General features: G+C 33.1%; 1 protein-coding gene across 2 annotated transcripts; it reads right to left on the reverse strand.

The window, feature by feature from the left end:
* Positions 1–21,031: 21,031 nt before the first annotated feature.
* Positions 21,032–39,849, reverse strand: LOC132751166 (uncharacterized). 2 transcript variants are annotated; one of them, XM_060741299.1, is made up of 15 exons: positions 39,589–39,849; positions 38,495–38,630; positions 37,671–38,129; positions 36,789–36,879; positions 33,423–34,882; positions 32,891–33,024; positions 31,732–31,786; positions 30,665–30,787; positions 29,452–29,712; positions 28,367–28,914; positions 27,790–27,825; positions 27,311–27,409; positions 26,156–26,258; positions 25,248–25,417; positions 21,032–24,608 (listed from the first exon to the last, which is right to left on the reverse strand). In XM_060741299.1, exons 1-15 carry the CDS (start codon positions 39,697–39,699, stop codon positions 23,127–23,129), a joined length of 5,268 nt encoding a protein of 1,755 aa, XP_060597282.1. In that variant the 5' UTR covers positions 39,700–39,849; the 3' UTR covers positions 21,032–23,126. The 2 variants fall into 2 exon arrangements, with proteins under 2 accessions (XP_060597282.1, XP_060597283.1); XM_060741300.1 differs by having other exon boundaries at positions 37,671–38,126; positions 39,589–39,848.
* Between the last annotated feature and the right edge of the window lie 12,543 nt (positions 39,850–52,392).

The raw sequence follows: 52,392 nt of genomic DNA on the forward strand, positions 1-52,392 counted from the left end.
AAAAAAAACACAAACTTATAGATTGAACAACTCACGGACCAGGCATATTTCGGAGCGAGCAATTCATTATAAAGACAAGTATCCTACAGATATTCGTTTATTCGTTGTCAAGTTATAATAAGTAACAGATGACTGTCAATAATTTTTGTCGTTGAATAAGTGACAAATATAGACATGTACATGCATTGATTAAAAAAAGAATTATATACAAAACAATGTTTAAATAGTGTGATATTTAAGCTTTGGCATAACAGACAAAGCCGTATACGGGTTTATGTTTTGTACTTTGATTGTATGAAAAAAAGGTGATAAACTACTGTCTACTTTGTGAAACACCTGCAAATAAAATATCTAATTTTGTCGAAATGGGAAATTTGATCAGACGGGAGAATACTTCAAGAAATATACAGTTAGTATATGCCGTTATAAGAAAGAATAGACCATGGGATACAAGACCAGCGCAAAACATGTATACTACAGCACAAGAAAAATATTTGATGAAACTTATTATAAAGGGACACATTATACCGAATGAGATAATCGAACATGTAGTGAATCAGTGTACAGAAACACATACATACTCTGATGGACGCTTGTCTTGTTGCAATGGATACATTCTAATAGGAGCAGAAAATGAGCATTTGAAATGCAAGAATGACCTTCATAAATTAAATAAGCATCTTTATTGTCACAAGGGATTTATATATTATCCAGTTGACATGTTGAAAAATGTAGTCGGCGATAGGCGTCCAATTGCAGATAAAACGAGTACAAGACCAAATATTCAAAAAGTACATAATTTGATAAAGAAAACGTGGCCTACGTTTTCTAATAACGACGATGCTTTTAAATACACCTTGACATATTTAGTTGACCTCGTAGAAAAGGGTGTAATTGTCAGTAAAGACGTACAGAGACATGTAATAAATGGTTGTACAGATTGTGAACATAGTCTCGATGATATGTTTACATGCTCCTTTGGTCTTTTGATTTTTCATGATGGCAAAAAGAACAACATGAAGAGCAAATGGAATTATTTAGACAATGAATGTAAAATGGCAAAAAAGCAATACCCGTATCCTGCTAATTATGATAGCACAATGTTAGGTAAGAAAATCCTTAAAAGAATATGCCATAGAGATTTTATCAGTTCAGATTCAAGCAGGAAAATACTAATTACACCAGAAGAAAGACATTTGATAGATTGCTTTATGTCGAATGAAGATGTTCCGAACGATGTGGTATCACATGCTGTAGAGGGCTGTCATATACAAGAGCATCGCCTGACGGAAGTATTTGTTTGTTTAGAAGGATATATTTGCAAACAAGATTCTTTTCATCATCACAATATGAGAAAGCACAATCAATCAAAGCTAAATAAAACTAAGAGTAGAGGGTATCGTAATGCAGTAAGAAATCCACTGGTTGGCCATGAGGAAACAAATATAGGAGCAAACATTGCTCCACCACCACGAGATTACCTTGACAACAATCCAGGACAGGTACGTGATATTGCTTATGCAAGACCAATAAGGAGAGGGAATCTTGCTGATTTCATTAATGAATTACGTGGAGAAAACTTTAGAGTAGACATTGCAGAGAACCCGGCACCGAACATTGGCAGAGATCAAAATTTAGCGCCGCCACCAGAAGAGTTTGATATTTAAACATATTCTCGCTTATTCTTTTTAAAGGACTTGCTCAGCCTCTTTTGATTTTGGAGTGGATCATATTTAATCTAAGAAGTCTCTTAATCAAATTTTCAAAACCTGCCGCAAGTAGTTTTTTGTCATTTAGTGTTTAAGTGAAGCCCGGAGTTATCATGGCAGGATAAGCAAGGGCTCTTTGCACCTGTTTGGAGGCAGTTGAAACGATCGTTTTCATAATAATTATATATATTATGGTATGTGTAATGGTTATAGTTGATTTGACACAGTAATATTTGTCAGTAGACGTTTGTGCCGAATATTCTGCTAATTAATTTACATTCTTATACGTATATTAACTGATAAAGTTGCTTAAAATTATTCGCATGTACAGGACATTAACCTATCTATATTGGTATTATTGAGAAGAAAAATGATGATGAACAAAACTTGTACGGTTTATGTATTGTTCACTTTTACAGCTATCAAAAAATGTTAAAGTTATTAGCACAATCACATGCCGAGTATTTATATAAATTGTTAAACCTTGCAATCATCAAAAATGTTTTGCTTTTAAAATTTAACTATTGCACCCCCTTCCCCTTGTCCAAATGCATATGTATCATAAAATGTAGAAATTTCTTTAAATTCATCTTTCCACCCAAATGCATGTCAAATTGAACATCGTTATAAAATTAGATTCTTTTAAGATTTTTATTTACATTCTTGCATGTATAACTTAGCATTCCAATATATAGACTGCATAATGGTTAATGCATCTACTTTCAGTCACCCCGTTTATGATAAAATATCTTATCATATCAAATTGTCTCTAAGTGAGTATTACGACGATGTTCCTTATATGTTCTAACTTCCTCTTTTAAAGAATAATTGTATACGTGAGCCTACTCTTAATGGTAAATTAAGTAAATCATATACATTGTATATATAACTTGTTACATCCTGTTACCTTATCAAACAGGTTATCTATAAATATTGGTGTTAAGTAAGCATGCAGTCCAAATTTCAGTCGCATACTGGTAGGCATATAATATGCATCAATTAAAAAGCCCCCCCCCCCACACACACCAAAAAAGAAAAAAGAAAAAAAAAGACTACATGTGTTTTGCTTGAAGAATGTGTTTATGAATAAATGCGGGCTACTTTATGCAGTTATCTTATTTTGATTTTTTTAATTACAAAATGTATATATATTATTATCCTTTCCTTTTCCAATTTGTGACGTTTCAATAGCTGATGTTAGGCTCTACATATTCAGAGAATATTATACAGGTTTATTAGAAATTGTAATAGATACATTACAAATGCCAGTTGTATACCTATGTTGTTGTTTGTGTATACAGAATGGGTTTTAGTTCTGATAACGTTGTTTTTGATGTTGTTGTTGTTGCATGATCATTATTCAGAGAGACGCTTTTCTTGTTGCCATGGATACATTTTAACAGGGACAGGAAGTGAGCATTAAAATGCAAACGTGACCTTCATATATTAAAAGAAAACCTTTTTTGTCATAAGGGAATTCCTTACTACTATCCAGCTGACATGTTACATAATGCATTTGGTGACTGGCGACCAGATAAAACTCATACTAGATATGATATTCGAGAGGTGTATGAATTGATAAGGCAAAAATGGCCTTATTTTTGTAACGGTGACGATGCATATAAATACACATTAAAACATTTAGTTGACCTAATAGAAAACGGTGAAACTGTACATAAAGACGTACAAAAACATGTTATAAATGGTTGTACAGATTGTGAACATAGTCTCGATGATATCTTTTCATGTTCCTCTGGTTATTTGAGTTTTCTGGATAGGAAAAAGGACGAAAGATATAAACAGAACATATCAAAGTATCAAACAATTAGAGAGAAATTAAGACACAAGCAATTACATCTCCTTAAGGCCAAAAATAACAGCAGGCAAAATGAAAATTTACATAAAATTCAGCAAAGAATATGCCACAGAGATTTCATTTGTTCAGATTCAACAGAAACAATTCTAATTTCACCAGAAGAAAATTATTTGATCAACAACGTTATGTCGAAAGATGATGTTCCAAACGATGTGGTATCTCATGCTGTGGAAAATTGCCGTGTATATGAACACCATTTATCGGAAGCATTTGTTTGCTATAGGGGATATATTTACAAAAGTGGTATTAAATTTAGCCGTGATTTGCATATCATTATGGAAGCATTAAACTCCTCTGGATCTCATATAAGACAACAAGCAGATTATTCTGGGTATCGTAGCAATAAAAGAAATGCACACATTTTTAACGAAGAAGCAAATATACGAGGAAATATTGCACCACCACCACCAGATTTCCTTGACAACAATCCTATGCATCAACATGAAATTCCTGATGTTAGAAGAAATGTTGTTAATATCCCTATAAATGAAGGGCGGGAAGTAAGGCAAGTCGTTGCTGAGAACCCGGCACAAAACTTAAACAGACATCCAAACTTAGCACCGCCACCACAAGAGGTTGATATATAAATCCATTCCTTGCCCTCTTTTGATCCCGAAACTTTTCATCAAACGAGCATGTTCTATAGCGAGTCTTTAAAAGTTGCCGAGGCTGAGTTTTATCTGTTTTACGAGTGGGAGAAATATAAATACATTTTGAATATAACATGTATAAATCTATAATAATTTGCTAAAAGTTTTCTACAGTGTATTATAAGTATTAAAGGACTGAACTTCTAAATTATATGTCGTGAATGAGAATTCTGTGGTTAGTATTCCTTTCTATACTCATACTTAAAGGCTTTAATAAAACGTGATTTCAAGTTATGTTACCCGGAAAACATTAATTTTTGCGTGTCTTAAAGAGGTAAGTATGTTACATGTGATTTGATATTCATTATAGATATAAGACAAAATATGCAGGACACAAAAAGTCCTCTGTAAATAGTATCGTATCATTCGACGACTTTTCATCATTGGCAAGGTGTTATGACTGTGTCAAACGGATTGGCATGTGATACCGGTTGGTTTTTCAGCTCACAATATCTTTCAACCGGGACGCTTTAGTACTATGATATTCATATTAACGACCAATTATGATAATAATAACAAATACACATCTTATCTATGTTTGGAATTGATATTGTGAAGTGACAAATAGTGTGGAATGCATTTACCAAGACTTTGAAAGTGTGTTACGATGAACGGGATAGAAAAGTGTGTTAATTCCTTCCAATCTTGGAAAAAATAATTTTATATAACTTCTATATATATGTGTGACTGTTTGGTATCACAGTTAATCGGATAAAGGATAACATTAGGCTAACTGAATTCTAAAAATATGTTCATGAACATGCATTATCACATGGTCTGACCTTTTTCAGAAAGATAATTAGCTTCGATTTCATATTGTAATATAAATTTCTTCAGTTTTTATATAAACTTTTTTTTCAAGTAGAAAAAAGTAGATTTTTTTTATAATAAATTTATTTCCATATTACATGTATTAATACAACAATCATCCCAAGGATTTTCAAGTCCGACGTGGTCGCAAAAGAAATACTTTAAAAAACCAACAGCATATTTTCCATATTTTTGATTGCAGTCTTGGCCATAAAGGCATATTTTGATTTTTGTTAAACGCTATCTAATGAAATGCCTTACTTTCTTCCTTCAACTTACTCAGAATCGTCTATGAACTTCTACTTCATTTTTACGAAGGCGACCATCTTTCGCCCTATGCAGAATGTGCATGCACGAGAAAATACTACATCCGGTCGATTTTTCATAACAACGAATTGCATCGTAAAAAGGTCTTGGTAATACTGAAACCTTTATCTAAATGTTCATTGGCAGTTGATGAGCATAATATAAGTACAAAATCACTTCTTCAATTAAAAAAAAAAACAACAACAACAAAAAACCCACTATATCTATCGTATCTTGACAATTTCATCGTTAAACTTTTTGTTTGATTCTTTTTAAAGTATTACATATACGTACATGGCCAGTAATACGAATTCATAGTACATATTAGATCACTATACAATAAAGGGACATGGCATACAGTGGAAGTAAACAAAGCATATGTCCAACTGTCAAATCAGCAGAGTTATAAAATAGCCCTGTTCTTATAACGTATCGTCTAGGATTTAGATTTAATTCAAAGTCAAAGCAAAATTAAATATATATTTTTCTGCTAATATACACAATAGATTTAAAACAAAAATGTTTCCATTAAAAGTCTGCCAAAGATAATAATCTTACTATCTATTTGTCATTACTTCTCTTATGACTTGAGCTGGTTCAGTAGAAAAAGACACAAAAACACAAGCAGTACCAGCATTGCTACACCGCACATAGCTATCAACAAATAAAGCTCTCTGTAAACGTTCACATTTGTCGACACCTGATTACAATTGCAACGAACATAGGTACCATCAAATAGGATGGCTAAGAATGTTCGTACTTCTGTAATATAGCTTATTGTAAGAATATTTGCTACTGATAAGCAACATTGTTATGTCGTTTCAGTGTTATGCTTCATTCTACATGCATCTATCTAAGATAAGCTAAGTTAGCAAGATACAATCTTGCAGAAGTAAAGACACAACATAACATTGCAATATCGTGCCTTCTATTTTAGTGTTAATTTTGTTGAAGGATTTTTCTCATGATTGTTTTGAGGGGATTTCCCCTATCTTTCCTGTATAAAGATAAAGTAATATCTCTTTGCGTGGATCACGAACGATATTTTACTGCATTTATATGTTCTATCTCCCTCCAAATTCGATTTAAATAAAGCAAGCAAAATATGAGTCATAAATCAGATTATAAAACTCCGGGGTATTCCCCCTTTTATTTTCTGTTTACCTTTAGTCACGTAAGCGTAAATAACTTCTGTGTATTTGTGTTATTAGTCGCCGGTAGAAACCGGCGACTATATTTGTAACAGTTTAATATTATATCTATGGTAGGAGAAGGCCTAAAAATCTGAAAATAAAAGCATATCTGTTCAATTATTGAATAATTAAAGACCACAATTGGTTTTAAGTAATCTCAAAAATTCAAACATACAATAACGTCGCTCAATGAAATCTTAAAATGCAACATTAATTTTTTTATAAAATGAATTAATGATGTATCCCTATGGACAAGTTATTGAATTTAGGGATACTTTTACTTTTTTCAAATTGTCAAGCGTTGCTATTTTATCATAAATAAATCATGCCTGATATTTGAAATAACACTTTAAATTATCTGGTTGTTAAAATCTTATTCTATTTTATTATTTTATTTATTATAAACAGTTTCTCCCTGTTCTTTTTTTGTAAGAATCACGTGACTACACGTTGTATGTTGTTGTTATAATATCTATTAATAGTAAAAAATGGCTGATAAGACAGATATACAAGTAGCTTGTGAATGGTTGGCACAAGTTAGAGAAGCTGATAAAGTTCAAATCAAAGTAATTATGTATGAATAATTACATAATCAGTTTCATATCTTTTACCATAAGAATGGTCTGTATACTCATATTTTACACATTAAAATAGATTTTCAAAACCTTTTCGTTTTTGTTTTTTTTGGTAAAGGGCTTTACTTGGCCCTTTCTGTCAAACTTCAGACAAGAACATTCGAGAGTTTAGTTAAGGTTGGACATCATAAAATGTTATGCTTAAGAGACATATTATTGAAATATATAGTGGTAATCGTTGATTTCGTGATATTCCGTCGATTTCTTTCGTAGCGCATGTAGCGTATGTAATGACGGGAATATTGATTTCAACTAAATTATATATATTTTCGATAGCGCATAAGAATATTTTTTATGCAAACACCACTTTAACAGAAGTTTTTCATTGTTTTATGCAATAATTAAGCATATATAATTTCATAGTCACTTTGTAAATATTCGATGATCGGTAATTACTTGTCGGTAATTATCGGATTCTGAAGTAAACCATACGGATTTCAATGTATGGTACAACGGTATATGTATAAAGTAGAATTACAAGTAGAATTACCAGTATATCATTTGCCTTACAAGCCTCGATGACAAGGTGCTAAATTTTCAGTAAGTTTCAAATTGAAGACTGTAGGTTCGATAAAGTGTTTTTTTTATGTTTTTCCTTTTATCATTTTTTTTTTGGTATTTCGCAAAACTTGACCATAATGTGTTATGCCTGCAAATAACAATGTATTTAAAGTCGTACACATGGAAATAAAATTATCAAAATTATGAAGCAAGAGGGCCATGATGGCCCTGAATCGCTCACCAAAAACAACTGCTTTTCAGTGTTGGAATGTCAACATATTCTAATATTACATTTGAGCATAGAATATGTTTAAGAAATGCCATGACCTGGGGTATTTAAGCTTTAGCTTAAATGGGGCTTATCAAATTAGTATGAGCAAACTTGATAAAAGACTACCTAAGAAGGCTACACAGTTTGGTGATAATCTATCAATTATTTCAATAGGAAATGATGTTAGAAGGTTTTTTTCTATTTTTAGCTTTAGTTGCCCCTAAAAGGGGCTAATCAAATTAATATAAATAAACTTGATAAAAGAGTACCCAAGAATGCTACAGACAAAGTTTGGTGATCATCCATCAATTGGTTTGAAGTAGAAGATGTTAAAATGTTTTTCTATTTTTAGCTTTAGCGGCCCCTTAAAGGGGCCAATCAAATTAATATGAGCAAACTTGATACAAGATTACCCAAAAAAGCTACAGACAAAGTTTGGTGATCATCCATTAATTAGTTCTGTAGGAGAAGATGTTAAACGTATTTCTATTTTTAATTTTAGCGGCCCCTAAAAACAGCTAATCAAATTAATATGAGCAAACTGAATAAAAGACTTCTCAATAATGCTACAGACAAAGTTTGGTGATCATCCATTAATTAGTTCTGTAGCAATAGACGTTTAAAGGTATAAAAGGGGCCAATCAAAATAATTTGAGCAAACTTGATTAAAGACTACCCAACAATGCTTCAGACAAAGTTTGGTTATCATCCATCCATTAGTTCTGTAGATATATACATTTAAAGGTATTTCTATTTTTAGCTTAAGCGGCCCCTAAAAGGGGCCAATCAAATTTATATGAGCAAACTTAATAAAACTTGATAAAAGACTACCCAAGAATGCTACAGACAAAGTTTGGTGATCATCCATCAATTAGTTTTCTAGAAATAGACATTTAAAGGTATTTCTATTTTTAGCTTTTGCGGCCCCTAAAAGGGACCAATCAAATTCATATGAGCAAACTTGATAAAACACTACCCAAGAATGCTACAGACATAGTTTGGTGATCATCCATCAATTAGTTCTGTAGGAGAAGATGTTAAAAGGTTTTTCTATTTTTAATCCTAGAGACCCCTTAAAGGGGCCAATCAAAATAATATGAGCAAACTTGATAAAAAAAATACCTAAGAATGCTACAGACAAAGTTTGGTGATCATCCATCCATTAGTTCTCTAGAAATAAACGTTTAAAGGTTTTTCTATTTTAAGCCTTAGTGGCCCCTAAAAGGGACCAATCAAATTCATATGAACAAACTAGATAAAAGTCTACCCAAGAATGCTACAGACAAAGTTTGGTGATCATCCATCCATTAGTTCTGTAGAAGAAGATGTTTAAAGGTTTTTCTATTTTAGCCCTAGAGACCCCCAAAAGGGGCCAATCAAATTCATATGAGCAAACTTGATAAAAGACTACCCTAGAATGTTACAGACAAAGTTTGGTGATCATCCATCCATTAGTTCTGTAGAAGAAGATGTTTAAATGTTTTTCTATTTTTAGCTCTGCTGACCCCTAAAAGGGGCCAATTGAAATGACATGAGCAAATTCAAGTGTGACTGTCACAAGGATGCTACATACCAAATATGAAGTAAATCTGTTGAGTAGTTTCAGAGAAGAAGACGATTGTTGACGCATGACGTCGGACGACGGACGATGGACGCCGGACCATCCCCCTTTGATACTAATAGCTCACCCTGAGCCTTCGGCTCCGGTGAGCTAATGAAAAAGTGCTAGAAATGAAACACACGATTTATAAACTTATGTTTCATACAGTTAAAAAATATTATAAGAATTAATTTATGAAACCTACAAACAGGATTTGTATAAGATTCGAACTTGCGCCTACTAGGTCATAACTTCATCATACTTACCACTAGGCCATCGAGCAGTATTAATTGATAAATAAATATACTTACAATAAAATCTTTAACATTAATCATAATAAGTTACGGAAACTAACGTAACCCCTCCCGAAAATAAATAACTCTCAGGTCAATATTGCCAAACAATACTTCCTTATTTAATAATGATATTGAGGATATTTGTTTGTTTGTGTGTAAGATGAAATTTTATTTCATCGAGTGAGCTTTAAAAACAGTATTCTCACGAGTGGCATAGCCACGAGAATACTGTTTTTAAAGTTCACGAAATGAAATAAAATTACATCTTACACAACAAACAAACAAATTTTCTTTTTATTTTATGCTTAAAAACAAGTTTAAACGAAATTTCCTTGATATTTACTTAATATTAAAATCTGTTTTCCCCACTGGTAGCCTCTATTATGTACATGTATTGGTCGAATTTCTCATAATATACAAGAAGTCTTGGGCTGAAAAATAAGTTCGATAATCAACGTTAAGTGGAGGTTATATTATTCATTTTATTAAAAAAAATATGAATGATCGCTTGTTTTAATAATAAAATCAAACAATTCTAGTAGGAGAACAAGTCCAGCCATCAATCCATATTTCTGTTACTTAATCTCGAATTTATATTAGACCTGACTCTGTTAAATGTAAACGGCCGCCATTTTTAATAGCTGTGTATTTCAAGGGAGGAAAATAATTGTGTTTGTTTCAGAGGGATATCATTTGGATTTGTTAGTCATACACCTTTTTAAAAGAAAGAAAACTTATTTCAGGATTGTAACAGACAATATATAAATGTTGACAGATGTGTAAACATTCAAAAGACGACTACGAAATTGGAAACTTGGATTTGTTGAAAGGCTGCCTTACGAACGCTGGGTTGTTTACTTATTCTTAGGGCTGATGGCTGTCATTGCTTTTCAAATTTTCATAAAGCATACGGCAGTTATTGCTCGAAGGATACTTAAGTATGCCCGAATGCCATCAAGAACAGTTTTGCATGTGGAAGGAATGTATTTTGCAGACTGTAAAAATGAAACAAAAAAATCAAGAGACGATATTTGGTGATTGGAAATTTGGATGAATAGAAGTTAGTTTTCTTCTTTTTATTACTTTTGACATTTAAGTTATTCATCAATTTCAGCTTTGCTTTTCTCTTAACAGTCTGACATTGTCAAAATTGTCAGCAAAAATCAAATTGAGGTACCACATGGGGAAAACTTTAAAAAAGTAGTTTCGACATTGAAAAGTGTGAAATTATATTTTGATAATTTTCACTGTCAAATATAATTTTCACGGATAAATCAGTAATCCACTGAACATAAAATAAAACAGTTTCTTGACAATATTGCTAAGCCAGTTTGCTTCAAATATGATATTATGAATAAACATTCCTCAACTTATTGTACCTCTTTTCTTTATACTTGAACCATTTGCTCTAACACTTCCGTCCATGTCCTGCCTGGACCCCGCGTGCGTCACAATCTTAATTAAATATGGAAAAAATGTTGGAGTTTACGAATATATGATTTTTTTCTATTTTCTTTTCATCACTGACCATTTGATTACAAAATTGTACAAGTTTCCCTACAGTCCTAGCGTTTATATTAAGCTAGGACAGACATGTAAACAAAAAATCATGGCAAGTATTGTTTTAACTTGCAAGTTGAAAATACCAAAATATTTACAAGGGTTGAAGCTGTAAAATTTTACAAATTATTTAAAATAATTTGTCAAATAATATTTTGTCAAAATAAGTGCGTCATGTGAACGAATATTTTAATCTGTGTTTATTGATAAAAAAGTTTGATGACGGGACGGTTCATGAAATTGATTTATACTTGCTTCATGCGCATCATACGTTAAGATTTTGCACCATGTGTCAACTCTGTTCCGTTTTTACTTTTATGTACCAAGCATGATAGAGAATACTATTATAACAAGAATGCCATGATGGTCCTGAGTCGCTCACCAGGAACAACTGCTTTTCAGTGTTTGAAATTATCCATTGTCATTATTTTCTACTATTAAATTTGAGCATAGAATATGTTTAAACAATAATTTGAAGAAATGTCATGACCTGGGGCATTTAAGCTTTAGATAAAACGGGACCAATCAAATTAATTGAGCAAACTTGATAAAAGACTACCTAAGAATGCTACAAAGTTTGGTGATCATCTATCAATTATTTCAGTAGGAAATGATGTTCAAAGGTTTTTCTATTTTGGCTTAAGTGGCCCCTATAAGGGGCTTATCAAATTTATATGAGCAAACATGATAAAAGAATAACTACGAATGCTACAGACAAAGTTTTGGTGATCATCCATCAATTTGTTCTGTAGAAAAAGACGTTTAAAGGTATTCTATCTTTAGATTAAGCGGACCCTAAAAGGGGCCAATCAAATTAATATGAGCAAACTTGATACAAAAAACTACCCAAGAATGCTAGAGACAAAGTTTGGTGATCATCCATCCATTAGTTCTGTAGAAATAGACGTTTAAAAGTATTTCTATTTTTAGCTTTAGCGGCCCCTAAAAGGGGCCAATCACATTAATATGAGCAAACTCGATAAAAGACTACCCAAGAATGCTAAAGACAAAGTTTGGTGATCATCCATCATTAAGTTCTGTAGAAATAGACGTTAATAGGAATTTCTATTTTTAGCTTTAGCAGCCCAATCAAATTAATATGAGCAAACTTGATAAAAGTCTACCCAAGAATGCTACTAAGTTTGGTGATCATCCATCAATTATTTCAGTAGGAAATGATGTTCAAAGGTTTTTCTATTTTGTGCTTAAGTGGTCCCTAAAAGGGGCTAATCAAATTAATATGAGCAAACTTAATAAAAGAGTACCTAAGAATACTAAAGACAAAGTTTGGTGATCATCCATCAATTAGGTCTGTAGAAAAAGACGTTTAAATGTATTTCTATTTTTAGCTTTAACGGCCCATTAAAGAACCAATCAAATTAATATGAGCAAACTTGATAATAGACTACCCAAGAATGCAACAGACAAAGTTTGGTGATCATTCATCAATTAGTTCTGTAGAAATAAACGTTCAAAAGTATTTCTATTTTTAGCTTTGGCGGCCCCTATAAGGGGCCCAATCAAATTGATATGAGCAATATTTATCAAAAACTACCCAAGAATGCTAAAGACAAAGTTTGGTGATCATCCATCAATAAGTTCTGTAGAAATAGACTTTTAAAGGTATTTCTATTTTTAGCTTAAGCGGCCCCTAAAAGGGTTCAATCAAATTAATATGAGCAAACTTGATAAAGGACTACCCAAGAATGCAACAAACAAAGTTTGGTGATCATCTATCAATTTGTTCTGTAGTAGAAGATGTTAAAAGGTTTTTTTCTATTTTAAGCCCGAACAGGTGAGTTTGTTTGACACCTGGTGTTGTTTAATGTTTGTAACCCGAGGTTAACCAAAATCATCTTTCCTAATTCGGCGCCATATGACCTAAATTGCGTTGGTGCGCCGTAAAACTAAACAGAAGGCTGAGGTGGGGAAATGGGTTGTGGTGGTGCAGTCCCGAACCCAGGACCCGAATCCGCCACTTAACGTGACTCTCATGATGACCCGTCAAACTTCTGAGATCATAGTTAGGGCTCTTGGTTTATACAAATTTATTTTAGTTCGATTGTGTTGGAAGCTATAAGCTTATTGAAACACTCTCGAATCCGTTCCTGGAACCAACCAGTACTAAGCAATGAATGTAAAGTTTCTTGCTCAAGGAAACAACGGCTTGCCCCTGACAGGGTTTGAACCCACGCGGTCAGCAATCCTTAGATTACTAGTCCGACGCGTTAACCACTCGGCCACGCCGCCACTAAGGGCCACTAATAGTTAGGGCTCTTATCCTGCCACAGTATATGTAATAGAAAGAGCACCGAAACACGAGGTTATCTGATTTGTACGAGGGGGCGTAGCCCCCGAGTATTAATCAGATTACCGAGTGTTTTGGTGTTCTTTCTCTTTTGTATCATAGTCAAACATAAAAACACGTTCCCTGTTGTCACAATATGAAACCCCGGCAAAAATGAACCAATGAGCGATCATCTGAATATGATATTTCTGTCGCTTTCCCTTTCTCTGCCGTCACAATATGTAAACCCCAGCAAAAATGAGCCAATCAATGGGCATGCTCTGGAGTGCGGGTAACTAATACCCGCACTCCAGTTAACGCACTGTGCATGTATATGTATACGATTTAACCCTGACACATTTTCAACAGAAAAGTCTCCAAACTATGATACAAACATGCAATTAATATGTAACTATTATAAAAAAAAACAATTTACAATAAACTAGGCAGAGGTGCTACGATTTTAGAGTAAATAAACAAAGCAAGTACATGCAATGTATCATACACTTAAGATAATTTACAATCCTGATAAGCTTGAGCGAATACTCGTTCCTATTTCAGATAAAATTTACGAATTATAAAGGTGACAAACAAAGACGCATATGGACATTTTCATAGAGCTTTATTGAATGTGCAAGTTTTGTCATTTAATTTAAAATTAGATAATTTTAGGTATATTTTGATAAACTGGAATATTATTTTCTCTATATAAAATATAAACTAATGCACAGCACAAAATATTCATGTACAGTGCACGCGTACATGTGTTGAATATGAGTAAGAAAACGAATTAAAATGATATTTTATGAAACACGTTCATCAGATCAGATTTTATAATTATCAAATTTTGATTTTGTCGAAATGGAAAATTCACTTAGAAATGAAAGCACTTGTGTCAACAGGAATATACAGTTGATGTATGACGCCATAAGGAGAGCTAGACCATGGGATACTAGACCAGTCCAAAACATGTATACAACAGCACAAGAAAAATATTTGATTAAACTTATTAAAGAGGGACACAATATACCGAATGAGATAATCCTACATGTTGTGAATCAGTGTACACGTACACATACATACTCAGATGGACGCCTTTCTTGTTGCCATGGATACATTCTAATAGGAACAGAAAGTGAGCATTTGAAATGCAAACGTGACCTTCATATATTGAATGATAGCCTTTTTTGTCATAAGGGGTTTGCCTTATAATCCGGTTGACTTGTTACATAATGCATTTGGTGATTGGCGACCAGATGAAACTCATACTAGACATGATATCCAAGAGGTATATGAATTGATAAGGCAAAAATGGCCTTATTTTTGTAACGGTGACGATGCATATAAATACACATTGAAACATTTAGTTGACCTGATTGAAAATGGGGCAATTGTAAGCAAAGGCGTAAAAAAACATGTAATAAATGGTTGTAAACTAAATAAACATTGTCTCGATAATATTCATACTTGTTTCTTTGGTTATTTGAGTTTCCATGATAGCAAAATGAATGAGAGATATAGAGTTGATATGAAGGAATATTTAGCAATCAGAAACACACCGAGAAGAAAGAAATCAATCCGGCATATTGTCAAATTGTCAAATCAAGATACTTTAAAGAAGATTTATCAAAGAGTTTGCCATAGAGATTGTATTGCTTTAGATTCATCCTGGAAAGAAATACATATATGTTTATCAGAAAAAAATGATCTGCTTCATCTCGGGATGTTGAAAGATGTTCCCAATAATGTGGTTTCCCATGTTGTAGAGGGCTGTATATATAAACACCGCCTAACGGACAACTTTGTTTGTCGCGCAGGATATATTTGCACTTATGATGAATATCGTGCTTGGAAAATGTGTATGTTAGAAGAGCCTACTGACTCTTATAATGATCCTACTATATATGATATTGGAAATGTGCTAATTGGTCACGAGCAAGCGAATATAAGGCCAAACATTGCACCACCACCGCCACCAGATTTCCTTGACAACGATCATGGGCAACAACGTGATATTGCTATTATTAGACCTAATTATAGAAGAAATCTGGACCATATCGAGAACGAAGAACTAGAGGAAAACCTTGAACAACATATTGTAGGGAATCAGGCACCAAACATGAACAGACATCCAAATTTGGCACCACCACCAGAAGAAGTTGATATATAAACTTTGTGTCGCTAATTTTCATCAAATAAGTTAGCCTTGTTTTGATCTTGAAACTAAACATTGGTACCTTGAGTAGTTTCTATCTCAAACCCTCAAATATATCCATTAGCAGTTCAAAGTTTAGTAAAAAAAGTATGCTAGTGTAGCCTAAATATATGGACGGTAGGGAAATTGCTGCTTTTTGCAAAGTGCGTAGAGAGCTTCAACGATGAATTTTACATTTTAATCATTTGAATTTAGTAAAGTCTCTAAATAAGAACTATTCTATAACATCCATGATAAAAATAGCATATGGTATATAATTGACATATTTATGTTCAATCAACACCCTTTATAGTGTCACAAATAAACATGTGCACCACGTGATGTTCCAACAGTCCAGTTTTAATGTTGACACGTTATGATGTCCAAACAATCCGGTTCAAATTCATATTGTACTCCATCTAGTCTCGTTTTCATTATCAGTGGTCGAAAATATCATATAAAAGCTATTTTGTGCTCGAAGTAACAAAGGTCTATCAAAACATTGATAATTAGCGGGATGAATATACATATTTAATAGAATTATGCTTCTGCTTGAATCATACAAAAATGTAAAACCTATATTGGACGAGGCGCATATGTGTAACAGATGTATACTCGCCCTTCAAATAAAGTTCAATATTGTATAATAACCTCAGCGCCATTACAAGAGTACGTTTGTACGGGAAGAAGGAAGCTGAACTGTTCTTTTTATCAACTTACAGTTTGTACAAGTGGTGGAAAATTAAATACCTGACAATGTTGAGTCGCAAGGAAAATCAATGAAACCATGGGGCGGGGGTCCATTTTGACTCTAGGGGTTTCATTTGAACAAACTTGGTAGACATCCTATAGAAGATGTTTCATGCCAAATATTTAAGCTCTACCTTTTTTGATTTTCACAAGATTTTTTTTTAACTTTTTACTATATACATGAAAATCAATGACCCCTGGGGCAGGGCCAATTTTTACCTTAAAACTTTTATTAGAACAAACTTGGTATACATCCGTTAGAAGATTTTTATGGCAAATATCTAAGCTCATTCTCTTTTGGATTGTCACAAGAAGATTTTTTTAGTTTTTATTATATTCATATATTCATACTCGTATAAGGAATATCAATGACCCCTAGGGTCAGGCCAATTTTGAACCCAGGGATTTTTTTTGAACAAACTTGGTAGAAATCTATTAGAAGATGTTTTAGATTTTCACAAGAACTTTTTTAAAAAAAATTCTATATTCATGTACATTGAAAGAAAATCAATGACCCCTGGGGCGGGGCCAATTTTGACCCTAGTGCTGTTATTTGAACAAACTTGGTAGACATCAAAAACCTGCAAAGTTTCAACAAATTTGGCCATGTGGTAAAGGGGGAGATGTTTAAAGAAATTGTTGACGCCCGCACGGAAGATGGACGACGGATAATGGGCCACCACAAAAGCTCACCTTGATGACATTGTCCTCAGGTGAGCTAAAAAGAAAAAGAAAAATCGGGAATTTGCATATCCTTCTATACACTATGTTAAATCTTATCTAGGGTTACGTAAAACCTTTTTCAACATTTTTTATTGCCTAACTTCCCCTACATTCGTTTTAAAGTTTATTTATAATATTATGTGTATACTGTATTGTATTTTCCCATATCCGGTTACTTTTATCTTGATTGTAACTTAATATTGCGTTCTTTACCTACATATTTTTCGTCTCTGGTGGTATTCAAACCTAGTAACTAGTACCTGATAAAAATTTTAATAAATATAAAATTGTTTCTCTGTATGTACATGTAATTCAAAATATCTTTAGTATAAAACATAGTTGTCACCTATTGTATCACACAATGTGTAACAGATTATGAAATATTTGTAGTGTGTGATTAATATGGTGGCTGATTTACGCCATGTCGTATTTTCGCTTTGTTGCCTCGAAAACACGAAGAGACGACAAAGTCCAACTTTGTCGTCCCTTCATGTTTTTGCTTTTTCTCATTTTCGAGGCAACAAAGCGAAAATACGACAGGAGGGCGAATATACGACACATAAAATCTGTCATATTTGCATTCCATCTGTCGTATTTTCGCTTTTACGCATTGTTACATTTTCGCTTTTTCGCATTGTTACATTTTCGCTTTTTCGCATTGTTACATTTTCGCGTTCCGGTTGCACATGCGCATGGAGACATCAATCTGAAAATACCCAAACGTTACAGCTAATGACATTTTTGTACCATTCAAATATTGTTTCCCTGCGTTAAGTACCGTGAACTAAGAGAAGCACAGTATATTACAATATGATCTAAATACAATATGTTTATTGAATTTTTCTATGACTTTTAATGTTCTCCTTTTATTGACATTCGTGCAATATGGGGAAGACAAAATGACCATCAAGAAAGTTTTGTTTTAAAAACCTGAGGAACGCCTGACAACATGGTATAATGTTATAATGAATAAAAATGATTTTACATATTATCAGATCAAGTATGTCTAAAAAAAACTCTAATACTAGAATAACAGACATTATAAAATGTGTTTTCCTGTGAAAATACACCTCAATCTCAGACATATCTATTTTAAGATGTGTGCGGGCAGTGCCTTTATCGTAAATCTCATGTTACACCCGTCAGCAAATAAACTGATAATCTAAAGATGGTAGGAACAAATTACTGTATTTCTTAGAATAATTGTTGCATTAATTGATTCAAAACAATCTGAAAGCCTAAACGTTATATTATTTAATTATTTTACATGTGTAAGGAGCGGGGTGATACTTTTAAATTATACATCTACGTGAATACAACGTATCTTATAGAGGACTATTAAATAATGAATTGTGTCTTCATGCGCATGTACAACCGGAACGCGGAAATGCGAAAATATAACAATGCGAAAATGTAACAATGCGAAAAAGCGAAAATGTAACAATGCGAAAATGTAACTATGCGAAAAGGCAAAAATGCGAAGTGATACTTTGTCGTCTCTTTGTGTTTTCGCATTTTTGTATTTTGAATGCGAAAAAGCGAAAATACGACAGATGGAATGCGAATATACGACAGATTTTATGTGTTGTATTTTTGCCCTCCTTCTGTCGTATTTTCGCTTCTTTGCCTCAAAAATGCGAAAACACGACAAAGTCCAACTTTGTCGTCCCTACGTGTTTTCGCATTTCTGTCATATACAATGCCGTTCTAAGTTTGCCTGGAGAGCCTTCTTGTGATGACTACATACCATGATTAAATAATTATTACTTAGATAATTCTAGTTCTAATACAATAAAATAACTTTTTATGTAGTTAAATGAACAAAATAATGATATACTCGTATAATATCAATTAAATAGGAATATTATTTACAAATAGCGTTGTTCTAACAGTAGAAACTTGTGCTTCTACCTTCTATTATTCATCATTGTACTATATTTTTGCATGTTATGCGAAATTAAAAAAAAAAACTGACAAACTTGATTTGCATGTACACAATGAACATTGGTAAACCCATCTTTGAAGTATTGTAATACATGGAATTGGAAACTGGGGCTGACAAGAAAGATTTCAGTGTTTAACTGTTCATGCTTCATTCTACATGCATCTATCAAAGTTAGCAAGATCCAATCTTGCAGAAGTAAAAGATTTAGTTATTAACACAACAAAAAATTGCAATCTCGTGCCTTCTATTTTAGTGTTATTATTTGTTGAAGATTGTTTTGAAGAGAATTTCCCCTATCTTCCCTGTATAAAGATAAAGTCATATCTCTTTGCTTGCGTCATGTACATTTATATGTTCTATTTTCCTCTAAATTCGTTTTAAACATTGCATTCACCTCTTAATGGGTCATAAATCAGATTACAAAATTTCGGGGTATTTCCCTTTTATTTTTTTTTACCGGTATTTGGTTACCTTTAGTCACATTTAAGCGACGTAAAAAGCTACTTCTGTCTATTTCATGCTTTCCAGTGTTTTATTACAATATATCAGATGATTATATTCTGATAAACCACTAGTGAAATTTATAAAATATAATTTTTACTGTAGCCGGACTATATCTGAATGCGGATGAAAAGAAAATCATAACCAAATGGAATAACACGCAGAAATAAATGCCGTCATATGTAAATTTGATTGTTTAGGAAAAGAAAGTCAATGTCATCATACATCATGTTAAAATTTAACAAAATTAGAGAAATTTAACAGAACTATATTTCAAAACTTATGATGTGACGTCATGATATAATGAAGACGTCACAAAGGAAAATGCGCGACGTTACGCGGCAAAATCAGTAAACAAATACTTAAAATCACTTAAAAAGCATACAATAAAAAGAAAATTTATTTGTTTTACATATAAGATTGAAATATATTTCATTCGTGAACACCAGCTATTATATTTTCACTCGTGGCTACGCCACTCGTGAAAATATTGCATCTGGTGTTCACTCAGTGAAATTATATTTCAATCTTACATGCAAAACAAACAAATATCCTCTATGCATCTGTGTTATCTACATCCTTATGTCGTGATTTGTGAATCAGTAAATAGCAATATATGTCAACGTTAGGATATGTTGCCTTCATTTTCTTTAAATTTGTCTTTTGACGTCTGTCTGTGACATGCAGGTTTCATAACTTCTGGTAGACTTTTAAAATTTATTTTATTTTGTTTGTCTCATTATGTCATGTTCAACATGAAATGAGTGGAAAATAAAGAATAGAATTTAAAAAGAAACTTGCATGAAGACAATCATGATGGATTCAATCAGTTGGTCTAATTACCCTATAACTGCACAAGACAACTTTGAAACATTTGTAAAATGTTATAAATGTACTGTACTTACAATGATTATAATTGGATAATAATATTCAAGTAATTAACTAATCAATTAATTAATTTTGTCCAGTCTTGATATTCAATACTTACAGGAATAACTACGATTTTCTTCTAATTTAAGTGCATATTGAATTATCTCTCTTCTGGAAGGAAATACGAATATCTTGTACATTAGTGGTTTATTTGTCGTCATCTTATAACAAAATAGATGTTTTGTAATCTTAGTCGAAAATAAAAGATACAATCATGTAATTATATTCTGTTTAAACTGATTCATTTCTATATCAATTCATAATAATTTATAATTGCAATATATTATTTATGTGAAATGCATAAATACAAATCTCACAGACATATTGTTAAAATATTATAGGTGAATTATATCTCATAATTTATGCAACTTGTTTAACTACCTCAGGGAGATAACTCTTATTTAGTAATGTCATACTTAGTACATAGTTACTCCCCTTAGATTATCACTGAAGAGGATTTTTTTATTAACAGTTATCAATCAAGAATATATCTTTTATCTACTTTTTAATCAATAAACACTATTAATTTATCTTAATATGTGATAAATAGTTGTCTTGGGTTATAATTGGGGGTAACTAGACCAACTCAGAATCAATCACTTGTACACTACTTTTAAGTATGTCTTTTCTTGTGTTTGTTTGTCTCATTTGAATGCAGATTTCAACATATGTTAATCATTTGAATTGAAAGTCATAATGGACAGTCTACTGAATAAAATTTCGGTCTTCTGAATTAGATTTCCTCGGTAACAAACCAGTCATTACCAATTTCTATGCAAGTGATGATCTACCAATAGTACATGATTTCTGAATCAGAGTTGAAAGACAAATCACCATTAGACTTGATGTCTGAAAACTCCATTGTCATGTGTCCCACCTTTGATTACAAATACGATACTTTCCCTATTAAGTTAAGCAGGATTGGGGGACAGGGAAGTATGGAAGGGAGGTCTGTTGGAAGTTCAACAACGAATCTGTTAAAATATACAACAGTAATAAATTATGCATCTGGTTCTTTGAACTTAATTCCATTCACAAGGGGAAATAAACCAAACACAAACATTTGAATTTATCACAAATGATGCCATGAAATATCTGACATAAAACAATATACAAGAAAACAGAATTAAGTATTGAGGATGAAATCATCATTAATATAGTAACTTTTTCAAAACTGTAGACAGTCTTTCATATATTAATGAATTGTTTACAGACATGTTGTCTTTTAACAAAATCCAACGAACCTAGGTGAATGTATTAAATATATTCCCATATTATTACTAAAATAATGAAATTTTCTTACATTTCAATTATTATCTAGGTTTATTTTTCTTAACAGATGACAAATAAAACACTGATCAGAAAATCTATGCAGAATGGATTTTCATGTATGACGTTCCTTAAAATTCATTATGAATTTTATTACATATTGTTTACAGTATGAACAGACTAAGGCATAACTAAGAGGGTAGATTTATAATACACTTCTTTAGAAAACATTTTATCTAGTACTATAATTTTATAAATAACAAACGTGTATAAATGTAGGATATTGGATGAGTGAAGATTTTATTGAACAAGTCGAAGAAAATCATATAATGTGAGCCACTAGTGTAATAAATTTGTTTTTATTAAATGGCTTTATTACACACCTGTATCTTTAGTTAATGTCAAAATAAAATTCATCATTCATGTACTTTGTAAATAAGTCAAATACAGACATAAAAATTATCATTTTCATTCTTCAGTCCAGAAATACAGCTGACAATGACTTAGAAGGAATTTAAATGTATATTTCTATAAGTTTACAAAATTGTTAAAATTTTGAAAAAGAAAAATTAAACAATACCTGTAGGAAAGGAATATGTTTGTATATTTTCATTAAAATGAATAATTTTACACTTAATAAAAGATATTTCAGTAGATATAGAATGTATAGCTAAATAATCTTCAAAAAAGCCAACAATTATATGTGAGTTAAAAATCTTGTCACCTGAATGTATTATAAAGATGAGGTCTTATTTTATTAATGAAAAAATAAGTCTATAAAAACAATGACTGTACTATTGTGTAACATTTAAAAGGTGAATACAGGTAAACATTATAGCCTTACTATAATGCTGTCCTAGCTATTCAAGTTCAAGACATGAAAGTAACAATCCTATCTGTTACTGCATAAATATTAAGCCAATCCAGCTCTTGCAAAGTTACCAAAGCAGGCCAAATATTGTTGAATGCTTAAATTTAGCATTTTGATATTAAAATCCATTTTACAACAAATTTACTTTTTTAAATTCAATTCAGCTAAAGTCCATCTCACAAATTTAGCGACGTAAGCATTTATTTCATACCAGTTTATACCACTTAACAAATGAAAACTTTTCAACAACTATGAACCTTCAGGCGCTATTTCAACTTTATACACTTCACCATTAATCTCAACAAAGTCTCCTGTAGCCAACTGACTTAATTGTTCCGTAGACACTTCAAATCCTTCATTACCTTCAGCTGATACTTCCTCTAAAGTGCCTTCATCCCTGATAATAGTCTCACTGGAATTCAAAACTTCTGCTTCATTCATTTCATGTGTTGAGACTATCTCTATGGCCGATGATACGATTTCTGATGTCATATCATTATCCACATTCTGTGTTTCAAGTATTCCTGCCTGCTCTGCAAGAGCCTGTAATCCTTCGATAGCTTCAGCAGCTTCATGTTCCTGCACTGAGGCGTGAAGAACTGTGCTAATTGACACCTGAGGAGATACCATGCTGTGTTCATGCGATGAATCTGAGACCACATACGATTCCATTTCATCTGCCATTATGTTGTCTATTGTAATCTTTTCTGCATGAAATGGAGCAGTGTCTTCCCCAGAGCCGGTCATGAACTCCATCTGAGCTGCGTCATCCATTGTCTGAGTGGTGACAATATCTGACAAAGCCATGACACTAGATTTGACACTTTGACCTTGAACTTGAGCCGCTGCATTGTCTAATGTGACGTAACAATTCAACCCATCATCTTTCATGATGATTTCAATGCCATGTTTCTTCTTCATATGTTGGAACAGGTTTCTACGTCTTGGATTAATGTATCGACACAAAACACAAGAATAAACGTGAGTGGGTGGGGAATGGTCCTGCATATTATGTTTCCTCATGTGAACCAACAGATTCTTTTTACTGTTTGTGTGAAAGTCACAGACAACACATTGAAAATCGTTCGGCCCTTCATCAGGCATGACTTGTTTATGTTGAGCATATAGATGTTTATATAGATTAATCAGCTTAGAGAATTTCATTGAGCAGTAGTTGCAAGCGAATATTTTATCAGTACTGGAATAGTCCGACTTCTCAAAGGGCCCTATATCTGCTTCTGATGTACTTTCCTTTGAGGCAGAAGTTGTTGCTGTGCTGGAGGACTGTTCCATACCGGCTATAAGAATCTCCTGAGGATTATTGTAATTCTTTTCTAGTAAAGATCTCCGCTGGTTACGCTCCACTTCAACACCATGCTGTGACCTCATATGACGCAAAACATGCTCTTTCTGCGTTGCACGATACGTGCAAAGCCCGCATTGAAAAGGTCTCTCTTTTGTGTGTATTAACATATGCCGCCGTAATCGGCTAACACAGTCTGTTACAAAACTACAATGCTCGCAAAACAGTTTTAATTCTGGTCCATTCTTATGGAACTTTTTGTGTTGTTTCAAATCTTTTTTACTGACAGTCATAAGTCCACAAACATCACATGTAAATGCATTTAAGGCCCCTTCCTGTGGCATATGTCTTCTCTTGATATGATTTTTGAGGTCTGGGTCTTCACTGGAACACACATAGTCACAAAGAGGACACTGTACATTTTTCTCCTGTGAAAAAAAAGAAACAAAATTTAAAAGTTGCATGCATTAACACAGTATTCCTCCAAATTTGTGCTATTTTTCATGAAAAATTTGAAAATGTATGTAAAAGTTTAATGTTGTAAAGTGAACACAGAAAGAAATTTACACATTGCAAACCACCATACAATCCACATAAATAATCAGAAAGAAGTCAAAATATGTAAAAAAAGCCCATACTGCATAGGTCATACAGTTGAAATATGGTGATAAATACTGCAAAGTCATTAATTGCACACAACATGTAAATGATTACTTGAATCATTTTACTTCACTTTTAAATTTTAGAACATTTTTCTAAAGTTAAATATCTTGAAATATTTCCGTAGGCATGCAGCTTTAAGAGAGATAAAATATACATTACACATGAAGACATGGTAACCCATGGTCATTTTAAAACATCATTGAATTTGCTTCATCTTTTAGTAAATTTTAAAACAAATATTTTGAATACAAATGCAGTAGATCTGTACATTGAATTATGTTTAAAGGGATATTAGACCTTTCAACGAAATGAATTTTTGATGCTTAATGCCAGCATTAATTGTCTATCTACCATTTGGTTACATGAACAGACACATTGTAAAATCAAAATCTCTGTGTAGGTACCTCGTGTTTATATTTCAAATGCCTCTCCAGATGAATTTTCTGACGGAACAACATATTACAGTAGACACAGAGAAAGTTACGAACATCGTCATGAATCTGCATGTGTCTCTTTAAATTACTACTTGTAGCTGCCCTGTATGAACATTTATGACAGGCATGTGGGCGGATACCTGAAACAAAAAACAATTCATAAAAAGCCATGTAGTAACAAATAAAATGTCAGTTAACTCATGCATCTTTCCAATTGTATGTAAACATTTTGTTTCCACATTGTTACAGCATATCAACGTTTTTTTGTTTGTTTTTTTTGTTTCCTGTGCCAGTTTTGTTGTATCAACATGTCAGAAACTTAAGTTATGGATAGATCCCAATATGACTCTTACCTGTCTTATTAAAATTATCAGATTATTGCATTTTACAACAAACAGTTTTTTTAACAAAAGAACACATGTCAATGTTTGAGGTAAAAATTTATTTTTATACAAATAAAAAGTCTGAGTAGGGATCAATCAATTGAATGAGATTTTGTTAATTATTACCAGTACTAGCCTTTATTAAACCTCTCCTACTTGCTATTTTATTTGAACCATAAAATTCAGATTTTTTACATCATTGTTTCATTTCTAGCAAGTTTCATAAAAGTCATTGCAGTGTCACATTTAGAAAAAGATGTCATTTAAAGATTATTTCTATTTTTTTTACCATGTTGCTCAACAGACTGAAACAATTTAAGCTATTTCTTTTATAAAGAACCACCATCTGACCAGTAACGCATTGGGAGATGCCTGACAAAGCTTAAATTTTTCATTGTAATTAAAGCACTATTATTTGGAGGCGCATAAAAAGTAATAAATCCTACAAGCATATTTCTTTATATTGGTTCCCCTAATAAATGAAATATTACTCACCTAGATGTTTTCTCCTATGTTTAAACCAGTTTCCTCTATTTTCAGTTTTATGTCCACAGTCGACACAGAAATACATTCCATCAGTATCCATAGTTACTTCCTCCTATGAAATGATACAAAACAACTTTAGGGTTTCATTATCAGAATTACTGTAGCATAATTGATATTATACATGAACGTTGTCAAATCATATACAAATCATATTTTTTGTTGTTTTATGATATGGTGACTTTCCAGGCAAATCAGGTGCTTGTTTGTTTGTTTGTATCATTTTACGCCTTATCCCAACAGAATTTCAGTCATAAAGGCAGGTAGTTTCCTAACCATCTTTCCTGGAGAGTTACACCAGTACTAGACTACCTTCCTCTGCACTAAACTACCAAAGCATCTTCTGGGGATCGAACCCACGCCAGAGAGGTAACTGGATAAGAAGTCATCGACTCTAACACCTCGACCACGGAGGCGGTTAGATCAGGTGCTGATTCATGTATTATTTAAAGCAGAAGCAGTCTCTAGAGTAAACCTGTTTGTTTCTCTGGTTTTTAAGCACAAACTTTTGGTCATATCTCGGCAGTCGACCCGTATAACCAGCTTTCCTGGATAACTCACTACATGTAGTAATTACCTACTTCTCCGCAAGTGACGGACTACTAAACACATAATGATTTCTGAATCAGTGGTGAGAGACAAATGACCATTTAGATCCGATGTCCAAGATCAAATGTCACCAAGAAATTACGTTGTGCCTAAGGATTGAACCAGTTACCTCTGGTTTAATAATCTGATATCTCCCTATTCATCTAAGCTGGCTCTTGAGTAAAACAATGACCTTTAGTTTGCTAGCCAAGTACAATTAATTGTAAAATCACAACTGAGTAAATATACTGGAGACTGAAATACTGCTTTTCACACTTTCATTTTATTAAGTGTTTGGGTTGTCTCTCTAGCACTCTGTGGCTAAAATTATATATATAAAAGATATCCATAAAAATGTCCATTCATTTGAATCACCAGTCACTCAAATACTAGGATGCCTACCCCTTCTGCATCCCAAACTTAAAATAATTAAAATAATTTAATTAAATAATAAAGATATTGATCTATGACAGTGAATAAGTTAATTTTATGAAGCCAGTCTCAGTATATAAGACTTACCCCTAGTGGTGTTTTCTCCTTTTTAGGTCTAGGTTGAAGCTGCTTCACCTCAGAACCTTCTGGCAAACGTACCACTATATATTCCTGATAAGGTGCATCCTATAAACATAATGTTTAATAATAACATTTGTTCAATTCTTATATCTGTGAAAATAATCAGTCAGCCTTCGTGATAATATTCCTACGCATTTGAACTCGATTCGTGCATTATTCTACAACAATGCACTCAAATATAATTTCCTATTTAGTTGAAAAAGCATGAATAAGCACCCGGCTAACTTGGCTATAAACTCTTGGCATATTGCAGTTAGCCGTCTACAGGTAAAATAAAACTCAGAGACCAACTAATGTCAATACTGCCTTGAATCTTGAAGATTCAAAACAAGCCCATCAAATCTTTAAATTGAAATTTGGTAAGCTTTTTATGGCAAATACCAAAATTTTAAAAACACCTTTTATCTTTGTTTTAAAAAAATTACCTTCTTTCTACCAATTTCTTCCAATGTTATCCCCTCCTGAAATCATAATGTTTATTGATTATTTGTTGGCTTGTATTATACATATTATTATAACAAGTTACTAACTGGTATATCAAGAAAACATTGAACAAAAGATTCATAAAACAACGAAACAGTAGTCAACATAAAATCACTAAACTTGTGTACATTTGACTTCATTTTAAACATTAGTTTGCAGATTTTATAAATAATGATGCCATACATGTATGCATTTTCCCTTAATCAACTAATTTTTTAAACTTTAACCTATTATGTAAAACATTTATTCTAGCTTAATTTTGATGAAAGCTTAAAGCTATTTGAAAAACTATTCTGTCCAGTTCCTGTGGTAAACCAGTACAGGTGTCATAACAGGAAATACATGTTATATTGGTGACCCATCTTGGGCTGGCATAAACACCTTTTATGCTTGCCCTTTAACAGACAAGGCAGCCCCTTTATGGTCTTATTACTATGTTAATTTACTCCCAAGAATTATAAATGCCAAAATACATGTATTACCATTGTTTCTTTCTCTAATATATAAATAAAAGTTTACCTCTTCCTCTTCATCATCATCCATATCTGCTTCATTATCTTCAGTATTTGTACCAGTTGTCTTAGAAACAACTGTAACAGAGCTTTCACTTTTCTCACTACCCTGTATCTCAGATTTCTCATAGGCACGGACCGGTGTAACTTTCACTTCCGGAAGTTTCATCACGCTCGGGTTGATTCTGACATTGTACGGATACTTCTTAGACGGCTGGGGCAGTGATTTTCCTACAACAGAAGCCCGAATGACAGACGGGGCTTTACTTCCAATACTTTTTACTAAATGGTCATTAATACTTGTCCTGGACGTCTTCATTTTCTCTAAAGTTTTAGACACAGCTGCTTCCTTAATCTGCATTATAACAATTTCCCCTCCTGACGCCAGCTTCTCTACAGTCACCGTGGCATTCTCTGGTATCTGGGAGTTGTCTAGACCATCTATATGTAAAATACCATCTTCATGAACCTCTGATGTACTCATCATCACGTTACTATCAGAGGAGACAACTGGCGTTCCCTCTGTCCATACAGTGACCTCCCCTGAATGTCTTTCTGTTAAATACAAGAGTAAGCTTAGCTTTTCATCAAATCATAGAAGCTGGGAATCCAATTTTTTAAATCCTAGGTGTACTGTACTTTACCAGAAGTGTAATTTAGGATGTAAGACTGCTGCTTTTTCAAGGAACAGTCTGAATTGTGTACATGCTTTAATTAATGTTTTTTCAAAAGCGTCCTGAAATCTAATTATAGCTCATATATAGAACCAGTTCAAGATTTTCAAAATGGTGGCACCCAGCTAAGTAAGGATTTTTCTTAAACATCTTAGAATTAGACATATATTTTTTTATTGATTTCAATTTAACTTATACAGGTCATACATGTTATCTAAGAGTGCTACAGCCCTCAAGGTGCCCAAGGCCTGGCTTTGACTTTTTGTGTATAATTACTCACTTTTACAATTTGAATTCCAATTACTCTTTTTAACAATTTGACTTGTATCATTTTCACTTTTGAAGAAAAGTTTGCCTTACTGCAGTATGTCCAGTTCTAAATAACTACATAAGAAAATGCTACATAATGTTAGGATACCTTCTGACCCTGAGTAAACTATTGTTCCGCCATTGTCAGAACCCTCTGCCACAGTCTGTCCATTTTCCTCCATAGACTGGTCAACATTTACTTGCACAGACTGGGCACCTGCTACTTCTTTTACAGACTGGTTTACAGCTGATATTTCAGGTAGAGATACAGACTGAGTTGACTGGTTCCCAGATGTTAACTCTGGAAATGATACAGTCTGCATAGGTATTATTTCAATTTGACTAGCAGATGATGGCTGTACTAATTCACCTGCAAGAAAAAGTATTCCATTAACAATAAATTTACATACAGCTTTTACATCAGGCTAGGTTTTAATTGAGTCAATGTTATAAATTTCCTAAACACATAACAACGCATTAACAAATGTAATATACAACAAAAGTAACATTTTCAAAAACAAAATTATGTGTATCAACTTTTCACTATACAATTTTTTACTAATAGAAACAATTCTTTACCTGAACTGTTAAATGATGAACAAGCATTAAAACATTAGATAAAGTATTCTAAATTATTCAAGTAATATCAAAGCAGTTACAGCACAACTTCCAAACTTTAAAAAAATTAACAACAAATGTCAAGATAATACCTTATCACATACCTGTGCCGATTTTGTGACTCCATACAAACGATATTGCATGGCTGTGCATATACATTGACGAAATATCATTTTCGTTATAGAAACATTGTTAAATGCGCTTAATGTTAGCTTTTCACTATAGGCACATCAATGAAAAATGATTGTATTGCACTTTAAACAGTCTTTATTTTAGGTATGTGATAAATAGAATATTATATTCGTGTAACTTCACAACTGAATTTTTTGTACTCTTTGAATAAAATAATATTTTGCTTGCCAGAAGCTCACAAAAAATAACTTTATTCAACTTATCAATAAATTCAGTATTGAAACTACACGCATTATCAATAAATTCAGTATTGAAACTACACGCATTAAATTTCCACTATATATCAATACAATAAAATGTAACTCTTGTCAAGTAGATGAAAGCTGACAGACAAAACAGACAGTAAGAAAAATCTGTATCTGACTTATTTGGTCCATCAATGCTTAAAAACGAACTTACAATCATTGAACCAATCATTGAACCATATCTAACATTAAATTAATCCAAGACAGTGTTACTAATAACTCAAGTACTGAAAATTATCAATCTTGTAAAAAACTGTACATATTTACCAGTGACAGTATCCAATGTAACCTCTTCCCCATAAATCTCTTTATTGAATGCTTCTGTACTGATCTCTACAATTTGAGTTGGGCTATCAGTTTTTACCGGATAGTCTATGTACCCATGTAAAACTGTAAAAAAATGAAGAAAAAAAACTTTAATGTATCCATGTTTCAAATAGTGCCTGAAGCAAAAATTAAGTATTTTTCAAGGGCTTGTTTCAAGCCTTTAAATCAAATTTAAGGTCATACATAAACATCAAAATTTTAAAATTGTGTAGCCAAAAGTAATAAGTCAAGACACACAGTCGCGGCTTTCCAAATCAGTTCAAATGGTCCCATTATCATTGTTGCACTATAGATATTATACAGTGGGACAAAAAAAACTTTTTTTTTCTGGAATGTTCACATTATAAATATGCTATTGTTATAGGACTGAGAAAAATAGATAACTTGACAGGGAATCAAATACCAGACTCATAGAATACTGTTCTGTTGCTCAACCATACTGACTGCATACTCATTTTTTAACAAATATGTGAACAGTTCTATAACTAAGATAATTATTCAAAAATGTATTCTATTTATGAGTAAAGTAATTGCTTAAAATATGGTCTCAAGCAAATAGCACAAAGACTGTGCAGCATTTATTCCACATCATAAGTCTTTCAATCCACTACAGGCATACCATATTTTTAAGCCACTATATTGTACCACCCTCTCAGGTACACATTTACATCATAGAAGAAAAGGTATGTACATTGTATATTATAATCAATTCTTTTGCTCAAGGAAATTAGCTGTCACCCACTTTAGCTTATACGAATTAATTTTTAGTTTGTGTTGGCAGCTTATGGTATGTTATCTGAAACACTCTGGAATCCCTTCCTGGAACCAACCAGTACTAAGCAAGGAGTGTAAAGTTTCTTACTAATAGAAACAATGGCTTGCCCCTAGTGTGATTTAAACCCAACCAGCCAGCGGTCCTAAGTCTAGTCTGACCCATTAACCACTTAGCTACGCCACCATCCACTTTAACTATACAATGTTTTAAAGGACATATAAAGATAACATACCTCTAGGTTGCTGCATCACAGATGACGTCTCATTTAGCTCTTCGTCTGAAGATCCCTGTAATTGAAACATACAGGTAGTCTTATAATTTGGTCTGTTTAATGATGAAATTAATCAAATTTAATGATATCATGCATGCTTGTTCAGTAATGTAATATTAAATACCAGTAAATTTTTTTTAGATTTCTGTTATTACTTAAGTGTTTTGTATTTTAACGCTGTTGTCCATGACATAGGGACAACCCTCGTACATTTATCTTTCATATCAATGTAAACAGCAAACCACACATAGTCTTCTCAGACAATGATTTAATAGGTTGACCCTTTCTGACGCTATTCATTGCCAACACTGATATGACAAACTTCATATTGACACCAGCATCGTCTCCTTAGCCTTCATCAGCCCTAAAGCTGGTAGAGGGTAATAGATATTAACTTAGCTACAGTAATATGAAAATTTTAGGGTTCACTATTAGCCGTTTTAGCAATTTGCTAATATTTATCTATTTTCACTACAAAAATCACGATTTGAGTTCTAGAAATGTTATGCTATTTCAATAACATTTTGTATGAAATTGGAAATAAATTAAATAAATAAATTTGGCAAAAAACAAAATTTTCAACCAGGGTTAGCCCTGAATTAGTTAAGGTTCGTACAGACATACAAAAACAAAATACAAGGTATTTTCAAACACTTTTTTATCATGTTTTCCTAATTTTCAAGCACAATTTGTTGCATGTTCATCAACACAATCCTCAACCAAAGGATAGTTTTTTTAGCTATTTCTTTGTTGAATACACATTTTCAATAAACAATTTTACAATTTCTATTGAAGAACAAAGGAATTACATGTAGTTCATTATAATCAATAGCAATTCTTCACCTTACTGTTACATTGGGCCAACATTTCAGTGATTTTGGTACTAATTTGAATCATTTTTTTGTTTTGTTTTTGTTTTTTTGTGTTTAATATCGGTTTTTACTAACACTGTTTTTCAAGCATTTTCAAGCACATTTTCAGCAAATTTAAGCACTTTTTAAGTGTTTTTCAAGCATTTTTAAGCACTTTTTAGAAAGGAACTCAAATCTAAGCAGTTTTTAAGACTGTACAAACCCTTATAATGTCATAGTTAATAATTATCAAAGACATAAACACTAACCTGTTGCCGTGATGGAATTGTGAATTTGGTATGAGAATTTCTAGGCACTGATGTAATCTGACCATCTTCAATTTGTGATAATACTGTACTGATTGCACTCTGAGCAGTAGATAATGGGATCTTCTTAAAATAATCTAAAACAATACAAGAAAATATACATGTAGTCTGAAGGACTTGGTTTTCTTTCTCTCACATAATTATATACATTGAACATGTTTTACTAGCTCATGAAGCTTGGGGAAAGTGTAGATGTAAAACAAAAAATTTTACTGCTGCTGCAATGTTACCATGATACAAATGTACAAAGGAGATAGGTCACTTTTCCTTTATGTACAAAGGAGATAATGGCATAACCAACCCCTTAAAAACTATAATGTTACAGTGGGGGATATAAAAGCTTACTTTTCCTTGCGCATATATCTTTAGAAATTCAAAGTTAATTCTCTCATTAACACAAAGAAAATACAAACTAATTTCAAAAAGAGTTCTTTAGTTTCTGTTTTTTACTAATAAATTTTTCTTAAATACTAACCACCTTGTTCTTTTTGGCCACCAGGTTCCACTCGCCCTGGTGTAGCCCTATGTACAATCTCAGCCCTTCTACCAGAATGAACCCTTGCATGATGACCCCCAACCTGTAATGGTTTATGTATAGGTACCATCTTATTATCAAGTAGAACATACTCTATAGCTGTCTGAGGCTGATGCTTGTATTCAATAACTTGACACAGAGAATTGGCGATGTTTTGTTCAACAGGAACGCTGGTAACCTGTTCAACACCTTCAACAAATTGTGTATTTTCACTAGCTCGATGATCTTCTTTATTGCTTGATATTTGATCTGTAGTTTCTATATAACTAATGTTGTCAGTATTTATTTCTTTACCAAACGTTTCAGATCTTTCTACCTTGGTATGTCTACCTTCAATGGGTATTTGTGTATTATTTCTTAAATTATTAATAATGTTCCTAGTTCCTGAGCCATCATGAAGTTGAATGCCATGTTTTTTACCTACATGTGTACCTTGTACTTTTTCTGATGGATCTTTCTGTTTTGTTTTAACATAGACTACTCTCACATGTGGTACATTTGCTTTAACCTGTGCTGCTGATTCTCCAGGCAATGCATTGCTAGTTTTTGTAATATTACCATCCAAATCTACAGAATTTTCTTCACCCTGATTATTATTGCTATCTTCAACTCTTGGTAGCACTGCTGATTTTTGTTGTTTCTCTGGCGTATGTATGGTCTGACCAGTACTGATTCCTGGTTTCTGTGTCCATGGATATATAACAGAAGTCACAGTAGATTTTCCCACAGCTTTACCCAATGTTGTTTCTGGTGACTGTATCTTTTCTCCATGCTCAGCAACTTTGAGAGCCCTTTGAGGGTCTTTCTTTAAAACATGTTGATGTGTAGGCGTGACAATAAGTTTCTTTGTTCGAATTTTCCCAGTGCTAGGACCAATAACCATTGATCCACCTTTGTTCTCAAAAGCTTGTTCCAGTCTTGCTCTATAGGGATCTTTTGGAATAATGATTTTACTCATACAAGTTTCACCTGGAATTACAATTACTTGTGGCTCAGGTACATTGCCCGCTTGTCTATGATTATTTGAATGTTTTGATTTATCATTTTCATCATAATTATCAGAAGCACCTTCGGCACTGTGGGTAAAGTCAGATATTTCATCCTGTATTTCTTTTTCCTCCATGTTGTCTGTAACTTCTTCAGGGATGTCTGGATTTATACTAGCAGCATCTTTGGTGTCAGCCGGATATCTTATCACCTTAGCACCAGGGTATTTTATCACTCTAATGCCACTATTACTTCCCTCTGTAGAAACTTCCATTTCTGAAGGTATTAAATCAGAAGCTCCAGTTGTACCTGGTGGCAAAACTAATGTGTCATCCATCAAGTTCATCTGTGCAAGTTGATCAATCTTGGTCTCCTCTGTAATAATTTCTTCTGTAATTTCATTAGTTTCTGCCCTGTAAGAAAAAAATGTTATAAATGTTTACTTTGAAATAATTATCATACAGGTATATCAAGTTTGTTTATATTCACTCTTTCAGGGGCATCTGCCGCCAAGTGGTTATGGTTGTTGACTTCAAACCACTTGTCCCCTCACCGCTGTGGGTTCAAATCCCAACAGGGACTTAGAAGAAAGCTACCTTGCTAGTTTATGGAACATCCATGGTTCAGGTGCCTGTCTGTGCCTGAAATAATGCACAGCTGGAAGTTGCCATATGACCCATACAAAGTTCACTTTTTCACTTAAAAAACCCATAAAGACAAAAAAAAGCTTTATTTATAAATAAATGAAAAAACAGTGAGATACATAAAAACTTTCATATAAATAAAATTTATGCATATTACAAATGAGCTGAGGAGGTAAATCACTCTTTGTATCATAAGCATGTGCTTAAATACTGAAACAACAAATTTCATTTTATACATGAAACGTAATAGTTTTATATATGTCAACAGTAAAAAATTCAAATCTGGATCATACAGAGGCATTCATATAGATACAAATGAAACATATAGTACTGAAATAACAATAAATTTCGATTTTACTAAATGTTTAGGAGATTGAAAGATTATAAATAGACTTCAAGCTCTCTCCTGAATCAATTATATTAAATAACAGTGAACACTCAGATGCATATGAATCAGATTATCAGCAAACAGGGGGCAAATATCAGTCTTATATAATGCAAGAATTTGGATGGAATATTGGTTGAAGTAGACCTTGGCTATGTTTTATTTTATTATTTCAGGAACAGGTTTGCGCCTAAGTAGAAGCACAGACTTCAAGCAAGTTGGATAACTTTCTTACACTACAATTGACTTTTTCATGACACAAAATTTAATTGTAACCAAGACCACCAGTTCATGTTTTCATTAAAGGAGCAAAATTTTTTCAGTCATAATGATATTTTAAAGATCATAGGGCATCTTGAAGATGGAACAACCTTGACAAGAAACAACCATCCATTGCTGGTTTCAAAACTCACAAGAGTAAGGAGCAAATGATTTTAACCCTTATCCTGCTTAATATCTAAAATGGACTTAACCATAATTTGATCTGGACAAAACCATTTGAGCCGCGTCACAACAAAACCAACGTAATGCGTTTGCCACCAGCATGGATCCAGACCAGCCTGCGCATCCACGCAGTCTGATCAGGATCCATGCTGTTCGCTATCGGTTTCTCTACTTGTAATAGGGTTGGTAAGCAAACAGCAAGGATCCTGATCAGACTGCGCGGATGCGAAGGCTGGTATGGATCCATGCTGGTCGCAACCCCAATATGTTGGTTTTGTCTTGATGGGCTCATTTATTTCAAAATAAGTACTGACTGAATAATGAACAGTGTAGACCATGATCAGATAGCACTGAATGGTTCTATTGGTAGAATCATTTGCAGGGTAAAGGCTACAATGACATACCCACAGTAAAATAAATCTTCAAAAAATCAAGCTTTAAGAAATGTATGACACATTTCACTACTTTTATCACCAAAATTCTACATTGTTTCAACCCAAGCAAGAGAAAGTTCTGTATATTTTGACAAGTTAGCTAAGACTTCTGGCAATGTTGAAGAACAAAGTTTGTCCACTTAACAATATTTTTACTCTACGTTTTCATAAACTTAACACAAATAAGTAGGCTTGCTGTGTTAAGGTTGCAACCCTAAACAGAAAGATCCTTTAACTGTATAATCACTGATGAACATATCTTTTAACATCTATACCAATTATAAAAAGGCTCTTAAGAGTCCGTGAAGAGGCTCATGATGGCACTGTATCACTAACCTTAGATTATTGAAATATTCTAAAGGCTTAGGTGAGCTAAAAATTAATTATAGGATATTTTTGTTTTTATACTTACTGCTGCTGTACATTTATCGATGTATAATCAACTTTTGGCTTCTTTACTGTTGATGCATCCTTCACATCCTTCAAAGATTCTGTCTTTATCACTACAACAATTTCATCAATCTTTTATAACATAAACTGTCATAAATCCATACATGTATGTATTAATATACTTTAAAGGCCCATTATGCCTCAGAAATGCTTTTATTTTTATTTCTCAAAAGCTTTTTAATTTTGGTGTACTTTTATAGTATTCAAAAAGTTACTCATTGGCCAATTACCTGTACCATCTTTTTCATCTGTTGCTTTTTGACAATAAATACATGCACTTATAGTGAATTAGTATTTTGTATGGAAGTCAAATTACTAATTTGTTTTATATACATTTGACTACTTTTAGGACAAAATATTTATCAATACTTTCTTCAGGTATTCATGATTGCCCTTTCTTAAGTACAAATTTATTTATTTCTGAGGCTTAATCATTAATGTGTAACAATGAACATAAACAATACACAGTTTTAGTAGGTTTTGCGAAGATTTCATATATGCCACGCTCGCTTTCAATAAAATATGCTGATAAATTTCTTTCATTCTATGTATTCAGTTATCATTTTAATCGTAATATAAGCAATAATAATACAATCCATTGACAGTAGATTTATAGCTTTATATACTTTAAGAATTCATAGATGTTACTATGTTGATAACTAACTGTTTTTTCTGTTCTTAATTTGTTTGTTAATGTCATATGGCTGTATTTTTAATAGAGGAAGACCTCAGGTGCCCTTCATTTAATATTTCAGGCACCCTGAGTAGACCACCGACCTAAACTAGTTAGTAACTGTAGAACTTACATGAAGATATATCCCATATCAAACCTATTGGTACTTACCAGTTTTCTTCTTGCCCAAGTCTACCATATCTTTAAATCTACTGTTAGGAACCACAGCTCTTGAACTTCTCCTTGGTGATATAACATCAGCATCTTCAGGCTTTAAACCTCTCCCTGCTTTTTTCAATTTCGAACTTTTTAACTCTGCATCCTCAGCTTTAAGTGTTTTTGAACTTTTGAACTCCATATCCACATTTTTGTGTGCATCATTTCCCATCTCTACTAAGTCTCCCTTGTCAGTTTTAGTTTCAACCTCTGTCACTTGATCTTCGTTCTTGCTTTTAGGTACATCATCACTAGAAGTATCTTCAACTACTGTTGCAGATGGAACTTTAATTTCTTGATCAGTTCTTGGCTTTTTTGTTATGATAACTTTGGGACTTTCTGTCGCTGTCCGTTTTGACTTTCTTGTAGATGGAGATTGAGTTTGTCCGACAGCATGACTGGCTTTGACCACTGCTAAAGAAAATGAAATATTTATAAAAAGCTATTAATAATAAGTATTCTTAGATTATTAAACATGGTTTTAAATCACAAAAGCAACTGATATTTTTGCATCAATACACAACTTTCTTGTCAATAGCAAAATTATGTTAGGGGAGTTTGGCATTGTTTACAAGCAATAACAGGGCATTAAATTTTCATTACTATAGTACATAATTTATCAACATTGTTGACATATCAATTATTATTGCAATATTTATACCAATGGTGACTTTTCAATGAATATTTCGTTGGAAATATCCCTATTACATTTCATTAGCCTTTTTGCACTCTCCTGGAAGCCAGCCAGCAATGTTTAAAAAAGATAAGTCAAAACTTACCATTCCTCCTGGTTGCCCTTTCGTTGGAAGCTGGTTCCATTACAGATTCTGGTTCAACATCAGAACCTCTGGTTCTTCTTGGAGTGTTTTGGCTGGTTTCCGGTGTTGCTTGGGATCTTCTAGTAAGCTTTACAATCTAAGTATCAAAAATGTTTATGTTTATTAATCAACTTTAAAAGCTAAGAATATTTAAAAACTGCACGCAGTAAACACTTAATTTCACTGAAATATTACATCTCTTATACCAGAAAGATGTCAACTTGAAGTTTTAGAATTTTAAAAATATTTTCACTTCATACCGTATTCTCTAACTTTGTTTGTTTGTTTCATTTTACGCCTTTTCCCAACAGTATTTCAGTCATATAGGCGGGAAGTTTACTAACCATCCTTCCTGGAGAGTTACACCAGTACTAGACTACCTTCCTCCGTGCTAAACTACCAAAGCATCTTCCGGGGATCAAACCCGAGCCAGAGAGGTACCTGGATTACAGGTCATCGACTCTAACCCCTCGACCACGGAGGCGGTGCCTATTCTCTAACAATGTGGCATCTTTTAAGACTGTAAGTTGTAACTGACAGTGAATTGCATGATCAAGTTACTTAGTCTTGCGTTTGTACAGAAGTTAAATCAAACCAACTTGCTCCTTTTTGCTAGTCAAAGCTGTTTCTCTTTAAGCGCTTATGTATTACATTGTATATGTCATGAACTAATAAAAGATAAAACTATAATTGATTGATCAGAAAACTTGGCAGACTGTAAAAGTGCCACTGAAAAAATGAGACTAGCCATTTGTGAAGTGCTCCTTTATTATTTGGTATAAATCATAAGTAGATGGTGGCAAATTATCCACTGAATTTTTAGCCACTGTGGCTTATGCGGAGCACAAATGTTGAATTATTTCCTTCTATTTTTACCTTCAGTTTACAATAGTTTAACTCTTGATTTGTATAAAGCCTAAATTTATTAAAAACTTCTTCTTTAATTATAGAAAATCAACATTTCAAATTGCAAAATTCTTGATAAATTTTTATTCAAATAACAGAGGCAAATATATATTCTGCCTGGTCTTTGAGAATTTAGGTTTTACACTCACTTCGGCATCTTTTTTGTTGCTCTGAGCAGCTTTTCTTGCATCAACCTTCTGTGGTCCTTGCAGCTGGACATTTCTATGGGGAGTCTCAGCCCCTTGCCTTGTGGTTGGCATCTCCAATTACAGCTAAAAATAGACATGAAAATTAAACATAAAAACAGTGATCAGTGAGTATATACTAAAACAATAAATTCTAAAAAATAACAGCTTTTCAGTGGCAAATAGTAATTTAATGGAATTGATCCTGACCTTGATGAAGATCTAGTATACATTTGTTTAGAAAGTATATTTAATTTATACAACAGGGACTTCCCATTTCATCAGAAGTCTATGTCAGAATAATCAATAATAAAATCTGATTTCATTAAATAATAAATATTTTTTGACTTTCAGTACATAATCATGCATATCAACAACTAATCTAGTATTTGTGTGAGTTCAGGAAATACAAAGAAATTATTAATAATTGGAAAAAAAAACTTATAAAATATGTTTGAAGCAAGAACACATGAAGTCAAGATGATAATGAGTATGTCCCATCAATAGCACATTTTTTTAAAGGTATACAAACAACATGAAACTACAGATGTTGCAGTCCTCAATGAGATGACAGTTTACATAAAGTTTGAGATACCTGATATGAAATATATTTCAAAATCTAGTTCTAAAAAAGATTTTTTTTTTTTAAATATTAACCCAGAGACATAGACAACATGTCATGTTCATTTCCTGGGAGATGATATCACGGTACTTAATGTTTATCAGAAAATACAGTTAAAGTTGAGAAAACCGGACGCAGAGAAAATCGGAACCTCTAAACACCGGACGATTAATTCAGTCCCAAATTTTCCCTTCGTTAAACTTTTGCATTAAACATTGACAATACCGGAATTTGTAAAAAACGAATATGGGACGGTTGATAGGGGACCATGAAGTCAATTATATAGATAATTACCCTGATAATACCGGACGGCGAGGTGTGAATAACCTTGTGTACTTGTCAAAATTGTGTCTAAAATGCTGAGCAGTAATGGGACACTGATTGTCTGATAAGTTTATTATGTCCATTTCTAAAGTTTGAGTTATTGTAAGGCATAGATGTTACCGTTTTATATTAATGCCAAAATTTATGAGGAATTGGTAAGTTAAAATCAGCATAACGTGGGCTTAGCGCAAAACGGTTGTAACTCACTTTTTTCCACAAAATAACATTTTTAACATTTTCAATGTGTTTTGTGGTTATGCATATCCTCTGTAAGTATTTTAAATGGATTCTGAAAATTAACAAGTTAAATCAATATTTGTCAAAAGGTTGTATCTCAAATTGCTCTTAATTTTCAGCGCAAAAGGGTTGTATCTCAAGTTACAACCTTTTTGCGCTGAAAATTATGATAGTGCAATGGAAGTAAATTAGCATTCTGTTTGTCTTATTTGAATCATCACATGAAAAGGAGGATTTAAAGACAGTAGAAAAGATTTTTTGTTTAAATATATCTAGATAAACCTTAAATATTGGTAAAAAATCCAACTAAATTGTGATTTTATATTATCTTCATGAAATTCTTAAATGTATATTACACTATAGTTTAATCTTATAAATTAATTCCAATAAATGAAAATATCCACTGCCACAATCAGCAATTGTTTGATATTAAGTAAATGAAATAACTTTCAAATATATGAGCCGCGTTACGACAAAACCAACATAATGGGTTTGCGACCAGCATGAATCCAGACCAGCCTGCGCATCCGCGCAGTCTGATCAGGATCCATGCTGTTCGCTATCAGTTTCTTTCTAATTATAGTTTTTAAGCGAACAGCATGGATCCTGATCAGACTGCGCGGATGAGCAGGCTGCCTCAAAAACACAAACAGTTTATAAAATAACAAGGTGGACAGATTTAGCCCCTTATGGGTCGAAAATTAGCGCCACACTTATTTTTACTGGGCAGACAAACGTTTCCATATTTTGAAAAATAATGCAAGTACATGTAGATTTAATTCAGAATATCTTCAGTTTATGCTCATAGTAGCAAAACTTAAATTGTTGCAGGAGCGAACGCCAGTAAGTAAATTGTTGCAGGCACAAAGTCTGTTCATGGAAAGTATGTCAAGCCTCAAGGCCACCTAGCTCAGACCCATAATGCTTCAGAAATGCTTTTATTTTTATTTCTCAAAAGCTTCTAAATTCTAGTGTTCTTATCAAGAAAGTTACTCATGGCAAATTACCTGAACAATCTTTTTCATCTTTTGCAATTTTGAAAGAAGTACAGTTACAGTGAATTAGTATTCTTTGTGGAAGTCAATACTGCCAGTGCTTTGATTACATTTTGCTACTTTTTTGATAAATTTTATTACATTGATCACAAGCATCTTACATTCTCAAAAACCATATTATTAATTTATTATTGTGAATGGCTTAGAAAACTACTATAGTATATCATAAAGGTATAATTAAAGATAAAAGAACCGAAGGGGATATGGGACCAAATTGAAGGGAGGGAGGTGGGGGTGTAATCTCCAACTATACAGACTAAAGACACACTTTAAAATACAATGAGGAAAAACTGAGAAGGGAATGGACAAAGTGGCAGGAACCAAGACCATTGTTAAAATCCCCAAACAAACCATTGAAGCAAATGACATACTTAAAAAGGAACAATAGAATGACACTGCCTTGAAACATGGAAATAGCAAAAACATAGCTTAAGAGTTTATAATATGAAGTCTTTTAAAAGCTTCTATCCACATACAATGTAGAATTTCCCTAAAAGAAGTCCATATTAAACTATATCACAACCAAATTTGAAGAGGACCATGTTTAAATATTATAAACATCCAGTTTTAATTCCGTAATTAGTGTGTTATGACAATCTATGAAGTCTGTAGCCCTTGACATGTTGGAACAGAAAATGATAAGTTCTTGTCACAAGTATAGATCCAGGCCAGCCTGATCACCTGTGCACTCAGTTCAGGTTCTGTACTGTGGACAGCTCAATTTTAGTACTGGTATATTGATTGATTGATTTGATTGACTTTTCCAAATACAAAGCAGGGCAAATCCATTACAGACATTCAGCAGTTTATTTTTATAAACAAATTGTTCACTAACAGACAGACAGGGGTATGTTTTTTTTTCCAACAATATTGACCATGCACTCTTCATTTGACCCCCTAGCCAGTAAATTCGGTAAACTTTTGATCTACTTTAAAATCTTAATGAATGTTTATAATACTGCATGTTTGTAATGTCGCTTTTCATTGGATAATCGTGACGTTTATATAGTTTTATATACACGGCTCGCAGCTGTCGATTCATAAAAACATCTTAATTTTTTCTCTAAAAAATAATGCTTGCTGTATTATAAATTCGTTATAAAGATTGTTGACAGGTAATATGGCGGTATATAAACGGCTGTTTGCAATATAACCCCGCCTTCAAATAGCAGTTTATATAGGGCCATATAACCTGACAACAATCTTTATAACTAATAATATAACCAGTTGTTAAATGGTCTTAATTAAGAATCCCTCTTAGCGCAAGCAGTAATTAAGACATTGCTTCAAGATATTATAGACATTATAAAGTCGTAGGTTCAAATCCTGGTTCAGCCACTTTATTTCTTTTAATTTTAAAATTGCCCTTCTCTCCTTCTGTAAATTAACTCGTGCAAATCATTTTTTTTGTGTATACTATCTGTGTACTTTTATATTAACTACATCTGTAGTGTGTATGCGCTAAACCATATACGTTTGCATAATGTCACCAAGAAACCATTGAAAAATATGCGTTCTAGAGAAAAACTTACAATTGTCCAACATCCGTATGTCTGAGTACTTACGAAAACAAGTCATCTTGATAAAACAAAAGGAAACACCACACTACTTAAAAGTTCTCCTAAAAGTAGATATATTAAAACAATTTCAAATTAATTCAATTCTTGCTATAATAAAAAAAACAAAAACACAAAAAGTGTGACTTAATGCAGTGTTGGTTAGGAATCAAACCAGAGACCTTCAGATCAGTAGCCCGGAATCTATACAAATATACCTCACCTTACTGACATGTGAAGATAACAAATAATTATCAAAATATTCGTTTGATACAAGTGTTTATTCAATGACCTTTATGAAAGTTAATGAAGATCAAGGACAATATTGTTGGACAATATTACAAACGAAAATATGCCCAGAAGTAAAAGAAAATTTTTTTGGGGATATAGAATGTACAACTTCTGCAAATTTAATGAGAACTGGTCTGTGGGCTAATGTAATTTAAAGGTATTCTAAGATTTTATGAACTTCCTAGAATGACAAAGTACATGTAATTGATATTTTAACTGAAATTGAAAGGTATAACAAGTAGAAATTGATTTATCAGCACCCATCAATTTTAAGCTGTGGTCTCACTTACTCCCGGCAGAGCCCAGGACCAACCCGGTAAGTTACCAGGATGATCCGGGACAATCCGGGGTGAAATTATTGTTGCAGTCACATTAACCCCGGCAACACTATGGTATTCCCAACTAACCAACCAGGATGCGTTCCGGACCATCCAGGCAGAGCCCAGGTGAAGCTACGGTTAATACAGGTGCTTCCCCGGTCGATACAGGCAGACCCCTGGTAGATTAAAAAATTAAACGCACGAAAAGAATAACATTGATACATAATTTTTATTTAATATAATATCTATTGTTCCAGAACAGTAATTCATGATGATTTTCTGAAAAATCCTTATGCCATACTGGATAGAAGGGAAATTGGAAGGGTTTTAAAACAAACAAGTGCAATCATCGCAAATTGTTGTGATTCTTTTGAAATGAACTAGGCTTTGCCGGGGCTCTACCTGGATCAACCGTAGCTCCATCGTCATCCTCCGGGGCTCTGCCGGCATCCTCTGGGGCTCTACCGTAGCTCTACTGGCTATATCATACCCCAGATCATCCCCGGTTTGTGCCGGAAGAGCTACGGTGCTTCCCCTGTGTAACCCTGGTTATTCCCGGCAGAGCTAAGGATGAAGCCTGCAAAGCTTTACTTCCCGGATCATCAAGGACCACCCTGGTGATATAAAATATTTTATTCCATCCAGGGTCGAATGCCGGATGTTCCCAGATCATCCCAAATGTTGTCGGCAGTGTAACGGATGTACCCCGGTTGTTCCCGGTAGAGCCCCGAATCACCCCGGACGTCTACCAGGGCTCTGCAGGGATGTCAGTGAGACTGTAGCTTTAAGTCAAGACACATTATGAGGACCTTGTATTCACAGTTGTTATGGTGTCTCTGTCATATTTTCAAAAAAATATTTTTCAAATGTTACAGCAAATGGTGTCACACATTCTATCATGCAACCAGTAAAGATCAGAGCCAGCATAATTATCCTTTAAAACATTTTGAAATCTAAAAGACTTTGAATTATTTTGCTAAAATTGAAGTCCGTAATTTAATAATATCAATTGGGGTATTAAGGATTAAATGCCCAGCAGCTGAAAGGGTGGCTAACCTTACTTTTTATTTTGAAATACATGTACATGTGCCTAAGATAGCATTTATACCATTCTATAGAATAGCATATAAATTTATAATTACCATAAAAAATAGTTTTAGCTTATCCCTTAATATATTTTTAAATAAAGTGGTATAGGCTATATTATTCTCTATTGAGGACATTCATTCTCTTCAAACTTTTACTGATTATTCTTACTTTCATTATTTTTTATCATTCTAAACATGACTTGCACATATTATAATCTTATTTTATAATGGCTACATGTATTTTATGTGATTTAGAAGTAATGTTTTATTTTATCCAATTATTACATCCTATAAACAAGAGCGATCAGTAATCACATGTGTCGCCTCATGATGGCCAAATTCATGTTGGGACAACTTTTGTGACAGACAGACGGACAGTGCACAACTAGACTTGGTACTGATCATTCCTGTAAAGTTTGGATAAAATTGCACCAGTAGACTAGTTTATGAGGAGTAGTCCGGACAAGCTTTTGCGTATCTGGCAACACAAAGAAAAAAACACCTTTTTATCAAAGGGCCATAACTCGGCCAAAAATCATTCAACCGGAAAACCCGTGCAATATGCGCAAGGACTTGAGCTACAGATCAATCCTGTAAAGTTTCATTGAAATTGCATTAGTGGTATAAGAGAAGTAGTCCGGACAAACTTTAAAATTAAAAATTATTAAAGGGCCATAACTCTGACAAAAATCATTGAACCGGAAAATGCTGACAATATGCACAACTAGACTTGGTACTGATCATTCCTGTAAAGTTTGGATGAAATTGCACCAGTAGTTTATGAGGAGTAGTCCGGACAAGCTTTTGTGTATCTGGCAACACACAGAAAAAAACACCTTTTTGTCAAAGGGCCATAACTCGGCCAAAAATCATTCAACCGGAAAACCCGTGCAATATGCGCAAGGACTTGAGCTACAGATCAATCCTGTAAAGTTTCATTGAAATTGCATTAGTGGTATAAGAGAAGTAGTCCAGACAAACTTTAAAATTAAAAATTATTAAAGGGCCATAACTCTGACAAAAATCATTGAACCGGAAAATGCTGACAATATGCACAACTAGACTTGGTACTGATCATTCCTGTAAAGTTTGGATGAAATTGCACCAGTAGTTTATGAGCAGTAGTCCGGACAAGTTTTGTGACGGACGGACGGACGGACAGACAGACAGACGGACAGACAGACAGACGGACGGACAGACAGATGACGGAGAAGTGATCCCTATATGTCGCCACTACTCCGTAGAGGCGACACAAAAAGATGTGAGTTTGAGATACTTCCGTTTTGCACAAAGAAAATAATTAAATTTGCTCAAAATTTGTACGGAAAACAGTTGTAACTTGAGATACTACCCTTTTGCACAAAAAAATATGTAACAAATTATCAAAATTTTATTTGCAAAACGGTTGTAACTTGAACTTATTCAAATATCTTTTTTCAAAAATAATTTGCTTCTTTTTTCTTATTTTGTTTTAAAATAATAAAGTCACAGCAATAACACGTATAATATTATTTTTTATTTTTCCAACGTTTCGGCAAATGTATGCCTTTTTCAAGGTAAATAAATAATAATAATACCAACGGACGTGACGTCGTAATTTTACAATTAACGTCACGCCCACTTTAGCGGAAAAACGAACAAATACGAACAATTCCAATTCATGATAAAAGAGATAAGTGCACCAAACAAAGCATCAAAATATAAAAACGACACAATAGATATCGGATTAATAAATACGAATATTTCCTATAGGGTTTAATTATAAAAAATGATAATAGGAAAAAACGAATATCTATGTGGCGTAATTCTAGCATTTGTAGCGTGGATTGATATTTTATGAATTATTTAATTGAGTATAACAACTTTGTGTTCATTCCTTCTGGAAAATGAGTTTTTAGCTTATGAATTCTCTTATTTTGTTTCTAATTCTTTAACTAAAATGTATATATTTTCCTAAAATAAAACATTTTTATCCATTAACAAAAGTTTTAAAAAGTTTTTTCATGCTCCTGTAAAATTTGCTTAAATTGAGTTACAACCGTTTTGCGCTAAGCCCGCGATAAATAAAAAAATTGAGTAGTTTTATACTGGGTTACTTTTGTATATCCATTTCCCAAATTATCGATGCAATGGAAAAGACATTTATCGGAGCCAAGTTCTAAATTCCATCGTCAAAAAGACAGTGAAACTTTGCCACATCTTTAAATAAGGCATCGGCAATAATTACAGTGGAAGGGGGGCATTTTTAAAAAATAAACAAAGTAAACTATGTTTGTTAAATCATTATCCAGTACCCAAATGTAAACATGTGCGGATATAATAGGACTTTATTGTTACGAGATGACTGCTGTTTGTTTTAAATCAAAATTCTATTATATTTAGATGCAATAAAGTGACAAAAATAAATAAAACATGTTTCTTTGTAATTTATCATTTTCATAGCAATTTACGTACATATGATCATGAAAATGCAAATATACAGCATCCGTTGTAAGTCATGGCTAGGTACATAGGATTCTAAAGGGGACATTGAGAACAAGAACTGTCGGAGGACAGTAACGCTCGACTATTCGAAAATTTGTCACAAGGGTGTTTCATTGAGTATAATAATGCTTACCTATATGAATACATAAAATTGTCCGAAAAGGTACAAACTCTTCAAGTTTCAATACATTCCCTTCAGTAGTTATGGAGAGACAAGCTTACATGCAAAAACTTAACCAAGAAATCATGAGTCGAAAAAGGGGATAATTATGCAAAAAAGCAAATCAGAGTTATGGGACTTGTACCAATCATCTAAGATAATCACAGAGACCAAGTGTGTGAAGTTTCAATCCATTCCCTTCAGTAGTTATGGAGATACCAGCTTACACGCAAAAACTTAACCAAGAATTTCTAAGTCGAAAAAGGGGCATAATTATGTTAAAAAGCAAATCAGAGTTATGGGACTTGTGCCAATCATCTTAGATAATCACAGAGAACAAGTGTGTGAAGTTTCAATCCATTCCCTTCAGTAGTTATGGAGATACCAGCTTACATGCAAAAACTTAACCAAGAATTTCTAAGTCGAAAAAGGGGCATAATTATGTAAAAAAGCAAATCAGAGTTATGGGACTTGTGGCAATCATCTTAGATAATCACAGAGAACAAGTGTGTGAAGTTTCAATCCATTCCCTTCAGTAGTTATGGAGATACCAGCTTACATACAAAAACTTAACCAAGAATTTCTAAGTCGAAAAAGGGGCATAATTATGTAAAAAAGCATATCAGAGTTCTGGGACTTGTGCCAATCATCTTAGATAATCACAGAGAATAAGTGTGTGAAGTTTCAATCCATTCCCTTCAGTAGTTATGGAGATACCAGCTTACATACAAAAACTTAACCAAGAATTTCTAAGTCGAAAAAGGGGCATAATTATAAAAAAAAGCAAATCAGAGTTATGGGACTTGTGCCAATCATCTTAGATAATCACAGAGAACAAGTGTGTGAAGTTTCAATCCATTCCCTTCAGTAGTTATGGAGATACCAGCTTACATACAAAAACTTAACCAAGAATTTCTAAGTCGAAAAAGGGGCATAATTATGAAAAAAAGCAAATCAGAGTTATGGGACTTGTGCCAATCATCTTAGATAATCACAGAGAACAAGTGTGTGAAGTTTCAATCCATTCCCTTCAGTAGTTATGGAGATACCAGCTTACATACAAAAACTTAACCACAGGGACGCCGACAAATGGGTGACTGCATTAGCTCGATTATTCTGCGAATAGTCGAGCTAAAAACCGGACAAAACCCTCGGTCTGAAAGCCGTCCGGTTTTCTCAACTTTCACTGTATCTAATATAATTATCATACATGAATGGGATCTATTATTCTTCTATTTAATACGTGAATTTTTATAAAACTGTTTGTCAAAAATTTATTTCAAAAGATACAATTGAAATGTCATTTTTTAAATTATTTCAATTGTCTGAGATTTTGGGTGATTTCAGAGGAGGTTACTACATGGTAATCCGCAAAAATGCAAGTATAATCGGTTCCTATATCACGAGTTCTATGATATCACAGTATTCACATATTCTGTGACTGCTAGCAAAGGCAACACACGATGATGCCGATATCTTTAATTTAAAAACTGGCACACTAAAATAAAATTCATTTTTCATCTAATAAATACAATTTTGTGAATAATAAATGTATTCGAGGAACACTTCCAACAGTTAACTTCCTTTAGAGTCCAACTTTATTTGTCATCCAATGAAAACGTTGTATTTCTTAAAAATTCTGTGCATTGATTTTTAGTAGAACAAATTCGATACTATATCGGATTCCGCTCATAGTCGCTTAAGTGCTTCATAGAACTGCGTAATGACGTAATAAAGTTAATATTTATGAAGCCAAATAAAGCTTGACACTAAGTATGTTAGTATTCATCCGTAGCTGTTCTACAGAAATTAGAAACATTCTCCAGTGGCTATTGCTTCTGTCAAAGTTTCTAATTTCTGCAGAACAGCACAGATGAACACTAACATCTATACGTAAAATTCAAACTATATGAGCAGACGATACGTCAGAATCTGGGAATATAACATATTTTAATTAACTGCGTAAAATCAATTAAGGGAAATAGTATTCAAATATAAAGATTTTAAACACATGAATAGCCTCGTTGTACCATCTTTCGAACAATAATTTCACTTGTAATTATTTTTAGGATGTTAAGTCTCTTTAAACTTAGTAAAGTTCTTGATTGTAGAGGCATGTATTGTGTCCGTTTTGACCTACTTAAAATTTGTCAACATGACCTTTAAAAATGGCTGCCGTGAACTCAATGGGGTGCTTGATTAGTAGAACAAAGCTGACCCTTGCTACCAATTATCGAACCAAGTTATTTATAATGTACAAATAACTTGTAGAAAGAGGAGACAATATATATTGAAACTATAAGCATTAATTACATTTTTTACTGTAACCTAGAACAAAACAAACACATTTTCATTTATTTTCATGTCATGTCACATTCCTGGAGTATTCATCTGACTTTTTAAATACAACAGCTTCACAAATCACAAGCAGCTTTACTTATATCAACCAAAATTTGATTATTCCTTTTCAACATTGATAATGGTATCAAATGCATATTGAGTTTGATTTTATCCTAGATTAAATATTTGATTGAACAAAACAATAAATCAAGAAACTAGGTCAACGTCGACAGTTCATAAGACAAATCAAAAATACAGTAAAATTACGCTCATATTTTCTTGAAAGAAGGGTTCATAAAGTATTCTTATTGTTCTGACTTATTCCACAAATCTACATTAGTAAAGTGGTAACTTTACAAAAATACACAATTTAGAAAAATGAAAGTAGGCTGCCATTATCCTACTATTAGAATGGTCAAAATGAAGCTGTAAATATGGAACTTTGCCAAAACAAAGCAAATTTATGTAAGTGCTTGTCACTTTATAAAACTATCTCTTGCTGCACAACATAAATTTGATTTGTCAAATATAAAATTTATCACTTTGGTCGAGAGATGGTACCGTTCGAGAGATGGTATCAAAAGGCTACTAAGTGTTTATTCACCAAATAAAATTTATTTGCAGATGCTATGAGATTTATTGAGACATTGGGCTATTCCAGAAATTATCCGCACCCCCCCTATGGAAGAGGTATTTTTTTGTCCAAGGGGGGGTTTTTAAAAATTAGGTCCAAGTGGGTCATATTTCAGATAACACTGTCCAAGGGGGTATTGTTTTGAAAAAGACAGGTTGTATGGAAAATATTATTTGTCCAAGGGGTATGGAAGAGATGTCCAAGGGGGGTATTAAATTAGACAATTTGTCCAAGGGGGTCATTTTTTTACTGATAATTTGTGGAAGGCGCATGTATAAATGCTTGTCCAAGGGTTATGGGAAATATTATCTGTCCTAGGGGTATGGAAGAGATGTCCAAGGGGGGTATTTTAGACAATTTGTCCAAGGGGGTCATTTTTTTACTGATAAGTTGTCGAAGGCGCATATATAAATGCTTGTCCAAGGGTTATGGGAAATATTATCTGTCCTAGGGGTATGGAAGAGATGTCCAAGGGGGTATTTTAGACAATTTGTCCAAGGGGGTCATTTTTACTAATAAGTAAAATTAAGTTGTTGAAGGCACGTGTATAAATGATTGTCCAAGGGGTATGGAAAATATCTGTCCAAGGGGTATGGAAGAGATGTCCAAGGGGGGTATTTCAGACAATTTGTCCAAGGGTGTCACTTTTTATTGATATGTTGTCCAAGGGGGTGCATGTATTAATGATTGTCCAAGGGTTATGGAAAATATTGTCTGTCCAAGGGGGTCATTTTTTATGGATGTGTTGTCCAAGCGGTCATAAAGTAATATTTGTCCAATGGGTATAGAAAATATCGGCTGTCTTAGTGGTATGGAAGAGGTTTTCATGGGGGGGGGGGCATTTTTTACCAATGAGTTGTGCCCAATGGCAGAGATACATAATGAGGAATATTGTGTCACTGCCAAAGGGTATGGTAAGTGGGGTGAGTATGAAGTGACATTTTCCAAGAGCTCTCCACTTGATGCCTTCACAAAATGGTTTCGGTGCTTTTGTACTTTATGGAAAACAGTTGTGGAAAGTCAAAGGTAACCAGGGTAACTATGATAGCCTAGAAAACTAGGGGTCCAGGCCTAAATTTTAGGGGTCCAAAATTATATTGGCTGTTGTTGCTGGATCATGAACGCCACCTTTCCCTTGTTGATCTTGTTTATTATATTTTTCTTAATCGAACAAAAAATCATAATCGATCATCGTAAATAATCTAAACAACCCTTTTCGATCAATCATTGATTATATAATCAAAGGATTCACAATAACAAAGTAAATATGTATAATGTTACATATCATGCTTTAATATTATAAGAATTCCATAATTAATACTCTATATTTTGCGTAACTACCACTTAATAAACTGAAATAGCTTAAAGATACTATGCTCATCCTTGAGTAAAATATTTTAACAAAAATTATTCATTAAAAAATCTATGAATTATTATGTCTCTTTTCAAATAGAGGAATGAATAAACTACTGTGATACTGTATGTATTCGAACGCATACTTTATTACGGGGGTCAAGTAAAGTTGGTCCTTTCTTAACCCTTTCGCTGCCAGAGGGTTATTGTTTTATTGATCACCTATTTTCCAGGGGGTTTTCTAAGAAAATACTATATTATTAGTTAATATAATAATTATTATTTGTTATTAGTACTATAATTA

The sequence above is a fragment of the Ruditapes philippinarum genome, unplaced genomic scaffold (assembly GCF_026571515.1).
Source record: "Ruditapes philippinarum isolate M1 unplaced genomic scaffold, ASM2657151v2 ctg8629_1_1_1_1, whole genome shotgun sequence".
NCBI classification, from domain to species: domain Eukaryota; kingdom Metazoa; phylum Mollusca; class Bivalvia; order Venerida; family Veneridae; genus Ruditapes; species Ruditapes philippinarum.

Bases quoted from the DNA above. Each gene is read 5' to 3' on its own strand.
- LOC132751166 (XM_060741299.1), bottom strand. From the start codon at position 39,699: ATGCCAACCACAAGGCAAGGGGCTGAGACTCCCCATAGAAATGTCCAG. The intron at 33,025-33,422 runs GTTAGTATTTAA...GTATTGTTTTAG, and splicing joins TGGCCAAAAAGAACAAGGTG to ATTATTTTAAGAAGATCCCA. The intron at 27,410-27,789 runs GTAATTTTTTTA...TTATGTTTATAG, and splicing joins AAGAAATTGGTAGAAAGAAG to GATGCACCTTATCAGGAATA.